This window comes from Schistocerca nitens, chromosome 7 (assembly GCF_023898315.1).
Source record: "Schistocerca nitens isolate TAMUIC-IGC-003100 chromosome 7, iqSchNite1.1, whole genome shotgun sequence".
Taxonomy (NCBI): domain Eukaryota; kingdom Metazoa; phylum Arthropoda; class Insecta; order Orthoptera; family Acrididae; genus Schistocerca; species Schistocerca nitens.
This window is the reverse complement of record NC_064620.1, coordinates 487,947,112-488,019,200: the sequence shown is the minus strand read 5'-3', so window position 1 is coordinate 488,019,200 and position 72,089 is coordinate 487,947,112. Positions and strand designations below refer to the sequence as shown.

The window sequence follows — 72,089 nt, the reverse complement described above, 5'->3', positions numbered from 1 at the left end:
ATGCCAGAGGGAGGACTCGAACCTCCGGCGGGACCAGCCGCACAGTCTATGACTGCAGCGCTCTAGACAGCTCGAGTAATCCCGCGCGGCTCCAAAAATTCAAATGGCTCTGAGCACTATGGGACTTAACATGTAAGATCATTAGTCCCCTAGAACGAAGAACTACTCAAACCTAAGTAACCTAAGGACATCACACACATCGATGCCCGAGGCAGGATTCGAACATGCGACCGTAACGGTCGCGCGGTTCCAGTCTGAAGCGCCTAGAACCGCTCGGCCACAACTGCCGGCCGCCCTCCTCCAACTACAGAGACAGGGGAAGGAGGGGTGTTTCTGCTGGGTACCAGGGCACACAGGTATTCTGGGGAATGAAAGGGCTGATCGAGCAGCCAAGGAAGCTTGTCGTGACCGTCAGGTCTTTCAGTGTGCTATCCCCCTGAATTCCCTCACCTCGCTGTTGCGGTATAATGTCCTGTGTCGCTGGGAACATGTGTGGCTAGAAGTGACCGACAACAGGCTCCGTTCGTCAAGCCCACAACTCGGCCATGTCGTACTTCCTCCCAGTCACGTCGACGGGACGAGGTCCTCCTTACTCGTCCAAGCATCGGCCACAGCCCTATGACGCATGGATTTTTACTCTGGCGAAAGGACCCTCCGATGTGTGGTGCTCGTGGCGTGCAGATCACGGTGCACCACATTTTATTGGGCTGCATTTTATTTGCTAACTAGCGGACTGCAGCGGATTTGACGGCGGATCTGCAGTCTACTTTATGCAATGATCAAATGAATGTGGTTCGCGTTTTAAAGTATTGTGAATTGTCCCACGTTTTAACAAGATTTTGAGGAGATGTTTTTAATGTGTCAACAGGGTGGCTGGGTCACCCAAGTTTTTTTTGTAAGTGGTCAGCCACTCACATTTCCCTGTGCTCTTCTGTGTTTTGTTTTCTCTCTGTTTTAATTCCTTGATTAGCTATCTTGCCTCCTCATTGGTTTTAGTGCATGTGAGAGTGCCTGCGTGACAGAGTAATTGTGTGGTCATTCGTGTGCATGCGTGTACCACAGTTTTCATTCTTATCTACATTCGTTTCTTTTACTCATTGATAGGGCGCTGATAAACTCGCCGTTGGGCGCTCATAAGATCCCCAAACCACACACACTTTCGCACCCGCGTCGTAAGACAGAGAATACAATGAGTACCAAATTCTCTTGACGTGACACTACAAGTCCCATCGCCACCACACCCAACCCGAAACATCGTCCTCGCGGAATGGGGTTTGTTCTCTGCAAAAACCGTTTACTGTCGGCTCCAGGCAGCGGAGATAAACCGGCCTTGCACCCTGCAAGTTCTCCTTCCAGTTCGGTCCCAAAATTCTGACTGTCCTTTTTCGTGCCAGTCAAAGGTCCTCGCGCCAAGAACAACGAAAGATCATACTCAGCTACCGCGCTCTATCTATCGACTGATCGATGCCAGGCGCCACGGGTCAGCTGTTTGGTGTCCGTGTACGAGGATGTACTGCAATACGTCTCACCAACACATCCCATATATGCTCGATGGAATTTAAGTCGGGAGAACGAGCAGGCCAGTTCATTCGCCAAATTTTCCCTCGTTCCAAGATCTCCTCTACCTGCGCTGTTCGATGCGGTCGTGCATATTCATCCACAAAGAAACAACGTATCCCTCAATAGACGAACATGAGGAGCAATAACGTTGACAGGTGAGTGTCCTGTGTTCAAAGATTTCGAGGTCAGTACGCCCATGTATCATTATTGCTCCCCACATCATAACACCCCAACGATTGTGTTGGACAATGCACCTGGATGTATTACGTGTTCCCACCTCTAGCCCAATGAGTACACAGCAGCATTGTCATTGTGACACGGCACTCCTTCGGCATGTGCGTCTTTTCAGTTGTACACTGGCCCTGCTTTCAGTCTTATGGATGATCTATCCTTCCCCTAGTGAAATATGCTTCCAAATCCTTACACTCCTCCTTAGCAATTTTTCACTTCCTGTCAATCTCAGTTTACATAAGTTTGTATTCCCTTTTGCCTGCTTCATTTGCTGTATTTTTAAATTTTCTCCTTTCATCAATTACATTTAATATCTCTTGTATTATCAAAGATTTCTACTAGATCTTTTTTACCTATTTGATTCTCTGCTGGCTTCACTATTTCAGCTCCTTAAAGCTACCCTTTCGTCTTCTATTGTATTTCTTTCCTCTGTTTTACTGAACAGTTGCCTGATGCTCCCTCTGAGGCTCTCAACAACGGCTGGTTCTTTCACCTTATCCAGGTTTCCTATGTTTTTCCAGTCTCTTCAGTTTGCTCTATTATTCAGCCAGACAGTCAAACGACGGCGACTGAAGTCAGTCACCGAAAGGACAGAGTACATATTCCGGATCCCGTTGTTATTCTGAGTGATTGGTTCGTTTATGTTGTGAAAAACTGACGGTTGCTACACAAGGTTAAGTTGTTCTCGAGTGAAACTCTTTTGGTTGTATTGGCCGATGACGTAATCGGCGACGCTACAGAATCCGAGCGACCTTTCAGAGGCTCTGTCAACTGTATCACTTGAATGGGTTTGAAGGCGCGAACTGTCGGACTACCTGTTGATGTTGTGTGACAATTTGTGCTGCGGTGGCTTTGTGTTTCCATGGGAATGATTAAGAAAAACTGGGCCTAGTTACCTCAGTTGGCTTTAGGGTATAGAACGGTTTTTATACTCAACCACAACTGTTGAGTGCTGTTGTTGTAGGTTCTGCTAATGCGTTGACAACTTGTTCGATTTGTCTTAGTGATAAGGCACTAAACCCCGTGATGTGTTAAGAACTAAATTAAGCTACGGATGGTACCGGGAGAAATAAAAAGTTCAGTCGAGAGCTAATTGCAAATTATAAGAACTAAGTGAACTTAATGCCTTGCTTTAAGTGATATTATAGTTATTGAGTCTAAGCAGTTGTAGGAGAGCTATTGCTATGTGGCTGTTTGGATATAGTGAAATCATTGGCCACTGGACTCGCAGTCTTAGAAGTTACTGTCACTAACTTGAGGCTTGTTGGTGTATTTTCTTTGTGTAACTGTCTTTAAAACCTTCAGTGTGGCGTGTTCGTCAACCCCTTGAAATGTGATGACCTTGTATAGTAGAGTCTGTCATTTTAGTATTTCAGTTATTGAAAGATATTTTTGAACGTGGAACCACACATAGGGAAATTTAATTGGGTTTTATAAACCTTTTTTTTAAAAAAAACTGTTTTCTGTATCATAGCTGTTAAAATTACTTAGTTGTGGCTTTTACCACACATTTATAATATTAGGGCGGTTGAACGAAAAGTAATGCTTCCACCTTCGTTAATGGGGTTCGGATGGGAATGTTTTAATAAATGAAACGCAGAAATAATCCTTAGAATCTGATCTTTAATTACCAATATTCACTTTTCCACATAATCACCAGCCAGTTGGATACATTTCTGCCAACTATGAACAAGTATTCTGAAGCAGTCAATGAAGAAGTTGACACCCCGCTTCCGCAACCACAGTCTCACAGTTCTCTCAACGTCTTCAACAAAAGCATAATGACGCCCCGCAGATCGTCTTTCATTATCGGGAACAGATGGAAGTCAGACGGTGATAAATCTGGACTGTATGGAGAATGCCGTACGGTTGTGAGATTCAGTCTTTGAAGATCTGCTGTGGTGGCGCGTGAAGTGTGTGGTTTAGCATTGTCATGCTGCAGGAAAACATTTCCCTTTTCCTTTTGGACCCTTGATAGCGGTCGTTTCAGAGTTCGCAGTGTTGTGATGTAACGCTCTGAATTTATTGTTGTTCCACGATCAAGGAAATCAAAATGGATAACAGTATCTGAGTCCCAGAACACTGTGGCCATGATTTTTTCAGCTGAGGGCTGCGTCTTGAATTTCTTTTTCTGGGGCTCGTTCATGTGTCGATATTCCATAGACTGACGTTTCGTCTCCTGGTCGTAATGGTGCACCCGCGTTTCGTCTCCTGTCACAACTGAATGGAGAAAGGCGTCACCTTAATTCTCGTAATGCGAGAGGAGTTCCTGGCAAATTTCAAGTCTGTGCGCTTTCATTTCAGGGGTCAGCGCCCGGGGTACCCATCGTGCACAGATCTTCCGATAGCGAAGCAAAGCAATAATGTGACCCACACATTCTTGTGAAATGCCGATTATGCTTGGAATTTCTCTCTGAGTGACACGACGATCGTCCTCAATCAATCTGTCAACATTTGGCTTGTGAAACTCAGTAGATGCTGTCACAGAACGTCCAACTCTTTGTTTGACACGCAGGTCAAATGTTCCCGTCTCAACATCTTTAAACACACTCGACCAAAAACGCACAGTACTCACACCAACACAGTCACCATAAACTGCTTTCATTCTCTGATGAATCTCATTTGGCGTGACACCTACTGCTGTCAAGAATTCAATGACTGCACGCTGCTTAAATCGCAATGACCGACCGTTTGCGCAGGGTTACATACTTCAAACTCTAACAAAACACAACCGTTCAATGCTAAGGCTTCCCGCCAACTGGAGCTGTAGAGAAGAGGCTACGGAACAAGCCAGTACCTGCCGTATACCAATGCTGCCAACTGTTGAAGAATTACGATGGTGGAGGCATTATTTTTCAGTCAACCGTCGTAAGATTGGAGTTTCAGAGTTTGTTTGTCATTCAAAAAAATGGTTCAAATGGCTCTGAGCACTATGGGACTTAACTGCTGAGGTCATCAGTCCCCTAGAACTTAGAACTACTGAAACCTAACTAACCTAAGGACATCACACACATCCATGCCCGAGGCAGGATTCGAACTCGCGACCGTAGCGGTCGCGCGTTTCCAGACTGTAACGCGTAGAACCGCTCGGCCACCCTGGCCGGCTCGAGTCACTCCATTTTAACGCTGGTTATTTTATGCTTTTACGGTTATTTTCATTTAAGCGACAGATCTGTTGACTAGACGAAAATTAGATATTAAGTTTTCTGTTACAAAGCGAGGTTCTGCACACAATTGCTTCCCCCATAGGGACTCTCACAAACGCGCTGTCCTTGCCACCGACGTCGCGTGCCCCAGCGGCGTGGAGTTATGGTGCCTGGCGATTAGTGTCCATGAGCACATCGCTCGGCCTCGACGCAATGCTTGGAGTTTCTGTGGAATTGGAATTTCAAAAGCACTAATACAGGGCTATTACAAATGATTGAAGCGATTTCATAAATTCACTGTAGCTCCATTCATTGACATATGGTCACGACACACTACAGATTCGTAGAAAAACTCATAAAGTTTTGTTCGTCTGAAGCCGCACTTCAGGTTTCTGCCGCCAGAGCGCTCGAGAGCGCAGTGAGACAAAATGGCGACAGGAGCCGAGCAAGCGTATGTCGTGCTTGAAATGCACTCACATCAGTCAGTCATAACAGTGCAACGACACTTCAGGACGAAGTTCAACAAAGATACACCAACTGCTAACTCCATTCGGCGATGGTATGCGCAGTTTAAAGCTTCTGGATGCCTCTGTAAGGGGAAATCAACGGGTCGGCCTGCAGTGAGCGAAGAAACGGTTGAACGCGTGCGGGCAAGTTTCACGCGTAGCCCGCGGAAGTCGACGAATAAAGCAAGCAGGGAGCTAAACGTACCACAGCCGACGGTTTGGAAAATCTTAAGGAAAAGGCTAAAGCAGAAGCCTTACCGTTTACAATTGCTACAAGCCCTGACACCCGATGACAAAGTCAAACGCTTTGAATTTTCGGCGCGGTTGCAACAGCTCATGGAAGAGGATGTGTTCAGTGCGAAACTTGTTTTCAGTGATGAAGCAACATTTTTTCTTAATGGTGAAGTGAACAGACACAATGTGCGAATCTGAGCGGCAGAGAATCCTCAAGCATTCGTGCAGCAAATTCGAAATTCACCAAAAGTTAACGTGTTTTGTGCAATCTCACGGTTTAAAGTTTACGGCCCCTTTTTCTTCTGCGAAAAAAACGTTACAGGGCACGTGTATCTGGACATGCTGGAAAATTGGCTCATGACACAACTGGAGACCGACAGCGCCGACTTCATCTTTCAACAGGATGGTGCTCCACCGCACTTCCATCATGATATTCGGCATTTCTTAAACAGGAGATTGGAAAACCGATGGATCGGTCGTGGTGTAGATCATGATCAGCAATTCATGTTATGGCCGCCACGCTCTCCCGACTTAACCCCATGCGATTTCTTTCTGTGGGGTTATGTGAAAGATTCAGTGTTTAAACCTCCTCTACTAAGAAACGTACCAGAACTGCGAGCTCACATCAACGATGCTTTCGAACTCATTGATGGGGACATGCTGCGCCGAGTGTGGGAGGAACTTGATTATCGGCTTGATGTCTGCCGAATCACTAAAGGGGCACATATCGAACATTTGTGAATGCCTAAAAAAACTTTTTGAGTTTTTGTATGTGTGTGCAAAGCATTGTGAAAATATCTCAAATGGCTCTGAGCACTATGGGACTCAACTGCTGAGGTCATTAGTCCCCATATCTCAAATAATAAAGTTATTGTAGAGCTGTGAAATCGCTTCAATCATTTGTAATAACCCTGTATAAGGCAGGAAGTTTAATAGAGGAAATCTGATTCAGCACACTCTATCCTCAGCGCTCCACTCCTCAATTTCCTTGATGTTAAGTGATGGCACAGAGCACAGCTCTTAAACTAAGCAGTTTTTTTTTTGCATATGGCATTACTTAATCTTTTTATTCAGTTGTTGTGTGAGATATTACAGGAAAATGTGAGAGGCTAAACCCCAAAACCAAATCATAAAACTAACGTATAGGAACGTTAGAATTCCTATTAAACATTATAGCAAGTGAACAGTTTGGAATGTTATTAATTTCACACTTCAATTAGAGCTTACTTTATCCGTGCTCATGTTGCAAACAACAAACAATCAATGCATAAGAACAGGTAGATTCCGTATTCTTAGATTTCCGAAAGGCTTTCGATGTCCTGCCACACCGCTGACTATTAAACAAGTTACGATCACCTCGGGACATCGTCGCAGATGTGTGGGGCTGACACAATGAGTATTTGATTATTACATCCCAGTATCGCGAATGTTCTACAGGAATAAAAACAACACCATATATGCCTCAGAATAATTCAACAATACCTCTAACGCTCTCGATGTATGAGGGGCATTCAATAATTAATGCACACATTTTTTCTGAAAGAAGGTTGGTTTTATTCAGGATTATATTATTATTATTATTATATATTATTCCCCTTTTTTTTGCTACAAAATCTTACTTTTCAACATAATTTCAGTTCAATGCGACAGTCTTGCGCCGCCTTACTTAGAGGATCTGTATGCCCGCATGGTACCACTCTAATGGTTGACTTCGGAGCCAACGGGTTTGTGAGAATTACCAACAGAGACGTCCATTTCAGCAGGGGGATGTATGATTGTGATCCGTCGAGCGCTTCGAATCGCACGTTCCAACTATACGGTAGCTACAGCTGTGTGCGGCCAGCTGACAAGCAGAGATGGGATAGGTTTGCGCGACATTGCGATGATGACAGACACCTTGCTCAACGACTCACCGTTCTTTTGTCCACTGCCAGGTCTCCGTAGAAATTCTGCAACTGTGATGCTGTGATTTTCCACCAAAAGAAACTCAATGGCACCTCTCTGCTTGAAACGCCATCTTGAAGGGTACGTGCACTGCCGCCACCTATCGCAACTTCATGAAACTACAGGTGCTGACGCGGGAGTATTCCACGATTTCCCACAAGTTCTGCATTTTTTCAAATGAAACGGGCAGAAAAAAGTGCTGCCTTACTTATTGCAAGCTCCCCGTACATAAATTATTTATTAAGTATGAGCATCAGCACTATAAAACTGTTCAGTGGCGATGCTTTTATCTACAGGAAAGTAACGTTTTTGGATGACCGTATGGTGATACATAAAGACTTCGACGAACTTTCCACTTGGTGCAATGAAGACAGTTTTCTTTAAATTTAAATGTAAAAGATAACTATGGGAAAGAGAAAGATCCCGATAGCATTTTATTAGATTTAGAGTGCGTCACATCTCAGATTTATCGAATAAGTATTTAGTGTTAATATTAAGAACAGATCTGACGCAAACACGAACAATCTGTAACGGAGAAGGCAAGTGGAAGACTTAAACTTGTTATAGAGTCTCTGGAAAAAAGCGGTGCATCTGCAGAAGAATTCATAAAAAAGACGATATGCGATCAGTCCCAGAGACGACGCATTGATTTCGATAACCTGTTGAGTAAATGTAGACAAGCTGCAACCGAGGAAAACTGTGCGATCATTCTGCTGCCACCATTCTGTGCGACATTCTGTTGCTACCATAGCATCTCACGCTTAGAGAATTAGATAACAGATACTAGGGTGCTTGTTGAGGACATATAGGCAGTCAATTCTTCTTCGCGCAGTACGTGAATTAGGTGTGACAGAAAATCGATAGTATTGGTATGAAATAGCCTGCATCACGAACTCTACAGTGGATAGTGATATATGTATGTACACGTACATGTAAAGCTCTTGGAAGAGTAAAGCTCTTGGAAAGGCATTCATGAAGTCGTCCCAGTTCCCACAAAATCTTCTCATTGCACATCAGTAAACGATTGTTCAACTGTTTTCTCCATTGTGCCACAGACACATTGTGATTTGTGTACGGAACCCTTTTTCAAAAGGGATGCTTTGTGTCTTGAACACCGCACCACATTCCCACACTATTAAGGCAACTTCAAAATTTTTCTTGGCTGCTGCAACTTGTAGGTGGTATGATTCGGTCAATCTGATTCTTCTGGCAAACAAAGTTTACTTAGTTCTCCAGAGCTCTTCTGAACCATAACTTGTAGACTGACGGAGGCTGGTGCGATTACATTCAGGTTCTCTAGAATTTAGTCAATTGGAGAGTTGCTAGGAAGTAAACTGAAAACCTGTCTGCTTTTTCCTTGACTCATTTCATTGATAAGCAGCATCCGACTAGCCTGTCTTATCAGAGGGGGAACACGAGTCTGGCTTGCTGTTTTGCATGGTGTACTGCCTATGCAGATCTTTGACCTGGGCAGACGTTTGACCTGTCTTGCAGGAAGCTCTTTGATTTGCGGGAGCCAATCGGACGATACGGCTGGAGGATTTGTTTTCTTTTTCAGTCTGGCGTGGTGGGGCTTCAGTTCTTAGATTTCAGTTGTCCAGGCTGCTCGTGGGTTTTTTCACACCTTTTTTCCGCTTTTGGTTCTGCTCACTCACACAGTCGCAGGTTGTTGATCCATATCACGCTAGTGCTAATCTGTCGGCGAGATCGATACATGTCATTTGCTTAAGCAACACACTGTACATGTAATCAGCTGCACTCACGTAGAACGAGTTAATTTTCTGATCTCTTGCCATTGCTTGGCTTTCCGACTGAAAATAGGACTCAATGTTTTTGTGTATGTGTCTGAGTCACGTGTCCATATAGATCATTACATCCATACGTGCTATTTGCATACGCGATCATGTCAGCTGCTAAAGCACTCTCTCATTCAATAGCAAGTCAGTTCGATTCTTTGACATGGATATTTTTTATATAATGTAAAATAATTTATCTCATTCGTACTCAGTTTCAAGTTCACAGTTGACTGAGCAGGTGCATTCTACATTTTCATAGTCTGTTCCTTTTGCAATGACGTAGTTCAACAGGGTAGCAAAAATGAAACTAGCACACAAGATATTTCGTGCTCTTTAACAAAAGCAACTCAACTTTCATCGTATGCCCAGTGTTGGGACGTCGTAAATTTGGTTGCCTATCTTAACTGGTATGAAAAATTTTGCAGGCCAGTTTTATTTTGCTAATCTTGCACAAGCTTAAAAAGTCAAATGACTCCAAGCACCATGGGACTTAACTTCTAAGGTCATCTGTCCCCTAGACTTAGAACTACTTAAACATAACTAATCTAAGGACACCACACACATCCATGCCCGAGGCAGGATTCGAACCTGCGACCGTAGCAGCCGCGTGGGTCCAGACAGCAGACTCGCGGCAGATACAGCAGTGCAGCCAGCGTTCGGTGCACATTAACTTTCACCCAGTGCTCCCAAGGAATTGCCTGTGTATGTGTCGCAAAAGACCAATGATGTTTACGGCATTCGGCGCTTCACATATTGTCTACCACGCAACCACAGTATTGGCAGCTAATGGCAGCACGGGACTGGATTGGAGCTATCCAATAGTGAACACAGTATGAGGCTACGGAAAGTAGTTGAGCTGCTTAGTAACTCACAACACTGGTACATTGCCAGTAGTGTTGATACAAAGCATAGCAATGCCTCCGACCGCGGTGGCCGAGCGGTACTAGGCGCTTAGTCCGGAACCGCGAGCCGGCCGAAGTGGCCGTGCGGTTAAAGGCGCTGCAGTCTGGAACCGCAAGACCGCTACGGTCGCAGGTTCGAATCCTGCCTCGGGCATGGATGTTTGTGATGTCCTTCGGTTAGTTAGGTTTAACTAGTTCTAAGTTCTAGGGGACTAATGACCTCAGCAGTTGAGTCCCATAGTGCTCAGAGCCATTTGAACCATTTTGAACCGGAACCGCGCGACTGCTACGGTCGCAGTTTCGAATCCTGCCTCGGACATGGATGTGTGTGATGTCCTTAGGTTAGTTAGGTTTAAGTAGTTGTACGTTCTAGGGGACTGATGACCTCAGATGTTAAGTCCCATAGTGCTCAGAGCCATTTGAACCATAGGAATGGCAACGGAAAGCAAAGCGAACACAGCGTTATATATACAACAACAACTTCCGAAGTTGAAATTTCGTCTTGAAGAAACCCAAGGAACTTCGCCATTTGAAAAATGGTGTCAGATGAAATATTAGCGTTTCTGCAAGATGTGTCAGTGGAATGAGTGGTGTCGCATAAGCTTGACTGTACGCACAATGTACATTATAAGTACAATGATGACGATATGTGTTTAACAAGTGAAAGTGATACTGAAACAGGTATCGAGCCATGTAGTTTATTATCCTTGACGGACAGGGAGGCAGAAATGCTGTCGCCAGTGAAACGAAGTCAAGGACAGTCCTTCGAGGAGCGAGTACTAAACATAATTACACATAGAGGACATCATCCGCAGCAAAGTAAAAACAAAATAATGAACAGATTTCGAATTCATCCACAGATATATGACAGTGCAGTGCATAAAGAAAAGTAATGTAACCTCCCCGCAAAAATATAAGAAAATAATTAAATGTGAATAGACATCGTACTAAACGTAACCTCCCAGCAGAAATAAAACAAAAGTCTATGATAATGAAAACGAGCCAAATATTTGGTCCCCACAAAAATTATAGAATAATAATGACCCAAATGTAAACTCGACACAAAAATTGAGAAATGAAATTTAATCATTAAGCCCACAATAATAGGGCAGCATCGCTGACCTTAGGCCCTGTGCAATAATTAATCTGATAAATTGATTCTGGGAGGAAAAGCATAGGAAATATTGTTTCAATTGGAATGATTCTTTTCTTAAAAACGATTGCTTTGAAAACAAAATTATTATTGGGGCAATTCTTGAACAAATTAATTACAATTAACATACATTATGAAACGTCCCCTTTTGAACAATTATACACGTGACTGGGCTTAAGCTGACACACAACATTTTTTTTTTTTAGCGCAACGCAATCTGACTTTCAGTAATCGCTACAAAGAATGGCCCTGACTAACATTAAACTATACCTTTCACAAATCACTTACCTCACAAAAATCTTCGCTACTCAAGCTACTGCAATACAGCGAGCGCCACTACTGCCAGCTAAATAAAAGATTCAAACTACTGAAGGCACTAACTACTGATAGGCATAGTTAGCAAATGAAAGATTTTAATAGAGAACAAACAATGTATTTACCTTAATAGTCATAATATATATAGCAGTTCATGACAAATTTCAAAACTCCGCCATCTCTCCCCCCACATCCACCACTGCTGGCGGCTCACCTCCAACTGCGCAACGCTACGCGCTGTTCACAGCCAGCTGCCTAACACTACAATGGCGAGTATTACAACAATGCAAAGCAGCCACAGACTGCACACAGCACAGCCAGTGATTTTCATACAGAGGTGGCGTTACCAATAAAAAAACCTAAACAGCCTACTTACATAGCCCCCATGCTCCCCACAAAAAATTTTACAAATTGTTTTGGGCACTGGGCAATACATATTTGTTAAAATTTTTCATAATCGTAATTACAATAACAAAGAAATCAAATGCACACACTTATTGTTACAATGTTGTTCAAAAGCTAAAATTTTCTCACAGTCCATAAAGATAGTCCTGATCATTCATCATAATAGTAATTACAGTTTTTTTTCACAAAGTCTCATTAGTAAAAGAAATTGCACACAGAAGTAGTGGATTTCCATGCAGTCTTGAAGAAGTAGTGTTGTCCTTCCAACGGAAAGACAGTGCTGACTCTTGACATGCTGACAGGTAATGGGCCACAACAGAGCGAACCCACAGCGGAGTCAATCGAAGTTTTGAAGAATATCGTTTGGTAGGTCATCACAGAGCAGACCCACTGTAGTCCTGGTAGAGATTACGGTATTGGTGGGCCACCAGAGGCGCAGACCCACTGCAGTCCTTGTAGAAGTAATGGTATTGATGGATCATCAAATATGTAGACCCACTGTAGTCCTTGTAGAAATAATGGTATTGTTGGGTCATCAAAGATGCAGACCCACTGTAGTCCTTGTAGAGACGGCCAGCAGCCATCTGTTGTGACTGTGCAGGTGCACAATCACCATTGAAGAGTCTTGCAGATAATATAGCAAGTCCATAAACCACCACTTGTGCACTCACAAAGTTTTTTTTAATTGTCCCTAGAACCAGCAATGCTGTTATCCAGTCCCTTGCTGAATGATTAACACACATGCAAACACTAACAGTCCCTACTTCTCACATATTGTCCATATACTATGACCAACAGAAACGTGTGCAGTGAAATGGAACTTACAAGTTACTTAATTTGATGAACTGGTGTCAATTACAATTTTATAACATAGGAATACAATTGCAAAGGTACAAAATACATCATTAAAGAACATAACAATACAGATAACATTTGTAGTAATAGAGGCTTTACAAAAGAATCGAAATAACATATACATCAGTGTTACAGGAATTATGACATGACTTTCGAAACATCAACTTCACACATGAGCATGAAAACAAAACAGAATAAATAATGTCTAATAATCTTTACAAAGTAAATTACTTATTATCAGAAAAATTCTACTATGTAACTCTCATCAGAGAAACATATAAAGACAGGAAGAACATAAATACACAAGGGTACACAAACACATAGTGGGATAATACAAAAGGAAAGGACAGGGTTTGTTTTACTGCAGTATTTTGCAAACAAAACTTTCTTTACTTCTTGGAGATCTCCCTTCATTCATCATTATTCCCGAAACGTGCTATCTATACCTGCTTTCTGTATTCTATTCATATTTCTTTCAAAATAATTATTATTCAGTGTACAATACTCATTTTGCCCCAAATCTTTTTAATATAACTTCTCAATGCATTCTTTCCCTATTGTCCATAGTCAGTTTCTTGTATAGTCTACCCCCTCTTAAGCTAACTTAAATCTACTGAGCTCAGATGCATAACTAAGGGACGAGGCAATGCAGCAGCACAAAACAATTAACACAAACAGCAATGACAAAAAAATGGAAATTTGCAAAGCAAGCTACAGCAAATCTAAAGTACCAAGCAATTCACATTACAACTAATATGAGGTAATGCGCAGCAAACAAGAAAAATAAATCTGGCTTAGCAGAGTAACACAAATTAAAATTCAGTAGCACTATACCTGGCAAGCAGAAGCAGAAAATGAAATTGTGGTGTCACCGCTAGACACCACACTTACTAGGTGGTAACTTAAATCGGCCGCGGTCCTGTAGTACATGTCGGACCCGCGTGTCGCCACTGTGGGATCGCAAACCTAGCGCCACCACAAGGCAGGTCTCGAGAGACTGAGGAGACCTCGTCCCCAGTTGTACGGACAACATAGCTAGCGATTGGACGTGCTAAGCCTTGCTCTCATTTGCCGAGAGATAGACAGTAGGATAGCCCTCTGCTAAGTTAAATGGCGACCACCTAGCAAGGCGCCATTTGTATCAGTGCCAATAGCTTACGAGTATGCAGGAGAGATGTATTCCAACAAGAGAATAAAGTTAAGTATTAAAAAAGCTACGTATTTTTCTTTAGTGCATTTATAAGTCTCATGTTCCAGACTTCACGCCCGTCTGCGTTAGCCTTGCGTGCCCTATCGGCTACAGCATTGTGTCTGGGCTGTATGGTCTAGACACAACATTATTGGCGACGAGAAAAAGAGTTTGTATTAATTCGTTTGTGTCATGGCTTCGCCACAATCTCCGGATGTACTGTCCAAATTTTTTCACTTGCAGAATCAGCAGTCGCAGGCGTTATTGGATGCCCTGGGACAGCTCGTCCAGGGTCAACGTGTGCTGCAACACGATGCGGCAGCCGCCGCTTCATCGCTACTGCAGCCACAACACGCCATTGCACCGCCCTTCCGTCATTTTGACTCATCCTTGGAGTCCTGGCCGGAATGGTCCCGCCAGTTCAGCTTTCATCTAGCCGCCTACAGAATTCAAGGTAATGAGCGGCAGCCGTTTTTGCTTTCTTGTGTCGGTGTGTGCACCTACCGTGTGATAGTGAAGTTGTTTCCCCGGCGCGACGTAGCAACTCTGTCCTACGAAGAAATTTTGTCGGCGTTAGATGCCTATTTCAAAGAAACAGTAAATGTTGTTGCAAAACGGTATACGTTCTTTCGTACAAAACGTACGGCCGGTCAGACTAATAGGGATGGGTTGCGACATTGCAAGGACTTACTAGGGAGTGTGCGTTTGAATGTGAATGTGGCCTCCCTTATTCAGATACTATGGTGCGTGATGCAATTGCACAGAACGTTTCTGATGTTCGCATACGGGAACAGATTTTGAAACTAGTAAATCCCTCCCTTCAACAAGTGATAGACATATTGGATAGGCAAGACACACTTGACTCTGCTCAGGACTCATTTGAAACTTCGCCAGCAGTGTGTCACATTAACTGGCCCGCCGGGCCCGCTGCACGGGACGCTACGCGGCCCTCGCGCCCGTCACAGCAGCGGCAGCCTACCTTGCAAACACGTGCGCCGCGTAAGCAAGCAACTGTAGTGAAATCATGCCCGCGGTGTGCAGCTCGACATTCGCGTGAAAATTGCCCGTCACGCCAAGCTATTTGCTTTTACTGTCAAAAGAAAGGACATGTTCAAAGTGTTTGCCAGAAAAAGCTTAGATCAGACAATCACAATAATTCCAGGCCCTTTGCTTCGCGCCGGAATCGAACCCAGGACAATCAGGCTCGTGGACCTTCGCCCATGGACATTCATGTAGTTCATTCCCACCCGTCCAGTGACACTTTAGCTAACGGTGACTGTGTTCGTCCCACAAACAGTGTGCGTCGACGTCGCCGAAAATCCCGTGAAGTCGCAAGTGCTTCTGTACCTGTATCAGTTCAAATTGCACGTGACAGTCGCTCTTGTCGTCAGCAGGACAATAAACTTTTTGTGGACTTAGACTTTGAGGGCAAAGTGATACCCTTCCAGCTCGATACCGGAGCTGCAGTTTCATTGCTCAATCACAACACGTACAAACAACTGGGCAAACCGCCATTGCGTGCCGCAAATGTTAAGTTACATAGTTACTCTGGACAGCATATACCTGTGTTAGGACAGTGCAGCCTTCTTGCCACATACATGGGACAGACAAAACTTGTATCATTTTACGTTCTTCGTTCTACTTCTGCAGTGAACTTGTTTGGTTTAGATTTATTTCAATTGTTTAATATGTCTATAGTAAATCAGGTCCTATCAGTGAATCAGACTGTGCCTTCCGCCAGTGTTTCTAGTCTTTGTGAAGAATTTGCAGACATTTTTGCACCGGGCCTTGGTTGCGCTAAGAACTATGAAGCGCATTTGGAACTGCAAGAAAACGCGCAACCGAAATTTTTCAGTGCGCGCAATGTTCCCCACGCATTGCGTGATGAGGTCGCCAGAACATTAGCCGATTTAGAATCAAAAGGTGTAATTGAACGTGTGCAGGCTTCTCTCTGGGCCTCACCCTTAGTAATTTTGCCAAAACCTTCCGGTAAACTGAGACTTTGTGTGGACTTCAAGGCAACAGTGAATCCACAACTTGTGACTGCCACTTTTCCTTTGCCCCGCCCGGAAGATCTTTTTGACAAACTGTGCCCGGGAAAATATTTTTCCAAATTGGACCTAGCAGATGCGTACTTGCAAATACCTGTGGACGAAGAATCCCAGCGCGTCTTAGTGGTTAACACGCATCTTGGCTTGTATCGCTTCAAAAGACTACCGTTCGGGTGTGCATCCGCCCCTGCTTTGTTTCAGCAATATTTACAAACTGTGTGTGCGTCGCTCCCTACTGCTGCGAACTATCTGGACGATATTGTGATCTCAGGAAAGACAGAAGCCGAACATTTGCAAAATCTCCGAACATTATTTCAGGTCTTGCGTCAGAATGGTCTTCGCTTGAGGAAGGACAAATGTGTGTTTTTTGCTCGTGACTTACCCTACCTAGGGCATGTCATAAATGCCCAAGGTATACATCCGAGTCCAGAGCACCTCCGTGCCATACAGGATTTACCTGCACCGCGGAACTTGAAACAGCTACAGAGTGTGTTGGGTAAAATTAATTATTATGCAAAGTTTGTGCCGCGCGCTTCTTCCATTTCAGCTCCGCTTCATCGCTTACGCCGTGAAGGTGTTCCGTTCGTCTGGACGACGGAATGCGACCGCGCCTTTCGCCAGTTGAAATCGGCGTTACTTTCAAATACGTGCCTTACGCCATTCGATCCCCGAAAACCTCTTTTGTTGATGGTAGATGCCTCGGATTTCGGGATCGGTGCTGTGCTTGCGCACAAAGCTGGTTCGCATGATCGCCCTATTGCCTTTGCGTCCCAATTGCTCTCATCTGCGCAAAGCAATTATTCCCAGATAAAGAAAGAAGCTTTAGCTCTCGTGTTTGGTGTTACAAAGTTTCATGATTTCTTGTATGGTCGTCACTTTACAATCATCACGGACCACAAACCTTTGACATCGCTTTTTCATCCGAACAAGCCTGTACCTCCACGTACAGCGCAGAAATTCATTCGCTGGTCTCTTTTTCTCTCGCAGTACCGCTACGATATCTTGTATCGGTCCACTGCTAAGCACGGAAACGCTGATGCGTTGTCCCGTTTGCCTGTTGCTGAGGATAAAGCATTCGATTCTTCCGAACTTGCTTGCATGTTCATTGATTCGGAAACTGATGACGTGGTCGAATCGTTTCCGATTGATTTTCGTCGTGTAGCTACAGCCACAGCTGCTGACCCTGTCCTTGCTACTGTTTTGCGTTTTGTTGCTACGCAATGGCCCTTGTCAAAGTCACGGATCGAGGATCCTTTGGTTCGCCGTTTTTTTGCTCACAAGGAGAGACTTTTTGTACGACGTGGTGTTTTGTTGTTGCGTTCCGATAATGGTCAATCCAGAGTCGTGGTCCCACGTTCGTTACAGTCCTCTGTCTTAAAGCTTCTTCACCAAGGACATTGGGGTATAGTGCGTACGAAACAACTTGCTCGTCAGCACTGTACTTGGTTCGGAATCGATGCTGCGATTACGAATATGTGCTCCTCTTGCGTGGCGTGTGCCGAACAGCAATCCGCACCGCCGCGGCAATTCTTTGCATGGCCGAAAGCCACTTCCCCTTGGCAACGCTTGCACATCGATTTTGCTGGTCCATTCTGGAATGCTCGATGGTTGGTTGTGGTCGATGCTTTCAGTAATTTTCCTTTTGTTGTCCGGATGTCTTCCACGACGTCTTCTGCCACAATCCAAGCCTTGTCTGCTATCTTTTGCATTGAAGGTCTTCCGCAGACTATTGTTTCCGACAATGGCCCACAATTCATGTCCGCAGAATTTCAGTCCTTCTGCGAGGCCAATGGTATTCAACATCTGACATCCGCGCCGTTTTCGCCTCAGTCAAACGGTGCCGCTGAACGATTGGTCCGGACTTTCAAGTCACAGATGTTGAAATTGAAAGAGTCGCATTCTCGGGAGGACACTTTGTTGCTCTTTTTGTCTTCGTATCGCTCTCAGCCCCGCGATGGTCGCTCGCCGACTGAATTGCTCCATGGTCGTTCTCATCGCACCTTGATGTCTTTGCTGCATCCGCCACATCAGGTTCCTGTGCAGCGGCAGACTCCTGCTTTTGCTCCTGGCGACGTTGTCAATTATCGCACCTATCGCGGTTCACGGCGTTGGCTCGCAGGGCGCATTCTTCGCTGCCTCGGCCGCGCGATGTATTTGGTTTTGGGGGCCTCTGGTGAGGTGCGTCGGCATCTCAATCAGCTGCGCCTCTGTCGTCGCCTGGGTTCTGCCGCTCCCCGTCTGCTTTCAGCGACGGAGCCGTCCGGTCAGCGCCTTGGGGACCCATCTACTGGCTCGTCTCATCCCCAGGTGTTACCGACGCTGCCTTCCCTTTTGCCTCATGGCGTCGCGCCGCCGCCGCACCCGCTACCGGCGCCGCCCGCAGTGGACGCTTCGCTGCAACCGCCCGGCGCCTCCCAGGGTCACGCGCCGCCGCTCGCTTCCCGTGACCAGCCGTCCTCCGCCATGGACCTCTTGCCCGCTCCGGACCAGATGTCGTCATCGCGCGTCGGATTCCCCGACGCAATGGAGGTCGACCCTTCGGCCCCTCCTGTCTCATTACGTGCGCATACACCGCATGTTGACGTGCACCCTGGACTAGGTTTTCAGGCGTTTCCTAGCTCCCCTCGGACCGAATGGCCGGGTGCGGGTGGCACAGCCTCGCCTGTTGTTAGGCTCCCCACCTCATCGCATACGTCAACATGCGGTCCTCCCCACGGCGGGCGGAAGCCTTATCTCACGACCGTTCGCCGATTTGCGGGGGAGGAATGTGGTGTCACCGCTAGACACCACACTTACTAGGTGGTAACTTAAATCGGCCGCGGTCCTGTAGTACATGTCGGACCCGCGTGTCGCCACTGTGGGATCGCAAACCTAGCGCCACCACAAGGCAGGTCTCGAGAGACTGAGGAGACCTCACCCCAGTTGTACGGACAACATAGCTAGCGATTGGACGTGCTAAGCCTTGCTCTCATTTGCCGAGAGATAGACAGTAGAATAGCCCTCTGCTAAGTTAAATGGCGACCACCTAGCAAGGCGCCATTTGTATCAGTGCCAATAGCTTACGAGTATGCAGGAGAGATGTATTCCAACAAGAGAATAAAGTTAAGTATTAAAAAAGCTACGTATTTTTCTTTAGTGCATTTATAAGTCTCATGTTCCAGACTTCACGCCCGTCTGCGTTAGCCTTGCGTGCCCTATCGGCTACAGCATTGTGTCTGGGCTGTATGGTCTAGACACAACAGAAATATCTTATACCTAAACATGACATAGCTCAAGCAGAAAAGATAGTACACTAAAGACAACAATGCAGATAAGGTAAATGTCTGTTCACATCTTAATGTCTATGTAATTAAAGTGGTGCACCACAAAAACTTATTCTATGAAATAAATTACCAAGTACTTGAAAAGAAAATTATGAAGCAGTTCCTGTGAAGGTAAATGTCTTTTTGTGCTCCCTCATTTTTTTTGAAAAAAATTATTATTTACTCGATCTGTAGACTGAAAATATTTATATTAGTACGTCTATAAAATTTTATTTTAACCAGTGCTGCAGTGCAGCTAGAAACTAGATATTAAACAAAATAGGCAAAGCGAGGCGTGAAACGTCATTCACTAGCCATATGGCATTTCATAGTGCAGTAAACAATCTTTCAACTATAAAGACAATAGATGTGAAATGTTTCTCATCATTTCATTTCAGTAAATATCATAAATTAAGAGCTCCATAGTGTAATCATATGTTTTCAAGTGCGACCGTGTCGTTTTTGCGATGCTTTCTACAAAGGAACGTCAATAGCGAGGATAATGGCCTCCCTTTTTTTTTTCTACCTGTGCCTCTGGCACACACTAATGGCTTTTTCTCCAGGCGTCTGACACAGCTGGGTGCCCGCGACGCATTACGTGCAGGTGGTCACTTAACTTTCGTACGGAAATATTTACGACAGCAGTTTCCGCTACAGTGGCAGTCTCATATAAAAATATTTCACAGGTCAAGAATTTGGGTTACAAATCTGTAGAAACAAAATCCTATAAATATAACAGTGTCCAATAATTTTTTCGCCGGCATTGTGATACATTCACGCATTTACACACATTTCATAACTCTTAAAGTACGATTCTTGGTTTCCAACATCCGTTTTCACAAGTCAGAGTCCCTAACCACTACTCATTATTCCTTACCTTATTGCTCATATACATATTCGTCGACACTTCTACAATACTTTATCATAATAAATACATATCATAATCAAATTCCTCATATAGCATCAGCTTATTGATCATAAACATACCTCAACAGTATAATACACATCGTCATCGTAAAAATAACATCATAACTCCTCAGTCAAATCTCAAAATCGTCGTAGCTTTCTAATTTCAAAACCTAAAAAAAATTCTCTGCTCATTTCAATAGTGTCATCTACCTCAAACGTACTTTAAAAATCATGATCCCATACCAAATACATCATTCAAAGTTCTCATAGTATCACAATGGTTCTGAAAAATATGAAGAGTTCACAAAGTACATACAAAATACAATTTCATAAGTGAAGTTATCCAACTTTGTAATTACATAAACATCTGTCACTGATGTAGTAAAAAAATGTTTCTTTCTCTGTTAAATAATCAGATAGCTGTGTAATTTATGTGTTAGAGAAATATGGTACCTATGTGTAAAGTTGTATAAGCAAATACCATATTAGCTAGGGCTCCTTGTGCTTGCCAAACACATGGTACACAAAGTAGGCGTGTACCCCCCTGAGGATTAATGTAATTATACCCTCAGGTGTTACAGATTACAGCAACAGAATGAAATGTATCACGGAAAACCTTTGTATCATTGTACTCCAAATATCTTTAAAAAAATAAATGTTTTAAGTGCGAAATTAATCACTCAAATACGTGTACTGTAGCGCTAAACTGTGCGTCATGTTGTAAGATAATCTCTATGGAAGTCTCGTAGTTATCGTCCTCCGAAAGCTAAGTTCTGCAGAAGTCAATGTACTTACCTCATGATAAACAAAAGTGAAATGCTTTGTGTATAGATATCGTAGTTACTACGCTTATTATTGTGATGAAGAAAGTACTGTACCATAATGTATTGTTGTACTATGGAAAAGGCTGTCTCATTGTAGCTATACCACAAAAGTTACTACTAAAACATGTTTTACTTTCCAGAATAAAACAGAAAACTGTGCAGATATAAAACAGAAACACTGCAAAAGCAACATTGTAAATTGTCACTCACTAGTAGCGTCGTGATAAAATCGTGTAGCTGTCACATAAACTAACCACTGTATCGTCTGGTATCTCACAGAAAGTACTTTAAATCCAGAATGTATTTTCAAGTAAACCAAAATGCTGCATTAAAATCTCAAGTTAAAAAAGCACATTATCTCTCAATAAACGGTTTTACGTGTGAAATGTGGTGTAAACCTTTGCTCTTCCTAGTATGCAGAGTTTCAACTTTAACGCAATTATCAAGTGGTATACGTCGGTAAAGAATACTGGAATTTTTCTCAAGGTTAGCGTCTATGTTATTTTTCCCTTAGCCAGCTGGCGCATGCGGCTGCCTGCTGTGCGAGTCATTGTCTGTCTCTTTGTTGGCGTGCGCCGTTATTGGGATTAGGAGACCTAACTTCTACAAATTCACTTTGACGAGAAGGCCCAGCTCTGTTTGAATCCCGCCAGTTCTGATGCAATTCAGGTCTGTCGTTACGATCATATCGTCTATCGTTATGTCGGTAGTTCCTGTGGTTTCTTTCTTGTCGGTTAAGTGGTGGAGAATTTCTCCCTGAATCGTAACTGCGCGCTGGACCGTTGCGTCTAAAGTTACTCTGTCTCTCGTAATAATAATTGTTTTGGTTCCCATATTGTCTGTTTCTCTGATTGTCTCTGTGATAGTCATTACCGCGGAGAGGTGATCTTTCCCTGTAATTATTACTACTCTGCCAACGGTTGTTATACGTGTGGTGTCTGTTTCGGTCACGATTTGTGTTGTGAGAATATCCTTGTCGCGTCCAGTTATTATTTCTTTCATCGCGGAATTGCGACGGATGTCATCTGTAATTGTTGTGCTCCTGCGTTCCGCGATTGTCAGTGTCAATTTCCAGTTCTTGTAACAGTCCCTGAAAAGCTTCAATGTCATCTTTGCAACGTCCTGCCAAAATAATATGTCGTAAATGTTCAGGCAGTTTAAGCAAATGTGGATGAGTTCTGAGGGGCTGTATGGGTTTGACAGGTACTGATTCTTGTGCAACATGTCTTCAAAATATTTGACAAGACTGGAAAATTCAGATTGTTCAAAGTGTTTCATCATCATGATGCTATGTTTTACTCGGTCTTGTGTGGCTTGAGACCAATATGCTGAGAGGAAGGCATGGTAAAACTCTCCTTCACTGTGGCAATCGTGAATGACCGACCGCATTCTTACAGCTGGTTCATTCTCTAAGTAGCCACACATAAATTCTAATCTGTGCTCTAATGACCAGTTGGGAGGAAAACAATGAGAGAATTGATGAAGCCACGCTTGTGGATGAATGTCGTTGCCGGAATTCTTAAATGTTTTGAATTTACGTGTAGTAATGAACAGCTTATAGTCAAAATCATCATGTCGGCGAGTCGCATGTCGGTCATTATTACGTCGTTTCGGCGGTTCCATCTCAAAATTCGGTGTGCCTTGCCAATTTCTTTCATAATTTCCGAAGTGTCCTGTGTTATTATTTTGTGGTTGTTCCGTATTTCCAAGTCCCTCTTCCCGTATTGGAGCGCGAGTGGCCTCTGAAATACGTAATTCTTGTATTACCTGAGTCAGCTGATCTTGTACTTCCCGGATTTCTCTTTGGTATTGCGCATTAATTTGATTCTGATTTTGTTTGAATTTCCTAATTTGTTCGCACTCTTCTGTGTCATTAAAGACTACCGGTTTTGTGTCATTCAGATTATCATCTACCTTCGTAGATAAGTTAGTGACCTGATCCGAAAGTTCGGCTACTTTCTCCGATAGTGAACACATTTCATCAGTGTTTTTTTCTGAACCAAGTTTCAGAGTGTCCATTTGTGTTGAAATCGAATCTACTGTGTCCTTTAAGTTTTCTTGAGTTTTTGCAAGTTGCGTAAGCGAATCGGTGGATGCAACTGAGTCAATTTTAGCCGACAAGGACTCATGATTTTCATGAACAATGGTTTGCAGTTCTTTTATGGCTGCTTCGTGATTCTGTAATGCATTTTCATGCCGCGAAAAAATAGGTTGAAAATGCTCATAAATTTGTGTTTTTACGTCATTACAGACTTTTTGACATTTCGATTCAATGTTATGTAACTCAGTAGTTAAATCTTCACGTGTTTTTTCAAGTGTGGTGTCTAACTTTTGAAGCTTTTGCTGTGTTTGTCTCTGATTTTGTTCCATTGTGTCTAACTTTTGAAGATTTTGTTCCATTTGTTTCTGATTTTGTTCAAGCGTTGTGTCTAACTTTTGAAGATTTTGTTCCATTGTGTCTAACTTTTGTAGCCTTTGTCCCATTTGTTGCATTAATTGTAATAACAATGCACTGGTGTCTGGAACATGTTCCTCAGTGCTTTTCGGCAGTGAATTTGCACCGCAAACGTTCTCATTTTGACAAGCAGAAAATGTGTCTTGACTTATTTGAGAAAACGGTGAGGATCCAAAACCTGAATCTACAGTATTTGGGAGATCGTGTCGTGTCATTTCGGATTCCTGAGGCGAGCTATTGCCGACCGATCGATCGATAATGCTTCCCTGTTCACTACTTGTTTCATTGTCTACGCCATTATTTGACGCCCGCTCCATTTCCCTATGCACGGTTACCAAATTACTACTTTGAATGTCTGTTAATTCATTACACAGCGGTGCTGATAAGCTACGCTCGTCGTCACTATTATTTCTCAGTTTACTTTGGAGCCTAGTGTTACGTTTTTCACACGCCATTATTGTCACAATGTTTCACACAACAACACAGAAAAACACAGTTTGAAGAGCAAAAATAAGAGAACACATTAACATAGCACTGAAAGTAATATGTAGTTAATTGCAAGCGAAATACTTGGTGCAAATCTACATGCATGCCACAACTGTTTTACTGTACAACAATGAAAGGCTGCGACTATAAAGGAGATTCTCTCTACAATTACGCGCTAGCAATAAACAATAGCTACACTAATTACACAAACTACAAGAAAAATCAGAAGATTCCAGTGAGGTATCCTCGGCTAAGGGTCGACATATGAAACATTCCCTTTGAAAAATTATACACGACTGTGCCTAGCCTGACACACAACATTTTTTTTTTTAGCGCAATGCAATCTGACTTTCAGTAATCGCTACAAAGAATGGCCCTGACTAACATTAAACTATACCTTTCACAAATCACTTACCTCACAAAAATCTTCGCTACTCAAGCTACTGCAATACAGCGAGCGCCACTACTGCCAGCTAAATAAAAGATTCAAACTACTGAAGGCACTAACTACTGATAGGCATAGTTAGCAAATGAAAGATTTTAATAGAGAACAAACAATGTATTTACCTTAATAGTCGTAATATATATAGCAGTTCATGACAAATTTCAAAACTCCGCCATCTCTCTCCCCACATCCACCACTGCTGGCGGCTCACCTCCAACTGCGCAACGCTATGCGCTGTTCACAGCCAGCTGCCTAACACTACAATGGCGAGTATTACAACAATGCAAAGCAGCCACAGACTGCACACAGCACAGCCAGTGATTTTCATACAGAGGTGGCGTTACCAATAAAAAAAACCTAAACAGCCTATTTACAATTACATTATCAGATGTGCGCAGTGCTGCTTGATTACCTTATTTAACAATATACCTCGTCCCGAACCTTGACCAGAGACCCATGTCGACGCCCGTCGACTCCTCACACACAACTCCGACTGATTACAACTCGCAACTGCAACTCGCGACTCCCTACACGCAACCGCTCTCTCGCGCAGTCAAGCGCAGACTAGCAACGATAAACAACTCTTTGGTCAGAGATTCTGTCATGCCTCGCCATCGCTGTACTGAATACACTGAACACATACGTGTTTCACTAATGATATTCAAGGGAGGACAAGGCGCGCTTGTTACAAAAACCTTTTAGCGCTTTTCAAGGCGGCGCGATTCAGTTTACATTGTGTGCATGATGGTGACCTTGCACGCTATGCACATCAAACTGCGCGCAACACAGATTACAGTGATTTCAAGAGAAGCATTGGATGGTTGCGGAAATTAAAACAATCCTGCAGAATCGGAAGACCTAAGATAATGAAATTTCAAACAGAGGGTCAAGTTGACGATGCACAGCAAACTGCGGATTCTTGCAGATCAAATAAACTAACTTATCCCATAGCTCAGTCGGGAATTTGTTTTCAGCTCCGATCAATCGGGATTTGAATAGTAAATTCATATGAAAGAAGCACTGGAAATTAGAGAATTATGTCAAGATCAGCTAACGTCAATGTCTTAACGCATTCGTATACAATCATGCCGACTGTTAACCTGGATAGTAAATTGTTTGGGAAGTTATTTATTGTGCTGCGAGAAGTTGGAAGAGCTCTGCCCCCTACGATTATTTCCCGTGTGCCTGATCGTGCAAGGGTAGTAGGGAATACTTACATCACAGCAAGCAAGGGTGGCAAAATGGGAATAAGAGAACTACAGTTATGGTATGAGCACTGTTTTTGGCCAATAGGTGGTCTACATAACTTGCTTTTGCTTAAATTCTGCTCTGCGTATTAAAAAAAAGGTCGTACTCCTTTTAGAGCAAACTATTCGTCCTGAAAAGCTTGCGAACCTGCAATTAGAATTCAAAGGTCAGGGTTTCTACATTTCAGCAAGATACACTATACAAACAGCATAAATATGTGCATTGCACGGAATACGGTCTATAACGCGAATTTCCTTGTCCTCAAAGATACATAATAGGTGTACTCTCTTAGTTGTACTTATTTCCCTTGAAGCGCTGCATAATTGTTTCTGAGACACATGAGCGCCATTGAGACCTTTTCCTGGTTGAATAGTTAATTTAAAAAGACAACCTTTGTTTTCAGTTTGCTAGTCCTGCCAAGATAACTTAGTTTTCAGTATGTTCTACGTCTTATCCCATTACCTGTGCACTGTCTTTTGTCATCTGAAATTTCGTGTTGCTATATTAAATAAGTTATGAATTCCACGATATTTTGTTGATTTTTGATGGTCAGTCACAATTTTTACTGTGTGTGCTCTGGGTTTCTCCCGGGCTCTACAGTGTTCAAATAACTTACGGGAATGCAATGCGTTGACTCCCACTTACTTTTTGTTCAGTGACCAGAACTACGAGCAGACAGGTGGAGATGCAGTGCTAAGTCCTTTTTCACCTATTATTGTCAATTTGTCTATGCAAGACTTCGAGGAACGTGCCTTGGAATCGCCAGCTTTCAAACCTGCGTTATTTGGCCCCATGGCAGTGAGAATTTGATCAACGTTTTAGAAAATTTGAATTCAACCTACCCGAACATTTCTTTCACGATAGTGGTGAAAAAGGGTGTCTGTCTACCCTTCCTTGATGTGATGGTCAGGAGGAAGATTGATGGAACGTTGAGACATGCTGTTTACAGGACGCCTACTCACTCTGACTTATATCTGCAGGCTGGTAGTTGTCACCATCCGGCACAACGTGAAGAGGTACTTCGTACGTTAGCTCACAGCGCCCATGTTATCTAGGACGCTGAGAGTTTGGCTGCTGAGTTAGCCTATCTGAAGGTCAACTTTCGTCAGGATGGTTATAGCGAAAGACAGATCAGATGTGCGTTGCACTATCGTCCAACTGTGCTCCGGGTGACTGATGATAATACAGAAGTGGCACCTAAGTCTACGCACTATTTGCCTCACACCGGGAATATTTCAAACAGAACTGGTCGTCTTTTGCGGAAAAATTATGTGAAGTCTGTTTTTTGACCAGCATCTAACATCACAATCCTTTTAGGTTCCGTAAAGGATGATATTGGTCTGCATAATGCCCTTGTCTATCTGTGTAAGGAGCGTGTCTACCATATTCCTTGCAGTTGTGGTTTGTCATGTATTGGTGAGACTGTCAGGGCTGTGGAGGACAGGTCTACTGAGCATAAGCGTCACACATGCTTACAACAGGCGATCAGTTCAAATGGCTCTGAGCACTATGCGACTTAACTTCTGAGGTCATCAGTCGCCTAGAACTTAGAACTAATTAAACGTAACTAACCCAAGGACATCACACACATCCATGCCCGAGGCAGGATTCGAACCTGCGACCGTAGCGGTCGCTCGGTTCCAGACTGTAGCGCCTAGAACCGCTCTGCCACTCCGGCCGGCAGTCGATCAGTTCTGGCATTGCAGAGCATTGTCTTGCCACAGGTCATCTATGGAAATTAACTACGATTCTAGCATGCACTCCCAGCTATTGAGATATTGTTTTTAAGTAAGCAGTTGAAACTAAATTAGCAAGTACGTTTATGAGTAGAAATGGTGGTTTCTGTTTAAATTTTGTATGGAATCGTGCTCTCTTCACTGTCAAAAAACAGAGGGGCTGAGTCAATGCTACCTCGCCAGCTGACTATTAATTTCACTATAGATAATTTCGGACGCCGCTCATCTTTAGTTTGCGATGGCGCTACTGTTTGTATTGTTCGTTTGTGTGTGTGTGGTTGTGTGTGTGTGTGTGTGTGTATGTGTGTGTGTGTGTATGTGTGTGTGTGTGATTGTGTTTTATCTTATCGGAGTTTATCTTATCGGAGTTTCTCTGGAAACTGAGGTTTTAAATACCCTTGCAAAGCGATTACTTCCTGCAGTTATACTTTAAAAATGGCAAGGTGTTCTCCTGTCGAAATATCGGCGGTTGTCAACAATATCACCTGGCTGCATTCCCGCAAGTTATTTGAAAATTTCACATTGTCTTGGACATCAGTCCTATTAACAAGACTGCTTCTAGCGTAGTACTCGCCAATAGAATACAATATCGATTGTGAAGTTAATTTCCAAGTACGGACAACCACTGTCGATAATTATTAGAAGACTATCAAAAGCAGTTACAGAGTGTGTTCAATCGAGAGTGGCCATAATTTTTTGCCCACGCAGAAAAATGTGGTTTCTATTTTTCACCTGTGAACATGTTTGTTCTTAGGATTCCTCAATTCGTACAAACGGAACAGCAGAGGATCACTTTGTTGCCCCTTTGTGCCTCTGTGCGACTGTTAAAAACCCTTTTCTTCAGGAACAGGTAAACGTGTCAAGTTGACATTTATGACACATACTAATGTCTGCAGACCCTTGGGATGTACGAAATGGAAGTTTCTAAGTCAATGCAATCAAAAGATACTGCCATTTACGTCACATATTTTTGATACTCGAAAACTCACTCACCAAAACGTATAGGATACTTCTCGCTGATGTAGAGCCATCAAATTTGGCAGTAAGGAAGATTTGATACTACAACCAAAGGAAAAAATTCGGAAATTGTTGATCTATAATTATATCACACGAAAAGTGCTTTTGGCATCTGTTATCAGACTGTCAGCTGGTCCGTCTGTTAAGACCGCTTTTTCTCAGGAACAGCTGTCAGGTTGAAATGTATGCCACATTCTAACGTCTGTGGTCCCTTGGCGGTATGGGAAAAGTTAGCTTCTATGTCAATGCTGTCAAAAGATGCGGTCATTTCTGTCACATATTTTGACACTCGAAACTCACTCATTGAAACCTGCAGGACAGTTCCTGTTGACGTAGAGTCATTCCATTTGGAAAGAATCAAGGTTTCACAGTAAAGCAAACGAAAAAAAATCGTAAAATTGTTAATCTGTGAGTATCATCATCATCAGTTATCTGCTATCTGCTGGTCAAAAAACAGAGTTCACATCATTTTTCCGTAAAAGACGACCAATTCTGTTTGAAATGTCCCCGGTGTGAGGCAAATAGTGCGTAGACTTTCGTGCCACTTCTCTATTATCATTACTCACCCAGCATCTAACATCACAATCCTTTTAGGTATATTAGCAGGTCCTTTGGCTCTCCATTTTCTGCGATGCATTGCTTCCTTCTTAAGGCTGGTGTATGTTGTACCGTCCATCATGTCATCCAGTATCTGGAATCTCTTCCTTCCTCGCTTCCTTTTCCCTTCCACATAACCTTCTAAAACTGTTTTTATCAGTCCGTCATTCTTTCTTAATATATGCCCAATCCAATTTCTTTTTCTTCTCTTTATTACATCTAGTCACTGTCTTTTCTCTCCCACTCTTCTCAGTACCTCTTCATTTTTTACTCTGTATATCCAACTAATTCTTTCCATCCTCCGCCATGTCCAGATCTCAAAAGCCTCCAGCCATTCTCTGTCTTTCTTCCTCATAGTCCATGTTTCAGCGCCATATAGAAGAACACTCCATAAAAGACATTTTATGAGTCTCTTCCTGAGTTCTCGGTCCAGACCGCTGCAGAAAATTCTCCTTTTCCTATAAAATGCCTCTTTTGCCATTGCTATCCTTGTTTTAATTTCTGTGGCGCACTTCCAGTCGATGTCTATCCTGCTTCCAAGATACTTAAAATTTTGCACCTGTTCTAGTATTTCCCGATTCAGCATAATTTTTATTTCCTTATTTCCTCCTAGTGCCAATACTTTTGTTTTATTTGTGTTAATTTTCATTCCATATTTTTTCCGTTAGTTTCAAAGGTGTCCATCAAATCCTGTAATTCTTCTTCCCCTGTGGCTAGAAGGACCATGTCATCAGCAAACCTCAAACACGCTACTCTTCTTCCTCTAATTTCTACGCCTTTGTCATCTGATGAGCATTGGTCAATCATATTTTCCAAGCAGAGTTTAAAGAGTAGGTGATAGACAGCATCCTTGTCTTACTCCTTTTCCTAGTCCGATCCAGGTTGTACTTTCTCCTCGCACTTCAATTGAAACTTTTTGGTTAAGATATAATGAGTTTACAAGTCTTCTGGTTTTCCAGTCCACTCTCTTTCCCTCATTATAGTCGCCAGCTTGTCCCAAACCACATTGTCAAATGCCTTTTCTAGATCGATGAAGCACATATATAGGTCTCTTCCTTTTTCAATAAACCTTTCTCCCAAGATTCGTATTCCGTCTAAAACCAAACTGCTCCTCGCCAAGATTCTCCTCCATTACTTTCTCAAGTCTTTTATTAATTATTCTTAACATCACTTTGGCTGCATGTGAAATGAGGTTTATTGTCCTGTGCTCACTGCATTTCTTGGTTCCTTGTTTTTCCGGTAATGGGATCATTACTGTTGTCAGAAAGTCCTCAGGCCATTCACCACTATCATATATTTTATTAAATAATCTCAATATTTCTCTTATTCCATCTTGGTTCAAGCATTTTAATATTTCTCCCGGTATCGTATCTGTACCTACCGCTTTGCCATTTTTCATTGCAGCTATGGCAGACTTAACTTCTTCCATTATGAACGTTGGTCCTTTCTCGTCATCACTTACACTGTTGTGTGATTGAGGTTCCAGAGTTTCTGGTTTGCTATTTGTGTTATATAGCTCTTTTAGATATTCTTCCCATCTCTGGAGGACATCGTTACGATCTTAGTACACTTCCTCTTCGTCTTTACTCAAAATTTTCATAGTAGCACTTCCTGCTCTGTTTTGTTCCCATGTCATAGTCTTTACTCTGTTGTATAGTAAGTCGTATCTTCCCTTCCTGTCCAGTTCTTCAATTTCATCACATTCCTCTTTTATCCATTTTCTCCTAGCCTACTCTGTTTCTCTTCGCAGTTCATTGTTTAACCTTCGGTATATCTTTCTTGCATTTTCAGTGCTCTTGTTTTTCAATTTCCTTCTCTCCTCCATCTTGTAAATAATTTCTTGTGTGACCCATGGTTTTTTTTTATCTTTTCCCTTTTACATATCCTATATTTTGCTGTCCTGCTTTAATGATTCCTTCTTTCAGCATATTCCAGTACTCGTTGGCATTATCAGGTAGTTCTTTGTCTCGTAATGTGTTTAGAAACTACCAAGACAGCATTTCTATAATTTGTTTTTTGTTGGATCTTATCTTCTCTAGATCCCACTTCTTCACCATGGTCGACTTCTTCAGTTTTTTCATTCTTATTTCTATTTCTGCTGTAAGTAAGTTGTGGTCACTATTAATATCTGCACCTGGTAATGTGTGCACCTTCTTGATTCCATTCCTGTATCTTTCTTCTACCAGTATAAAATCGATTTGGTTTCTGTATTTATCCCCTGGTGATTTCCAAGTGTAGAAGCTCCTCTTGTGGCTCTTCAACCATGTGTTTGCCGCTATCAGCTGCCTTTCCCTGCAGAAGTCAATTTGCCATTCACCTCTATCATTTCTCTTTCCAGGACCATGACTGCCTCTTATGTTTCCCTCTTTCCCTTTTCCCACAATGGCGTTCCAGTCTCCCATTACTATTTTGCAGCATTTTTTTTTATTTTCGTCCATTATTTTCTCTATTACATTATACGTTTGCTCTACAATTTGGTCATCATGTTCTGAAGTTGGCATATACACGTGGACAATCAGTAAATCTTTTTGTGCTCCTTTCAGCCTTACACCAATAACCCGGTCATTCGCATAGTCTACATATTCCACACATTTAGCCAATTCCTTTGTCATAATCATTCCTACTCCATTCATTCCATTTACTTCTCCTCCTGAGTAGTACATCACATATTCTTCTGACTGCAACTCTCCATGTCCATTCCATCTTACCTCAGCAACTCCTACGAAGTCAATATGATTCTTTTCCGTCTCTCTTTTAAGGTTTTCTAGTTATTCTGCTTGTAGCCGAGTTCTAACATTCCAGGTTCCAATCCTCCGTTTTGATTTTTTGCCTCCTTTCAAGTTGTCCCCCCCCCCCCCCCCCCGGAGATCCGAATGGGGGACTATTTTACCTCCGGACATTGATTTAACATGAGAGGAAGCCACTTTTGTGCATTATGCACGGAAGATAATCTGCGGTGGTATTCCGTTGCCTTCCGCAGTTCTGGAGGCCGTCCCTAACATGGGATACAGACGCCTTTTGCAGCCGCCCGTTCCGGGTCAGACGCTGGATGAGAAGTACAGATTGGAAAATGAAAGACCCCTAGCCCTCGAAACCTAATAGCGTCAGGGTCGGAAAAGAACAAGAGTTGGCCAAGGGTGGCCAAATAGGAAAGATAAAAGTGAGGAGCCTGGCATAAGTAAGAGGAAGCAATGCCAGGACTCAGCTCGGGACCCCGTGGTCGCCAGCCACGTAATCACTAGGTGTGACTCCCTGAGAAGTATATCAGACAAAAAAGTATTTTTTTTCCATTTGTTGTCCGACATCACACTTCAAATTAAATCAATTTCCAAAGGCTTCGAATAAGCGGGACCGATATCTTGCCAGTATCAATGACGATAGCCCCCCCCCCCTCCGCCGCCCAAGAACCATATACCTTGCCGTTGGTGGGGAGGCTTGCGTGCCTCAGCGGTACAGATAGCCGTACCGTAGGTGCAACCACAACGGAGGGGTATCTGTTGAGAGGTCAGACAAACGTGTGGTTCCTGGAGAGGGGCAGCAGCCTTTTCAGTAGTTGCAGGGGCAACAGTCTGGATGACTGATTGATCTGGCCTTGTGACACTAACCAAAACGGCCTTGTTGTGCTGGTACTGCGAACGGCTGAAAGCAAGGGGAAACTACAGCCGTAACTTTTCCCGGGGGCATGCAGCTTTACTGTACGGTTAAATGATGATGGCGTCCTCTTGGGTATAATATTCTGGAGGTAAAATAGTCCCCCATTCGGATCTCCGGGCGGGGACTACTCAGGAGGACGTCGTTATCAGGAGAAAGAAAACTGGCGTTCTACGGATCGGAGCGTGGAATGTCAGATACCTTAATCGAGCAGGTAGATAAAGTTTAAACAGGGAAATGGATAGGTTAAAGTTAGATATAGTAGGAATTAGTGACGTTCGCTGGCAGGAGGAACAAGACTTTTGGTCAGGCGAATACAGGGTTATAAATACAAAATCAAATAGGGGTAATACAGGAGTCGGTTTAATAATGAATAACAAGATAGGAGTGCGGGTAAGCTACTACAAACAGCATAGTGAACGCATTATTGTGGCCAAGATAGACATGAAGCCCACGCCTACTACAGTAGTACAAGTTCATATGCCAACTAGCTCTGCAGATGACGAAGAAATTGAAGATATGTATGATGAAATAAAAGAAATTATTCAGATAGTGAAGGGGGACGAAAATTTAATAGTCATGGGTGACTGGAATTCGGTAGTAGGAAAAGGGAGAGAAGGAAACGTAGTAGGTGAATATGGATTGGGGCTAAGAAATGAAAGAGGAAACCGTGTGGCAGAATTTTGCACAGAGCGTAACTTAATCATAGCTAACACTTGGTTCAAGAGTCATAAAAGAAGGTTGTATACATGGAAGAAGCCTGGAGATACTGACTGGTTTCAGATAAATTATATAATGGTAAGACAGAGATTTAGGAACCAGGTTTTAAATTGTAAGACATTTCCAGGGGCAGATGTGGACTCTTACCACAATCTACTGATTTTATATAATCCATTATGGAGTCGAGGTAGCAGTTGTCGTTATACTGATTATCACTGCTAGCATTCAACCGCGATTCTTATACATATTTTAACAACGCGTTTCAAGAGACAATGCTCTCATCATCAGGTTGTAAAATCTATGTCATGAATTAAACGGACTAAAAAGACCAAATATCATCACCAATAGTGTAGATTAAAACTGAAGAAATTGCAAAAGGTGAAAATTTAAGGAGATGGGACCTGGATAAACTGACTAAACCAGAGGTTGTAAAGAGTTTCACGGAGAGCATAAGGGAACAATTAACAGGAATGGGGGAAAGAAATACTGTATAAGAAGAATGGGTAGCTTTAAGAGATGAAATAGTGAAGGCTGCAGAGGATCAAGTAGGTAAAAAGACGAGGGCTAGTATAAATCATTCGGTAACAGAGGAAATATTGAATTTAATTGATGAAAGGAGAAAATATAAAAATGCAGTAAATGAAGCAGGCAAAAAGGAATACAAACGTCTCAAAAATGAGATCGACAGGAAGTGCAAAATGGCTAAGCAGGGATGGCTAGAGGGCAAATGTAAGGATGTAGAGGCTTATCTCACTAGGGGTAAGATAGATGCTGCCTACAGGAAAATTAAAGAGACCTTTGGAGAGAAGAGAACCACTTGTATGAATATCAAGAGCTCAGATGGAAACCCAGTTCTAAGCAAAGAAGGGAAAGCAGAAAGGTGGAAGGAGTATATAGAGGGTCTATACAAGGGCGACGTACTTGATGACAATATTCTGGAAATGGAAGAGAATGTAGATGAAGACGAAATGGGAGATACAATACTGCGTGAAGAGTTTGACAGAGCACTGAAAGACCTGAGTCGAAACAAGGCCCCGGGAGTAGACAGCATTCCTTTAGAGGTACTGCCGGCCTTGGGGAGCCAGTCCTGACAAATCTCTACCATCTGGTGAGCAAGATGTATGAGACAGGCGAAATACCCTCAGGCAATACTGACCCTACCACTTATCTTAGAAGCTAGATTAAGGAAAGGCAAACCTACGTTTCTAGCATTTGTAGACTTAGAGAGAGCTTTTGACATCGTTGACTGGAATATTCTCTTTCAAATTCTGAAGGTGGCAGGGGTAAAATACAGGGAGCGAAAGACTGTTTGCAATTTCTACAGAAACCAGATGGCAGTTATAAGAGCTGAGGGACATGAAAGGGAAGCAGTGGTTGAGAAGGGAGTGAGACAGGGTTATAGCCTCTCCCCGATGTTACTAAATCTGTATTTTGAGCAAGCATTGGAGGAAACAAAAGAAAAATTCGGAGTAGGTATTAATATCCATGGAGAAGAAATAAAATCTTTGAGGTTCGCCGATGACATTGTAATTCTGTCAGAGACAGCAAATGACTTGGAAGAGCAGTTGAACGGAATGGACAGTGTCTTGAAAGATGAACATCAACAAAAGCAAAGCAAGGATAATGGAATGTAGTCGAATTAAATAGGGTGGTGCTGCGGGATTTAGATTAGGAAATTAGATGCTTAAAGTAGTAAATGAGTTTTGCCATTTGGGGAGCAAAATAACTCATGACGGTCGAAGTAGAGAGGATATATAAAGGAGACTAACAATGGCAAGGAAATCGTTTCTGAAGAAGAGAAATTTGTTAACATTGAGTATAGATGTAAGTTTCAGGAAGTCGTTTCTGAAAGTATTTGTATGGAGCGTAGCCATGTATGAAAGTGAAACATGGACGATAACTGGTTTGGACAAGAAGAGAGTAGAAGCTTTTGAAATGTGGTGCTACAGAAGAATGGTGAAGATTAGATGGGTAGATCATATAACTAATGAGGAGGTATTGAATAGGATTGGGGGAAAAGAAGTTTGTGGCACAACTTGACTAGAAGAAGGGATCGGTTGGTAGGACATGTTCTGAGGCATCAAAGGATGACCAATTTAGTATTGGAGGGAAGCGTAGAGGGTAAAAAGTCTTAGAGGGAGGCCAAGAGATGAATACACTAAACAGATTCAGAAGGATGTAGGTTGCAGTAGGTACTGGGAGGTGAAGAAGCTTGCACAGTATAGAGTAGCATGGAGAGCTGCATCAAACCAGTCTCAGGACTGAAGACCAGGACAACAACAACAAGAGGCAAAGTCATCGAGATATTCGATTCACTTAATGGATGAACTGCTTCTGTACTAATTATATTTGTACGGGACCCTGTGTGCGCGAGTCACACTATCTCCAGGCCAGCTTTTCTTATTGAAGGAGCCAGACAAGCGTCAAACCAACTACTGCTGTTCTTCATATCGCAGTACTTTACCATGTAGTGAGCGACGCACGTCGGTGACCTGCAGTCGCGTCTCAGTGCCAGCCGCCAAGCCTGGCGCAGCTCCAGCTAGCGACCTGCCGCGAAATTAAGCCGTGGAGTTGTGCGCTGCCTCTGCAGGGTGGGACAGCAGATTAAAAGCTTAAGGCCGGACTCTTGCTGCCGCTGTTAATTTGGCCCTAGAATAGCGAGCTCAATGGAGCTTACACTAAATGAGCGAGTTCTGTTCCCATCTCGGGCGAGCCGCTTATACCGAGCCCTGGCTGCCGGCCTGCCGGAATCTGCCCCACTGCGCGCCCGTCTCCTTAATTGGAAACCTAGCTGCCGATCTGCTGCAAAGGGGGACGGCAGCGTGCGATGGGGCATCGATCCAGGGAAATGGGCCTAGTGGTGAACCAGAATACCAGTCCCCTATGCAAGCTGCTTTAAGATACACTACTGGCCATTGAAATTGCTACACTTAGAAGAAACGCAGATGATAAACGGGTATTCATTCGACTAATATGTTATACTAGAAATGACATGTGATTACATTTTCACGCAAATTTGGCTGCATAGATCCTGAGATATTAGTACCCAGAACAACCCCCTCTGGCAGTAATATCGGCCTTGATACGCCTGGGCATTGAGTCAAACAGAGCTTGGATGGCGTGCACAGGTACAGCTGCCCATGCAGCCTCAACACGATACCACAGTTCATCGAGAGTAGTGACTGGCGTATTGTGACGAGCCAGTTGCTCGGCCACCATTAACCAGACGTTTTAAATTGGTGAGAGATCTGGAGAATGTGCTGGCCAGGGCAGCAGTCGATAATTTTCCGTATCCAGAAAGGCCCGTACAGGACCTGCAACATGCGGTCATGCATTATCCTGCTGAAATGTAAGGTTTCGCAGGGGTCGAATGAAGGGTAGAGCCACGGGTCGTAACATCTGAAATGTAACGTCCGCTGTTCAGAGTGCCATCAATGCGAACAAGAGGTGACCGAGACGTGTAACCAATGGCACCTAATACCACCACGCCGGGTGATACGCCAGTATGGCGATGACGAATACACGCTCCCAATGTGCGTTCACCGCGATGTCGCCAAACACGGATGCGACCATCATGATGCTGTAAACAGAACCTAGATTCATCCGACAAAATGACGATTTGCCATTCGTGCACCCATGTTCGTCGTTCAGTACACCATCGCAAGCGCTCCTGTCTGTGATGTAGCGTCAAGGGTAACCGCAGCCATGGTCTCCGAGCTGCTAGTCCATGCTGCTGCAAACGTCGTCGAACTGTTCGTGCAGATGGTTGTTGTCTTGCAAGCGTCCCCATCTGTTGACTCAGGGATCGAGACGTGACTGCACGATCCGTTACAGCCACGCAGATAAGATGCCTGTCATCTCGACTGCTAGTGATACGAGGCTGTTGGGATCCACCACGGCGTTCCGTATTAAGCTGCTGAACCCACCGATTCCATATTCTGCTAACAGTCATTGTATCTCGACCAACGCGAGCAGCAGTGTCGCGATACGATAAACCGCAATCGCGATAGGCTACAATCCGACCTTTATCAAAGTCTAAAACGTGATGGTACGCATTTCTCCTCCTTACACTAGGCATCACAAAAACGTTTCACCAGGCAACGCCGGTCAACTGCTGTTTGTGTATGAGAAATCGTTTGGAAACTTTCCTCAGGTCAGCATGTTGTAGGTGTCGCGACCGGCGCCAAACGTGCGTGAATGCTCTGAAAAGCCAATCATTTGAATATCAAAGCATCTTCTTCCTGTCGGTTAAATTTCGCGTCTGCAGCACGTCATCTTCGTGGTGTAGCAACGTTAATGGCCAGTAGTGAATTACAGGGAATGACTAGCAGTGGGACGAGATACCCTCCGCCATACATCATATGATGGCTTCCAGAGCATGAATGTGGATGTATATGTTGTCACTGCGAGAGGTAGGAATTTACCTGCTGCAAAAAGTTCTGTGGGTACATACATTTCTGGGCCAAAAGTACACTGAAGTGAGGTTATGGGACACCTCCTAATATTGTCATACTTCCTCTGACCTGCCGCAGTGCAGCAACACCACCTGGCATGGACTCAACAAGTAGTTGGAAGTCCTCTGCAGAAACACTGAGCCATGCTGTCTCTATAGCTGTCCATAATTGTGAAAGTGTTACCAAGGCATGGGTTTGTGCACGAACTGACCTCTCGACTATGTCCCATAAATGTTCGACGGACCTCACGTCGATCTAGGTGGTCAAACCACTCGCTCGAATTATCCCTAATGGTCACCAAACCAGTCGCGAACAACTGTGACATAACGCATTGTCATCCATAAACATTCCATCGTTATTTGGGAATATGAAGTCTCTAAGTGGCTGAACATAACCCTTTCCTCTCAATGATCGGCTCAGTTGGACCACACAACCCACTCCATTCCATGCAAACGCAGCCTATACCATCTACATCTACAACTACATGACTACTCTGCAATTCACATTTAAGTGCTTGGCAGAGGCTTCATCGAACCACAATCATACTATCTCTCTACCATTCCATTCCCGAACAGCGCGCTGGAAAAACGAACACCTAAACCTTTCTGTTCGAGCTCTGATTTCTCTTATTTTATTTTGATGATCATTCCTACCTATGTAGGTTGGGCTCAACAAAATATTTTCGCATTCGGAAGAGAAAGTTAGTGACTGAAATTTCGTAAATAGATCTCGCCGCGACGAAAAACGTCTTTGCTTTAATGACTTCCATCCCAACCCACGCATCATACCTGCCACACTCTCTCCCCTATTACGTGATAATACAAAACGAGCTGTCCTTTTTTGTACCCTTTCGATGTCCTGCGTCAATCCCACCTGGTAAGGATCCCACACCGCGCAGCAATATTCTAACAGAGGACGAACGAATGTAGTGTAAGCTGTCTCTTTAGTGGACTTGTTGCGTCTTCTAAGTGTCCTGCCAATGAAACGCAACCTTTGGCTCGCCTTCTCCGCAATATTATCTCTGTGGTCTTTTCAACTGAAGTTGTTCGTGATTTTAACTCCCAGGTAGTTAGTTGAATTGACAGCCTTGAGAATTGTACTATTTATCGAGTAATCGAATTCCAACGGATTTCTTTTGGAACTCATGTGGATCACCTCACACTTTTTGTTATTTAGCGTCAACTGCCACCTGCCACACCATATAGCAATCTTTTCTAAATCGCTTTGCAACTGATACTGGTCTCCGGATGACCTTACTAGATGGTAAATTGCAGCATCATCTGTGAACAACCTAAGATAACTGCTCAGATTGTCACCCAGGTCATTTATATAGTTCAGGAACAGCGGAGGTCCCAGGACGCTTCCCTGGGGAACACCTGATATCACTTCAGTTTTACTCGATGACTTGCCGTCTATTACTACGAGCTGCGACCTTCCTGACAGGAAATCACGAATCCAGTCGCACAACTGGGACGATACCCCATAGGCCTGCAGCTTCATTAGAAGTCGCTTGTGAGGAACGGTGTCAAAAGCTTTCCGGAAATCCAGAAAAACGGAATCAACCTGAGATCCCCTGTCGATAGCGGCCATTACTTCGTGCGAATAAAGAGCTAGCTGCGTTGCACAAGAACGATGCTTTCTGAAACCATGCTGATTCCGTATCAATAGATCGTTCCATTCGAGGTGATTCATGATGTTTGAATACAAAACCCTACTGCAAACCGACGTCAATGATATAGGTCTGTAGTTCGATGGATTACTCCTACTACCCTTCTTAAACACTGGTGCGACCTGCGCAATTTTCCAATCTGTAGGTACAGATCTATCGGTGAGCGAGCGGTTGTATATGATTGCTAAGTAGGGAGCTATTGTATCAGCGTAATCTGTAAGGAACCTAATCGGTATACAATCTGGATCTGAAGACTTGCCCGTATCAAGCGATTTGAGTTGCTTGGCAACCCCTAAGGTATCTACTTCTAAGAAACTCATGCTAGCAGCTGTTCGTGTTTCAAATTCTGGAATATTCCATTCGTCTTCCCTGGTGAAGGAATTTCGGAAAACTGCGTTCAATAACTCCGCTTTAGCGGCACAGACGTCGGTAATGGTACCATCGGCACTGCGCAGCGAAGGTATTGACTGCGTCTTGCCGCTTGTGTACTTTACATACGACCAGAATTTCTTCGGATTTTCTACCAAATTTCGAGACAATATTTCGTCGTGGAACCTATTAAAGGCATCTCGCATTGAAGTCCGTGCCAAATTTCGCGCGTCTGTAAATTTTAGCCATTCTTCGGGATTTCGCGTTCTTCTGAACTTCGCATGCTTTTTCCGTTGCCTCTGCAACAGCGTTCGGACATGTTTTGTGTACCATGGGGGATCAGTTCCATCTCTTACCAATTTATGAGGTATGTATCTCTCAATTGCTGTTCCTACTAAACTCCTGGAAATGGAAAAAAAGAACACATTGACACCGGTGTGTCAGACCCACCATACTTGCTCCGGACACTGCGAGAGGGCTGTACAAGCAATGATCACACGCACGGCACAGCGGACACACCAGGAACCGCGGTGTTGGCCGTCGAATGGCGCTAGCTGCGCAGCATTTGTGCACCGCCGCCGTCAGTGTCAGCCAGTTTGCCGTGGCATACGGAGCTCCATCGCAGTCTTTAACACTGGTAGCATGCCGCGACAGCGTGGACGTGAACCGTATGTGCAGTTGACGGACTTTGAGCGAGGGCGTATAGTGGGCATGCGGGAGGCCGGGTGGACGTACCGCCGAATTGCTCAACACGTGGGGCGTGAGGTCTCCACAGTACATCGATGTTGTCGCCAGTGGTCGGCGGAAGGTGCACGTGCCCGTCGACCTGGGACCGGACCGCAGCGACGCACGGATGCACGCCAAGACCGTAGGATCCTACGCAGTGCCGTAGGGGACCGCACCGCCACTTCCCAGCAAATTAGGGACACTGTTGCTCCTGGGGTATCGGCGAGGACCATTCGCAACCGTCTCCATGAAGCTGGGCTACGGTCCCGCACACCGTTAGGCCGTCTTCCGCTCACGCCCCAACATCGTGCAGCCCGCCTCCAGTGGTGTCGCGACAGGCGTGAATGGAGGGACGAATGGAGACGTGTCGTCTTCAGCGATGAGAGTCGCTTCTGCCTTGGTGCCAATGATGGTCGTATGCGTGTTTGGCGCCGTGCAGGTGAGCGCCACAATCAGGACTGCATACGACCGAGGCACACAGGGCCAACACCCGGCATCATGGTGTGGGGAGCGATCTCCTACACTGGCCGTACACCACTGGTGATCGTCGAGGGGACACTGAATAGTGCACGGTACATCCAAACCGTCATCGAACCCATCGTTCTACCATTCCTAGACCGGCAAGGGAACTTGCTGTTCCAACAGGACAATGCACGTCCGCATGTATCCCGTGCCACCCAACGTGCTCTAGAAGGTGTAAGTCAACTACCCTGGCCAGCAAGATCTCCGGATCTGTCCCCCATTGAGCATGTTTGGGACTGGATGAAGCGTCGTCTCACGCGGTCTGCACGTCCAGCACGAACGCTGGTCCAACTGAGGCGCCAGGTGGAAATGGCATGGCAAGCCGTTCCACAGGACTACATCCAGCATCTCTACGATCGTCTCCATGGGAGAATAGCAGCCTGCATTGCTGCGAAAGGTGGATATACACTGTACTAGTGCCGACATTGTGCATGCTCTGTTGCCTGTGTCTATGTGCCTGTGGTTCTGTCAGTGTGATCATGTGATGTATCTGACCCCAGGAATGTGTCAATAAAGTTTCCCCTTCCTGGGACAATGAATTCACGGTGTTCTTATTTCAATTTCCAGGAGTGTATCTCTTTGAAATTGAGCCACATCTCGTCTACATTTGCATAGTTAGTTCGGAAGGAGCTATTTCAAGCTTGCACAGTGCCTTGTTCACAACTGATATCTACGGCTCCGTGGGGTCTGCGCTGCTCTTGAACAGACTGAAATCGAGACTCATCTGACCAGGCCACGGATTTACAGTTGTTCAAATGGTTCAAATGGCTCTGAGCACTATGGGACTTAACTTCTGAGGTCATGAGTCCCCTAGAACTTAGAATTACTTAAACCTAGCTAACCTCAGGACATCACACACATCCATGCCCGAGGCAGGATTCGAACCTGCAACCATAGTGGTTGCACGGTTCCAGACTGTAGCTCCTAGAACCACTCGGCCACTCCGGCCGGTTTTACAGTTGTCTAGGGTGCAACTGATATGGTCACGAGATCAGGAGAGGTGATGCAGGCGATGTCATCCTGTTAGCAAAGGCATTCGCGTCGGTAGTCTGCTGCCATAGCCCATAAACACAATATTTCTCCGCACTGGCCTAACGGATAGGTTCGTCGTACGTCGAGCATTGATTTCTGCGGTTTTCTCATGCGGTGTTGCTTGTCTGTTGGCACTGACAACTCTACGGAAACGCCGCTGCACTCGGCCGTTAAGTGAATGTCGATGGCCACTGCGCTGTTCGTGGTGAGAGGAAATGCCTTAAATTTGGTATTTTCAGCACTATCTTGACACTGTGGATCTCGGTAGACTGAATTCCCTAAAGATTTCCGAAATGGAAAGACCAATGCGTCTAGGTCCAACAACTGTACCGCGTCCAGCGTCTATCAATTCGCCTTGTTCTGCCATAATGACGTCGGAAACCTTTTCACATGAATCACCTGACTGCAAATGACAGCTCCGCCAATGTGCTGCGCCTTCTTATCTTGTGTACGCCATAGTAACGCCATCTGTTTATGTACATATGGCTGTCTAGTGATTTGTCACTTCAGCGTATTTGATTTTCTGAAACGAAATGAGTGGGTGAACGGTAGGGATGGAATCAGGAGCATCGTTTCAAATCTCATTAAGTGCACAGATCACAATTTTACAGGAAGCGAAAAAACATTATTTAGATTATATTTCAGACTTAGTCATTACTGAAACCATTTCCTAATTTATGACGGCTCCATTTTAATTTTAAAATGCACTTAAATCAGCCGGCCGGAGTGGCCGAGCGGTTAAAGGCGCTACAGTCTGGAACCGCGCGACCGCTACGGTCGCAGGTTCGAATCCTGCCTCCGGCATGGATGTGTGTGATGTCCTTAGGTTAGTTAGGTTTAAGTAGTTCTACGTTCTAGGGGACTTATGACCACAGCAGTTGAGTCCCATAGTGCTCAGAGCCATTTGAACCATTTTTTTTTGCACTTAAATCCTCAAGTGTAATGATGTCCGAGCACTTACGAAGAGACTTTTCTTCCAAGCCAAAAACATTGTGTGATGGTAAAAATCAATCTTCTATCACAAGAAAGAGCAAAATAATCATAGAAATGTTAGCGGCTGCTTTGTTTTGAAGCTAATAAACTTGAAAGCATTGATAACATGAACATCCTTGTTTTGATGTCTTTATCCGTCTCCAAAGAGTCTGGAGCTGGAGATATAATTATCTAAAGCTGAAACAAAGAATAAAACCATGTATTTATGCCATCTTTCCCATACGAATAACAACTCAATGCCAACGACATTACGAATGTCGTTGAAAAAAATGTTCAAATGTCTGTGAAATCTTATGGGACTTAACTGCTAAGCTTACACACTACTTAACCTAAATTATCCTAAGGACAAACACACACCCATGCCCGAGGGAGGACTCGAACCTCCGCCGGGACCAGCCCCACCGTGCATGTCGGCTAATCCCGCGCGGCAATGTCGTTGAAAATGATAACACTCGCCAACAGTGAAAATGTTTCTGGCTCAAATGGAGTTAATTCTTATGTATTCCCATTTGCTGAATTAAAAAATCACCACAAAATGACAGATTAGCTCTTGCTTTGGAGATAAAGTGACAGTTCATTTTTATAGTCAACATTTTCAGTTTGGGGGAAATTTTGTTTTCGAGTTGGCACATCTGTCCAATAACAAAACCCAAATGCTCTTAAACTGTTTGTAAGTCATAAACAAGCATAACTGTTGCTCTTTCGTATAGTTCTGCTGTAATTAAACCAGAATTTGTGGTATGAGAGTGCTTTTGTAGTGTAAAACTTGTAAAAATTCTGAAATTCGTAAAAATTCTACGAAAATCTGTCTACAAGGTGAATAATTTTTGTTACATTTGTGGTGAAATGATATTTTCCTCACAGACACGCAGTCGGACGCCTCTTATGAAAACTGCCTATCAGCATTATTCCGGAATGAAAGTAGAGAACCAGGATAAGTCTTCGGCTGCACATATATGTTGCAACGCATGTTCAGTTACACTGCGAGAATGGCTGAAAAATAAGAAACGATCTATGGCTTTTGCTGTGCCTGTGGTTTGGCGAGAGCCTGCATACCCCAACAGGTGACTGCTATTTCTTTTTGACTCCACCTATAAAGGCAGGATTATCTGTGAAGAAGAGAACAATTCAGTACCCGAATCTTCGATCTGCTAATCGACCCATTCCGCATCCAGATAGTTTAACAGTTCCCGTAAATTGTGTGTTTGAAGTAGAAAATGGAGACAGTGTGGAAGAAGAAGAAGAATAAGAGGAAGAAGAAGAACCAAACAAGCCTTCCACATCACATGACCATGATTTTGATGGAAAATATGATAAACCGCACAGACTGAGTCAAGCGGAATTTAGTGATCTCACTAGAGACCTTGTCCTGTCAAAGGAGAAGGTAGAAATTCTTGGGTCGACTTCAGCAATGCAGTCTTCTCGAAAGTGATGTGACAGTCTCACAGTACAGAAAACGTCACATGGAACTGCTTCCCTTTTCGGAGAAGAGAAACAATCTTAAAACTTCCTGGCAGATTAAAACTGTGTGCCCGACCGAGACTCGAACTCGGGACCTTTGCCTTTCGCGGGCAAGTGCTCTACCAACTGAGCTACCGAAGCACGACTCACGGAAGTTTCATATCAGCGCACACTCCGCTGCAGAGTGAAAATCTCATTCTAGAAACAATCTTGTTTGTTGCGACATTAATGGCTTAACGAAATCTATGAATCTGAACCATGATCCAAACGAATGGAGGCTATTCATACTCTTCCAAGCTTAGTTTGAAAGCTGTGTTACTTCACAATGGCAGCCGTTTCCTTCTGTTCCTTTTGGTCACGCAGTTCATACGAAGGAGACATACGTAAATATAACGGACCTGTTGGGCTCAATCAAATATCATGAATACAAATAGAAAAGCTGTGGTAATCTATAGGTCATTGCCATACTCTTAGGAATGCAGCCGGGGTACACAAAACATTGCTGCTTCTTATGTATGTGGGAAAGTAGGTATAGGAAGTCGCATAATATTAAAGCAGACTGGCGTATAAGAAATCTTAACCCTAGCGAGAAAAATGTCGTTTCCGAGACTCTCGTGGACCCGAAAGATGATCTTCTTCCACTCCGACATATCAAGCTGGGTTTGATGAGAAATTTTGCCTAAGGTATGAACCAAGAAGGACGGGTCTTAAGTACATAAGAGAGAAATTTCCTAAATAAGTGATGCAAAAGTTAAGGAAGGTATTTTTATCGGGCCAGAAATTCGAGAACTTTGGAGGGAAAAGAAAAGGAAGCTTGGGAAGCCTTCAAGGGATTTGTTCATGGATTTTTAGGCAACAAAACAGATGATAACTACACTCAGTTGGTGACAGTGCTCCTCCAAAAATACCGTAAACTTCGATTCAGCATATTCCTTAAAATCTAATTTCTCCACTCCCGCCTAGAATTTTTCCCTCCTAGTTGTGAAGATATCAGTAATGAACATGGAGAAAGATTCCATCAAGACAATTCTGTTATGGAACAAAGATATCAGAGCTACTAGAATGAAGCAATGCTTACTGATTACTGTTGGTCTTTGTGAAGAGATGCTCTGGAACTCCGTTACAAGAGGCAAGATGTTACACGACGATATCATGCAGCCACCATATGATTCTCTTCAGACCCTACCATCTGAGAGGCATTCTTCCAACAGCTTAGAACTTTTAAAATGTAAGCCGGCCGCTGTGGCCGAGTGGTTCTAGGCGCTTCAGTCCGGAACCGCGCTGTTGCTACGGTCGCAGGTTCGAATCCTGTCTCGGGCATGGATGTGAGTGATGTCCTTAGGTTGGTTAGGTTTAAGTAGTTCTAAGTCTAAGGGACTGATGACCTCAGATGTTAAGTCACATAGTGCTTAGAGCCACAAATCTTAAAATGTAACTACCATTTAAAAAAATTCGAATACATTTTCAGCTTTGTTAGGATATGTAACTAAAATTTATCTTCTTTTCTTAATCCGTCAGTAAGAAATACTTCCACCTTGTGTGTATCACAGAAACTATAGCTAAGGAAAATTTTTCATTGTCATATTCGTCTTTCGCGAACGAAAATGAGTGAGAATTGACTCATGAAGCGTTGGAAACAGCCAAGGTTTGTTTTTTTTTTTTTTTGTTGCCCACTGTTACTGACTTCCTTTTCACGCTGTGTTTTAGTTTTCAGAGTCTAATTCTCATTCTGCTTCCTTTCAAACGCTGTCGCACGCATGAATAGTTCTCAGTAGTGGTCAAAAGTTCACAATCATGTACTCAACACCACACTGTGAATTGCAAGATGGAAACAGTGAGAACAGCCGACAAAAGAGCGGCCTAATAACACAGGTTGGGAAACATGTCCTGCACCTAATACGTTTTGAACCGTCGGCTGCGGTGTACACAATACGATTTCATTCGATTAATATTTTTCAGCATTGAATTACTTTGGGAAAGTATACGAAATTACCCGATCTGACTTATCAGCATTAAAAAACATACCACGTTTGGGGTGAAGCACTTTGACCTCTGTTGCATTTAATAGTTTTAGAAACGTTTCTCCTCAAAGAGCATTATCGAAAAATAACTCAAAGTGCTGAACCGTCAGTGTGATGAACATATCGTTACTAATGAAAATTTGTGCCACACTGGGAGTCTAACAAGGATTCGCTGATTTTATGGGGCAGGTTGCCTCACTATCACACCAGTGGTTGCAAACTATGTACCGTCATGCCAAAGGGGTGCCACGAAAATACTTGCACGCTCTGCAACAGTAAAAGATAAAAGAGGACGAAGAAGAATCCATAGGCACCTTCGAGATCCGTTGTAAGATATGTGCCACCTTGTCACGCAGTTCTGATCGATCGAACGCTAACCTCTTCTTCTCAGAGTAGCAGCTGCAATCTACTTCTTCAATCATTTGCAGGATGTATTCCAATCTCTGTAGTTCCCTAAAGTTTAATTCCCTGATGTCTTAACACACGTCATTTCATCCTGTCCCATCTTCTTGTTAGAGTTTTCCATTTGTTTCTTTCTTCGTCAGTTGTGCGGAGAACCTATTCATTCCTTACCTTATCAATCCACCTGTTTTTCAACGTTCTTCTGTACCACCACGTCTCGAACGCTTTGATTCTTTGCTGTTCCGGTTTTCCCTCTCTTCATCATTCACTGCTATAGAATGCTGTTCTTCCAAAATACACTCCTGGAAATTGAAATAAGAACACCGTGAATTCATTGTCCCAGGAAGGGGAAACTTTATTGACACATCCCTGGGGTCAGATACATCACATGATCACACTGACAGAACCACAGGCACATAGACACAGGCAACAGAGCATGCACAATGTCGGCATTAGTACTGTGTATATCCACCTTTCGCAGCAATGCAGGCTGCTATTCTCCCATGGAGACGATCGTAGAGATGCTGGATGTAGTCCTGTGGAACGGCTTGCCATGCCATTTCCACCTGGCGCCTCAGTTGGACCAGCGTTCGTGCTGGACGTGCAGACCGCGTGAGACGACGCTTCATCCAGTCCCAAACATGCTCAATGGGGGACAGATCCGGAGATCTTGCTGGCCAGGGTAGTTGACTTACACCTTCTAGAGCACGTTGGGTGGCACGGGATACATGCGGACGTGCATTGTCCTGTTGGAACAGCAAGTTCCCTTGCCGGTCTAGGAATGGTAGAACGATGGGTTCGATGACGGTTTGGATGTACCGTGCACTATTCAGTGTCCCCTCGACGATCACCAGTGGTGTACGGCCAGTGTAGGAGATCGCTCCCCACACCATGATGCCGGGTGTTGGCCCTGTGTGCCTCGGTCGTATGCAGTCCTGATTGTGGCGCTCACCTGCACGGCGCCAAACACGCATACGACCATCATTGGCACCAAGGCAGAAGCGACTCTCATCGCTGAAGACGACACGTCTCCATTCGTCCCTCCATTCACGCCTGTCGCGACACCACTGGAGGCGGGCTGCACGATGTTGGGGCGTGAGCGGAAGACGGCCTAACGGTGTGCGGGACCGTAGCCCAGCTTCATGGAGACGGTTGCGAATGGTCCTCGCCGATACCCAGGAGCAACAGTGTCCCTAATTTGCTGGGAAGTGGCGGTGCGGTCCCCTACGGCACTGCGTAGGATCCTACGGTCTTGGCGTGCATCCATGCGTCGCTGCGGTCCGGTCCCAGGCCGACGGGCACGTGCACCTTCCGCCGACCACTGGCGACAACATCGATGTACTGTGGAGACCTCACGCCCCACGTGTTGAGCAATTCGGCGGTACGTCCACTCGGCCTCCCGCATGCCCACTATACGCCCTCGCTCAAAGTCCGTCAACTGCACATACGGTTCACGTCCACGCTGTCGCGGCATGCTACCAGTGTTAAAGACTGCGATGGAGCTCCGTATGCCACGGCAAACTGGCTGACACTGACGGCGGCGGTGCACAAATGCTGCGCAGCTAGCGCCATTCGACGGCCAACACCGCGGTTCCTGGTGTGTCCGCTGTGCCGTGCGTGTGATCATTGCTTGTACAGCCCTCTCGCAGTGTCCGGAGCAAGTATGGTGGGTCTGACACACCGGTGTCAATGTGTTCTTTTTTCCATTTCCAGGAGTGTACCTTCTCAGAAATTTCTTCCATACATTAAGGCCTATCAGTAGACTTCCTTGACCAGCAATGTCCTCTTTGCCTGTGCTAGTGTCCTCTTTATGTCCTACTTGCTGGTCCATCAGGGATTATTTTAGTTCCAAGGCAGCTCAAATCCTTAACTTTGGCTACTTCCTGATCACCAATGCTGACTTTACTTCCTCCCCGGCAGCTGTGACCGAGCGGTTCTAGGCGCTTCAGTCCGGAACCGCGCTGCTGCTACGGTCGCAGGTTCGAATCCTGCCTCGGTCATGGATGTGTGTGACGTCCTTAGGTTAGTTAGGTTTAAGTAGTTCTAAGTCTAGTGGACTGATGACCTCAGATGTTAAGTCCCATACTGCTTAGAGCCATTTGAACCATTTTAGACTTTCTCGCTATCCTCATTTAGTCTCTCACTGTTGTTGCCTTTTTCCGGTTTAGCCTGAATTTACATTTTATACTCATTAGACTGTAGTTCTCCTTCACTTTCATTCAGGATAGAAATGTCATCAGCTTATCATTGATAACCTATCACCCTCATGTTTAAATATCATTCTTGTACTTTTCTTATATTTTCGCCATTGCTTCTGCTAAGTATAGACTGAACAATAGGGGCGAACGATTGCAACCTGTCTTACCATGTTTTTAATCCAAGCATTTCGTTCTTGGTCTTCCAATTTTGGTTCTTGTAAATACTCGTATTGTACATTACCAGTCCTTCCCTATAGCTTATCCCTACTTTTCTCAAGATTTCGAATATCTTGCATCATTTCGCATCGTCGATGCTTTTTCAAGTTGACGAATTCTGATAGCGCTTCTTGATTTTTCTCCGTCTTGCTACCATTATAAAACGCAACGTCAGAAATGCGTCTCTAGTGCCTTTACCTTTTCTACATCCAACTGATCTAACTACGAGTAAGTGTGCGAACGCTGGTCGAAATCCAGCGCTTAGCATCGCCTCCTCGGTGGCTCACCGGCTGGAAGATTGACATGTGACTTACGAAGCGTGTCACGTGACATCAGAAGCGACTTTAGTGAAGTCATCGGTCCCGAACGCCAAGCGAGAGAGATTTTTCATTTTAGCTCGAATAAGAGAAAAAATTGACAAAATGGATATTCGACGAATTTTACTCTATACAAGTACAGCATACAGCAGTTAAAATGGCGGTTTCTTTCTTTCTACTGTTGGTGACCGATTCCGGTTGTCATAACCATTATCTGACCAAAGTTTAGGTGTAGCAGTTGGTGCCGGTCTCCTACTGGTTGTACACAATGGCTCCGAGCACCGACTGTCCGTGTGGTCTGGATAAAACAACTTTGCTCCATGATGGTTATGGAAACCGAAATCAGTCACCACCAACTGAAAGAAAAGATGTTACGATTTAGATTGTTACTTTTTATTGTTGAATAAGAAAACTTGGACTTTAAACGAAGATGGCTCACCTCAAACGGCAGAGGTTTTCTGGCTTTTGGCTTCAGAACTGTTAATGACAAAGAGAGATGACAGTATACAACTTTCCGTGTTTCACAGTTTCAGTAGAAAACTATACAATACCAGGTAACTTAAAACAGCAATTAGAAGCAAGTCGCTTAAAAAATTTTTGGTAACTCTGGCGACTTCTTTATCAGAAATTAGATTGGGTTAATGCGTTGCTGGCTGCTTACAGTGTTGCACATAGAGGCGTGCTACTGTGCCTTTGTGTAAAAGAAAAAAATATTGACGAGTATGTGGGGAGACTGCTTTTCAATATGGCTTTGTCTAAGAATACACTCGCAGAATTCAGCACGTGGTGGAAGATCTCAATACGTAAATGACTGAAAAATTAAAAGGAGATGAACGTGGGTGCCGTCTCGATGAGGCCAAAGACAATAACAATAATGCTCACTTGAAATGTTACATATGTCTCTGAGGAATTGTGATTGCTGTGTTCAAGTGCGATCCTAGTTGATGCACCTTCGCTCATTGCTCTAGGCGGCATTGGCTTCGGTCGTGCAGCTTGAGACTGTTTCCAATGGGTATCAGTATAGGGTGCTGCATAGAGCGAATCAAGGGAAGTTCATTCTAGAAACATCGCCCAGGCTGTGGCTAAGACATGGCTCCGCAATATCCTTTCTTCCAGGAGTGCTAGTTCTGCAAGGTTCGCAGGAGAGCTTCTGTAAAGTTTGGAAGGTAGGAGACGAGGTACTGGCGGAATTAAAGCTGTGGAAACGGGGCGTGAGTCGTGCTTGGGTAGCTCAGTCGATACAGCACTTGCCTGCGAATGGCAAAGGTCCCGAGTTCGAGTCTCGGTCGGGCACACAGTTTTAATTTGCCAGGAAGTTTCATACGACCCACATGTACCCAGATCGGTCCATTAATGTGGCCGCCAAGGGAACTGCCTGCATAGAAGTCTGTCTGTCTGCATCACTCATAGTCAAATGGGAGGTCGTTCCAAGGTGTGGACGGCAGCGAAAGACTTTTCAAGAGGCCAATCAGTGGGCCACCCTTGTTCGTCTGACGAACAGGTTTCGGGATGTATCTGTGGCTTACGAAGTTCCTGAGATATATGAAGTCGCTTGTCCCGTTCCAGATGAATCCTGTTGGCCCGCATCGTGCGTTCAAGAGGATGGGAAAACTGGCAGTCGGGAGCTCCATGGAGAGGAAGGAATCAAGTGTATATTCTATCTGTATACTGGGAGAAGTCATTCCAGACGTGAAATGGGTGCTTCTGGATGCTATGAAGAGCACAGGGTGCAGCCATCTGCAGGTTGTGCTTCATGTTGGTACCAACGATGTATGCAGCTTTGGATCGGAAGAGATTTTCTCTGATTTCGGGCGACTAGCTGAAGTAGTAAAGACTGCCAGACTTGCTTGCGAGATGAAGGCGGAGCTCACTAACTGTAACATGTCGACAAAACCGCTGTTATCCATTAATACAGAGCCGAGCGGAGGGAATCGAATCAGAGGCTCAGACGGTTCTACGACCGTGTAGGTTGCAGATTCCTCGACTTGCACCATAGGATGGTGGGTTTCCGGATTCCACTAAATAAGTCAGTAGTCCACTACACACAGGAAACGGCTATACTAGAGCGGGGGCTGTGTGGAAGGGTTGGTTGGTTTTTCTACGTTAGATGGTCTCGGGAAAGTGCAGAAAGGGTTTCAGTTTCAAAGAGTGCAGGCCGTACACAGGAAGACGGTGGACAGGGGAACAATCAAAATTGTAATTTAAACTGTCGAACCTGTGTTTAAAAAGAACCATAGCTCCAAGCGCTAATACAAAGCACTGAATCTCAAATCGTTAGAGGTATGGAAGGCTGGCTGAAGCCGGAAATAAGTTCAGACGAAGTTTTTACGAACGATCTAACAGTGTTCAGAGAGAATAGATTAATTACAGTTGGTGTGGAGTGTTTATTGCTGGCCGGTCGAAGTGGCCGTGCGGTTAAAGGCGCTGCAGTCTGGAACCGCAAGACCGCTACGGTCGCAGGTTCGAATCCTGCCTCGGGCATGGATGTTTGTGATGTCCTTAGGTTAGTTAGGTTTAACTAGTTCTAAGTTCTAGGGGACTAATGACCACAGCAGTTGAGTCCCATAGTGCTCAGAGCCATTTGAACCATTTTTTTTTTTTTTGTTTATTGCTGTCACAAGCAGTTTACCTTGTCGTGAAATTGAAATCGACAGCTCCTGTGAGTTAGTATGGTTAGAGGTTATACTTGACGACGAGACTAAATAAATAATTCGTTCCTTTTACCGATCCCCCGACTCAGATGATACTGTGGCTGAACAGTTCAAAGGAAACTTGAGTCTACTTTCAAATAAGTATCCCACCCATAGTTGACGGTGACTTCAGTATACCCTCGATATGTTGGTGAAACTAAATGTTTAAGGGGAGGTTTACTATCTATTGGTTCAAAAAATCGATTTTTTAAAATTACATTTTTGGACCCAGAAAAGTTTTTAGAATCCACCCCTGAAACGGCTTTTTCGAATACGGAACGGAAATTTTTGTTATTTGCGGTTCAACAAAAAAAATGCACCTGCCTGGTGGTGGTGGCTCTGAGCACTATGGGACTTAACATCTATGGTCATCAGTCCCCTAGAACTTAGAACTACTTAAACCTAACTAACTAACCTAAGGATATCACACACCACCCAGCCATCACGAGGCAGAGAAAATCCCTGACCCCGCCGGGAATCGAACCCGGGAACCCGGGCGTGGGAAGCGAGAACGCTACCGCACGACCACGAGATGCGGGCGCACCTGCCTGAAATCGGCCTTTTTCACGTACCAGTTTTTTTGCATTCGGAGGACTAGTTATTGTATCGGTACTTGGGAGGAAACACACACAATTCAAGTGAAAGTTTGAACTTGTGTGTTTGGAAGTTAGCCCCCAAGCATTTGCATTGTGGTGCGAAGACTGTGGAAATTGCGACTTTCCTGGCAGCGAGCAGCTTCAACGAAGTGTATTCAGCAATTCTGAAGACCATGATAACGATGGATGTCACCCTGGGACTCTATTCGACGCAGTTGGCCAAGCATTCGGACGACCACCGGATTCAAGCGGCCGAAAACCGCTTGTCACCGGCAGCACAAGCGGCTCTGGAGCAGCGGAGGATGGCCCAGATCGAGCAGAACGTCCTCTATGAGGAAGAGGAAGGACTAGTTTATGGACCCGGAATAGCAGATTGAACGTAAGTTGCACAATATTGCATTTATATGTAGTCGAAACTTCAAACGCGTTTTTCTCGAAATGACAATTTTTTATATCGCGCGGTATGGTAACTTCAAATCTACTGAACCGATTGGCATGATTCTTTGTTTCTGACGAAGCTAACTAAATTGTCTAAGGTGGAGTTCTACCACTTTTATTCATATCCATCAACTATAAATATTTTTACTTGGCCGACGAAGTCGAAAAATCGATGAAAAAACCCAATTTTTTTTCAAATGGAAGCCATTTTGTTTCCAATGGTCCAAATAAATTAAGCAAGGTACAACTTCTAAAGAATCTAATATACTTCGCTACCGTCAACTCAATTTTGATTTTAGACGAGCCGGCTGACCTGTGACATACCGCGCGTGGAGGTCTACATCGAAATTTTGTTTCGTTCCGACGGCACTTCCGCCTTTGCTTTTCGACGTTTCCGGCCGAAAAAATTTCAATTTGTAGAGGAAATATCAGTAAGCATTTTGACCAAATTTGACACTAATATCTATAATACATCCCGAGAAAAAAAATTATCAAAGATAGTAAACCTCCCCTTAAGTCGGTGGTAGGTATAAAATGTGTCCAAAATCCTCATGAATGCCTTCTCAGAAAATTATCTTGAAGTACTTCAGGAGCCCACTTGAAGTGTAAATGGTTGCAACAACATACTTGACCTCTTAGCAACAAATAACCCTGACCAAATAGTGCCCATCGTGACGGATACAGGGATTAGTAACCATAAGGTTGTTGTAGCTAAACTGAAGACCCCCGAAATCTACCAAAAACAAACGCAAAATACATCTGTTTAAAAAATCAGATAAAATTTCGTTTGACACCTTCCTAAGAGATAGTCAGTCTCCACTCCTTCCAATCTGACTATGGCAGCGTAGATCAGATGTGGTTTAAATTCGAAGAAATAGTATCGATGGCAACTGAGCGATATATACCAAATATGTAAATAAGAGATGGTAATGATCATCGATGTTACACAAAACACGTCTGAACACTGTTGCAGAAGCAACGAAAACAAGCATGCCAAATTTTAAACAAGGCAAAAGTGAAGTTGTACAGAAACTTGAAATTTAGCGCGAAATTCAACGCAAGATGCTTTTAATAGTGTGCAGAACGAAACTCTGTCTAGAAATCTGGCAGAAAACCTAAATATATTCTGGTCGTAAGTAAAGTACACCAGTGGAAAACCACAGAAAATACCTTCACTGCACGATATGAAAGGTGATGCTATCGATGACAGTGCCCATTAAGGCAGCGTTACTAAACACTGTTTTCCGAAATTCCTTCACAGAAGATGACGAAGTAAATATTCCAGAATTTAAATCAAGAACGACTGCCAACACGAGTAACTTAGAAGCAGTTGTCCTCGGTGTAGTGAAGCAGCTTAAAACACTTTAGGCTTCCGGTCGACACTACCTAGATTCCTTTCAGAGTACGCTGATACAAAATAGCTCCATACTTAGCAGACATATATAACTGCTCACTCGCGAAAGATCGGTACCCAAAGAATCGAGAGTTGCACAAGTCATACAACTACTCAAGAAAAGAAATAGGAGTAACCGCTGAATTCGACGCGCAAGTCGTCGAAGTGGCGTCACGTCGAAAGACTTGCACCCGGCGAACGGTCTACCCGACGGGAGGCCCTAGTCACACGACGACTCGCTTCATTACAGACCCATATCACTAACGTCGATTTGAAGCATGATTTTGATACGTATACTGTGCTTGAACGCAGAAAAACGATTTATTCACAAATAGCCAACATGGATGCAGAAAATATCGTCCTCGTGAAACACGTATAGCTCTTTATTCTCACGAAGTAATGAGTGCTTTCGACAGGGGAAGTCAAATTGACTCCGTATTTTTAAATTGCAGAAGGCTTTTGACATCGTTCGTCACGAGTGACTATGCAGTTTCGTTTCAGCTGTGTGACTGGATTCGTGATTTCCTGTCAGAATGCTGAAATTTCGCAATAATTGACGGAAAGCCTTCGAATAAAACAGGATAAAGCCGGCCGGGGTGGCCGAGCGGTTCTGGGCACTACAGTCTGGAACCGCGCGACCGCTACGGTCGCAGGTTCGAATCTGCCTCGGGCATGGATGTGTGTGATGTCCTTAGGTTAGATAGGCTTAGGTAGTTCTACGTTCTAGGGGATTGATGACCTCAGAAGTTAAGTCCCATACTGCTCAGAGACATTTGAACCAAAAGTGGATAAATACCTATCGTTCCCCGAGGAAGTGTTACGGGCACTTCGTCGTTCGTAATCTACATAAATAATTTGGGAGACAATCTGAGCAGCCCTGTTATATTGTTTGCAGATGATGCTGTTGTCTACCACCTTGTAAAATCATCAGACGATCAGTTAAATGAAAAATGATTCAGATAAGATATATGTATGGTGTAAAAAGTGTCAGTTGACTATAACTAACGCAGAGTGTGATGTCATCCACATGAGTACTAACAGGATTCCGCTGAATTTAAGTTACACGATAGATAACATAAATCTAATGACTGTAAACCCAACTAAATACTCAGGGACTACAAATACGAATAATGTAAACTGGAGTGATCACATAGATAATGTTCTGGGGAAACCACCTAAGAAAAAGTAACAAGTCTGCTAAAGATATTGCTTACATTACGCTTCTCTGCCCGCTTCTAGAGTACTGCTGTGCGGTGTGGGATCCGCATGAGGTAGGTTTGCCGGAGGACATCGAAAAAGTTCAATGAAGGGCAGTTAGTTTTGTATTATCGTGAAATAAGGGAGAGAGTTCCACATTGTATCATTACAAGAAGTGGGATGGAGGTGATAGACACAGAGGCGTATTAGCTAGACTTGGTACACGTATCACTTACTGTCTGTAAAGGATCGCTGCGGGCCGGCCGCTGTGGCCGAGCGGTTCTAGGCGCTTCAGTACGGAACTGCGCTGCTGCTACGGTCGCAGGTTCGAATTCTGTCTGGGGCATGCATGTGTGTGATGTCCTTAGGTTAGTTAGGTTCAAGTAGTTCTAAGATCTAGGGGACTGATGACCTCAGATGTTAAGTCCCATAGTGCCCAGAGCCACCTGAACCATAAACATATAGAATATTATTCTTGGTTTAGTTAAGTAATATTATTTGGAGGACAACATTTTCGTCTCTGTCTGCCAAAGAAACTGGTATAGCCATGCGTATTCAAATACAAAGGTACGGCAGAATGCGGCTCTGAGGTCGGCAACGTTATATAAGACAAAAAGTGTCTGACGCACTTGTTAGATCTGCTGCTACAATGACAGGTTATCAAGATTTAAGTGAGTCTGAACAGGGTATTAAAGTCAGCGAACGAGCGATGGGACACAACATCTCGGACCCAGCGGTGAAGCGGTTATTTTCTCCTACGACCATTTCACGAGTGTACCGTGAATATCAAGAATCCGGTAAAACATCAACTCTCCGACAGCACTGCAGCCGGTAAAAGATCCTGCAAGAATGGGGCCAACGACAACTGAAGAGAATCGTTTAACGTGACAGGAGGGCAACCATTCCGCAAATTTCAGCAGATTTCAAAGCTGGGCCATCAACAAGTGTCTGCCTGCGAACCATTTATCGAAACATCATCGATATGGGCTTTCGGAGCCGATGCCCCACCCGTGTACCTTTGATGATTGCACGACACAAAGCCTTACGCCTCGCCTGGACACATCAACACCGACATTGGAGTGACGATGACTGGAAACATGTTGTCTGGTCTCAAGAGTCTCGTTTCACATTGTATCAAGCGGATGGACGTGTACGGGTATGGAGACAACCTCGTGAATCTATGGACATGCACGTCAGCAGGGAACTGTTCAAGTTGTTGGAGACTGTAATGGCGTGGGCCATGTGCAGTTGGAGTGATATGGGATCCCTGATACGTCTAGATACGACTCTGACAGGTGACACGTACGTAATCATTCTGTGTGATCACCTGTATCCATTCATGTCCATTGTGCATTGCGACGGATTTGGGCAGTTCCTGCAGGACAATGCGACACCCCACACGTCCAGAATTGCTACAGAGGGGCTCCAGCAACACTATCATGAGTTTAAACACTTCCACTAGCCACCAAACTCCGCAGACATGAACATTATTGAACATATCTGGGATGCCTTGCAACGCGCTGCTCAGAAGAGATCTCCACGCCATCCTACTCTTACGGATTTGTGGGAAACCCTGCAGGATTCATGGTGTCAGTTGCCTCCAGCACTACATCAGACATTAGTCAATTACATGTCAACATCATGTTGCGACACTTCTGAATGCTCACGGGGGCCCAACACGATATTAGACCGGTGTACCAGTTTCCTTGGCTCTTCAATGTATATCCATACATACTAGTACTGTATGAGAATTCATATTATAAATTTGTTCAAACACAGTAGGAGGTTGTTCAGTGGTAGGATTTAATGGTATTTTCTCCAGTGTTTCAGGGAAATGTCAAATTTTAAGCAAAGACATAGCTTATTGGTGTGGCTAGTTACTGTTCAATCAAGCCTGATACTGCATCGAACGCTGCAGCGTATCGGGAAATCTCGAGCCCGTTCGAATGCGAGTGTAGTTTGCCAAATGTTCAAATGTGTGTGAAATCTTATGGGACTTAACTGCTAAGGTCATCAGTCCCCACTTAACCTAAATTATCCTAAGGACAAACACACACACCCATGCCCGAGGGAGGACTCGAACCTCCGCCGAGACCAGCCACATAGTCCATGACTGCAGCGCCTGAGACCGCTCGGCTAATCCCGCGCGTGTAGTTTGCCCAGCCCTAGCAAGTAGCTTTCTGCGACAACTGAGGAAGTCGGATGTTGCTCACGCTACTAAGAGGTCTGGAAATTGCTAGCAGAGAACAGAGATAAAAATGCAGAGGAAGCTGAATTTTGGTAACATGATTAAGTAAAGACTGATTTGATGAGTGTGAAGATATTCAGGTAACGTTATTTCTGCATTGCTTACTTGAGCGTAATTTATGATGTACCTAATAAGGCAAGTTTCTAGTGGATTTTTTCTTTATTGGTTCGGGCCAGTTGGTTTGACTGTCGAGACGAGTTCAGGGACAGTCGTCTATTCACACGGCTTGCACTAAGAAGTTATAGATTTACCACTCCTTTACCATTCTTTTTTGTAAAGATGATTGCAGTTTTTCAGAAAATCGAATTTCAATTAGATTTTCCATATAGATTTACAATGCTAGTCATTGAGTGAATCCAATATCTTCCACCGGCTCCTCACGAAATTTTTTTTTCTAATAGTGTATCGCCGCATTTCACTTCGCGACACACGGTGGTTAAAGCCAAAACTTAATGTGCTCAGCATGGCTGCACGTCTTTACATTGCACTGCGTAAGGCTTTTCTTTCCTTTTGCTGGTCTGCCGCTGCGCTGTATTTTTAATGCTCATCACTTTCAAGCAATAAAGAGTTTCCGTTGCCACAGGTAAGCCGTGAAAATTTGTTAGGACTAACTTAGCATCGGTTAGGAAACAATGAAGTCATTCACAGTTCAGCATTGTGTTTAAATATTGACATCATGTTCAGATCAGGTAAAGTTCAGATTTCATTTCTGCTACACATTCTTATTCTTACAGTGCAGTGTTACATTTACGTGTGCATCATTTAGTAACTGAAACTTTATTTAGTGAATTTTAGTCGTAAAAGTTACGGCACTTTTACAGAAACGTTTTGGTTATTTATGCCTATAAAATTCGACTTTTAATTTATATTCCGTTAGTTTTCAATTCTGGAGCTGCAAGCCACGTACTGTGACATCACGCATTATAGTAAGACTCCTATTACCTGAGCTGAACTGTCCGCTATGTTTTCCCCAAAGTATAGTATATTCATATTTGTTTACATACGAGTCACGATGCGAGTGCAGATTTCTAATTAAATGTATTGAAGAATTTGTTGTAAATATGGGTGGCTGCTACGCTGTGTACTGCACTAACTGTTTCAAAAATTGTTTCTGCATGTTTAGATTTCCTAGTCACGCCTGAATGAGGAAAAAGATGGGTCATAGACTGCCGGAGAGACTATTAGGAACTACCCGGGGCTCAGCTGTATACTGAAAACGTACGTTAAAAAAAGTAGTTATAAACATGAAACCAGTTGTACTGCAACAGTTCGTCTCAAATCCCTGAGATACACGGAATACAGTATACAGTCTTACATTTCCCGATATTTTGATAAACGTTAATTCAAATACAATTGTATACAGTTTCAGACAGTTTTGGCAACTCTTTTTCTCAAATACCGTTTACGTAATTACACCACTTTCATTGTTCAGAATTACAACACAAACACACACGAAGTTAAAGAGTAGGAAACCAGTTCAGTTCAGTCTAGTTCAGGATACTTCGGAATATCACACATTTATTTTAACGTAAGTAAGGACGTAACCGAAATTTAATCTTCGTTGATCCATTATGGACCGTCGGACAACGATTGGCATGTATTTCTTCATGTATTCACATAAGAAGTTCATAAAATAAATTTCTACAATACATACGGCTGTTGGTAAATTATTGCATCAAGAAATAACCGAAATTTGTCTGGAGTCATCTAATGAGTCTGTTTCTGTCTGTTTCCGATGTGCACCACAGACAGACACAGATCCGCCACGTACGTATTAGGATGGCGCACGCATTTTCTGGTTGATTTCTAGAGGGACAGCTGCACGGAGCAACCTTACAGACTTTCGAACTTTCAAAGCATTATGCCGCTCGTCTACAGAAAAATTTGTGAGTATCCAGTTCTTTTATGCCATCACAGCCTGACGCTTTAATTTTCTGAACAACCCGAAACTCGTCTGCTACCTAAATAGCAATGTGGTGTGCATCTTTGCATGCTACCTTCATAAGATATCAGCTTTTCCGTGAGACTGTTAACAGAAATTCGTCTTTATTGAAATATTCAGCACACCCAGTTCTGTGATCGACTTGCGCGATAAATTTTCATGGCACTATCATCATACATGACATTCGCGAAATGTACACCCTGCTCGCTGCAATCATAACTTTCCATCATTTGTTCAGTTGTATCGAATTTATGCGAGTCGTTTGCCAGGAACAGAACGTTAGACCGCACAGATGGGGTGTACCACAATAAGAAGCGTAAAACTCCGCTAGGTGTAAATGACAGAATTTACTAACCCAATTAAACATAGAGTCTTAATTCACGTCATATATGTGACTGTTGAACACCGAGGTGGATCAAAATTACCTTACGACACCTAGACCTATCTTAATTTGTGATGATAGACAGACACGTAGTTTACTTGTCCGTCATAGTTAACTTGTCAGATCGCTCTCCACATCCCAGGTCCTGGATTAGAGTCACAAGATTAGTGCGTAATTTTGTAACTCTCGCTAATTACTAAATCTTCCCGATATTTTCGGCATTAAACTAATCACCCAAAATTACAACTTCCGCCAAAATAAACGCCCCCCATTCTGGCATTTTCACCTGTAAAGTTCTGGGTTCGCCTCCGATCATTGGCACTTTTTTCAGTTTCCATGCTATTTTCGTAATACTTTCGCCATGTTGACACACACGTCTCATTTCTTTTGCCTACTGGGATTTGGGTCTGAAAGTTCTTACATTCGAGTATGGCCTTTAGTACAGTTTTTAAGTTCTTCATATTTTCGAAAATTTTCTGCTACTTCAACACTAACACGGATATCTCAAACTGGATATAGTTTTGACAAGTTTTGCTTCTTTCGTGACTTATCACTTTACCTAGCGCCATTACTTCCAAGGTCACAGCTGCGGTCTTCCGAGGGACGATTTTTTCATTCAAATACATTATGCGCACGATTTTATGCCATAAGATGGCAGGGTCCTTAGCGTCACATATGTGAGTCTTACCATGCGATCCCTGCGAAGTCATCTGTACCCTAGAATGTTTAAGCCTCTGAGTTCTTGTTTCCAGAGAGATCATTTCACCGTTAGACCTACAAGCGTGCCATGATTTCATCACAGACGGACTGCGCACCATATTGCCTGAATAGATGTTTCCAAGCATTGAGTGTAAAATGGTACATAGTTTTCCGATTCGTTGCACCATTGTATGTACCTCATTTTATTTTCCGTACACATGAAAAACTAACCAAATATCGCGTAAGAGATTTGCAAATAATTGCTCTGGAGATCACCAAATTTTCTATAACAGTTTTGTAGCTATATTTTGCACCATTTCTTATTGTCTTTATGCGATCTGCATTGTTTGCATCCGACTTCTTTTTCTACCGGTTTTTAAGTAGAAATTCCTGCATGGAATAGAAGGAATTGTCCATGAGAAATAATTTTCGGTTAGAATTGCATTCCTCTCTGAGCCACTGACATCTTTAATAATGGATAATAAAGGTCATCTTTCTCTCCAGTGATGTAAGTATGGATATCGTCAATACGTAGCAATTCTCTTTAAAACATCATTAACAATCTTTTGTTTTGCTTTCTTTGTAATGGAATCTATGAAAACACCAGTATCGTCTAATAAAAGTACCAATACTGCTTGTTGAATGTTAAATGGAAGGTCATTCAGATATAAAAGGAATAGGGGTGGTGTTTTTCACACATCTCCATGTTTATGACATCATATCTCATGACTATCGTACGATAATGTTGGCACATTCAGTAGTATGTAGGCACTGTCTGCACACTGTGTTGCGAATAGAGTTAGTATCAAAAAGTTAAAAATTAAGAAAAGGTCATGCCTGATGCTGACGTTTTACTGCACGAACAGCGAAAATGTAGTAAGGGATAAACGTTTTTCCTTTCATATTTTTTTCGTAGGGAAGGGGTATCAGCGGGAAAAAGGTTTCGAAAATGTTTGAAATTATATGTAATGATTGTTGAAAGTCGCTAAATCCCCTAATCCTCAAATACTGAATGAATATAGTCTGGGTAACTTACACACCGTGAGTTATGCTGTCACTAGACATATAAACAATATACTTTACTTATTCTGGTAAACGTATAACGTAAGATTATACAGCTTAATGAGTAGATTATAACAATATTTTAAATTCTGTAAATAATTGTATGAAATACTGAAAATCTAAGTTTTCTTTCCTCCTGGAAGGCATTAGACGGCCAACGTGCAACCAAGCCTTTGTGGTTTTAGCCGTTTAGTTAACAGAAGTATCCTGTTAAACTGTCCCAGTGCTGTTTAATATTTAGAGCAGCAGTCAGTTAAGATCTACCTGGAAAGTTTTTCGGAATTACTAATATTTTGGTTAACTGTTTGTGGGTACCCTGCCGAAGTGAATCTGAGTTTCCGACATGGAAGACCCTTGCCAACCTGGTGTTGGAGTGGTGGTGGGGTGGGGTGGGGGAGAGACCTCGAAATTTTCGTCGTTTTTTGTCTGTTCACTTATAACTTCTAAATCATCCGTTTTCAGCGTAACACACCTATTGATAAAGTTGAAGAGCATTAAATTTCTTGCAAACACCATTGGCCGAATTATTGCTTGATCGATTGGTTACCGAAGTACAGTGGTTCAAAAATATAATAAATTTCTCATGTTATCAAAAATATCAGAAAAACGCAGGTTTTTGCCCTAAAACTTCCATTTGTCAAGGTTTCTGTATAAATTGTATTAAGTGCCCATAAATTCCGACACATAGAAACAGCCCGTGGGAACGCACTCTAACACTAACAACCACAAGTGCGCCCATCATAAATCTTCATGGCTAGCTTGAGAATCGGTCACGTCTCACCAAATCCCTTACCAGAACTTCTTTCATATGTCAATGGCCTACCATGGAAAATTTAACTAAAATGTCTGAAAAATGCGAATAATGAATATTTACGTACAAGACTTAAGTTTAATTAAATAAAACATTTACCTAACAATAAAACATAGTTCATCTGAAGAATAAATTGTGATTAACCTAACACATTGAAAATCATTCACTTAAAAATAAACATCAAGTGTCTGTACGCCTTGGACTCTGGCGCTGACGGCATGTTGTTTCGGGTGCCATCGTTTTCTTCCTTCCGAGCTACGATTTCGTCGAAAAGGTTGACCTGTTTCTCGCACTCATTGTCAGTATCTTCTTCGTTGAAGTTTGTTTCTGGCGAATTTTCGTATATCGTACTAAAATTATTCTTGTAGATAGCAGAGAATCGGAGTCCAGCCAGTTTGCAGCTGGAGGCCCCCGTGTCACTTCCTGTAACACATTTGGTGTGAATGATTTTGAGGAGGTGATCTGAAAAATGTGAATAATGAATATTTACATACAAGACTTAAGTTTAATTAAATGAAACATATACCTAACAATAAAACATCATTCATCTGAAGAATAAAATGTTATTAACCTAACGACCCATGGTCGTGGGAAAAGGGATCACATCTGTAAATAAGTAAACAAAACATAGTAAAGCAATCATGGGACAACGCTCAGGTTTGGTGAAAATTTAACAAATGCAAATACTGTGAACGAGTACAGTTCTAATCTCGTTTGATCAGGCTCCAGCCCCAAGCAGACGGTAAGTTTAGGGAGCTTCCTTCACTTCCCAGTCGTGTTTATACTTGCAGGTACGTCCTGAATGAGTGGTACTTGTCGGCATCACTCGTAAGTGGCAATCCGGCCAGACGAAATTTCGGTTTTACTACAACGCTGATTGACAGTTCTCGGTGCAGCAGGTCATCGATGAATCCACCGTAAAATTCAACAGAAACTTCTCTCCTGCCTGAGAAATTTGGTGTGGTGTTACCTCAGGGTCACTTAAAAACCATCTGTCTCTGAAAGCCAAGGTTTTTTGTCATAAATTTGCATTGTCTTCTTCCCAATTACGAAGGGTGCTATAGTGGTGTCACACCTACTCAATGCCTGACAGTAGCAGAAGATGTTATCATGGACACTATTCCTATCTCCAAGACCTTGGGCCGCCATTTTGCGGAAGTTTGGATCTCTTCTCACTATCACCCTGTCTTCCTCCGTCGGAAAAGAGCGGAGGAGGCTCGGGTGATACCCTTCTCTTCTCAGAATCGTGTGTGCTGTACGCCACCAATCACCTAACCGCAACGAGCCCAGGAAAACTGTCACTTGCTGACACTTGGTGGAGTTGGGTTCCTGGTAATGTCGGTCTGCCAGGAAATGAGGCTGCTGACGCTGCTGCCAAGGCCTCGTTCCTCAGCCCACTAGTTACTATATTCCTTCTGATGATCTCTGTGTTGCCGTCTGTCAACAGGCGGTGTCGCTTTGGCATCGCCAATGGTCATTCCTTCACGGGAATAAGTTCAGGTTTATTAAGCCTCTCCCAGCGGCTTGGATGACCTCTCGGCCCCTCCCGCCGAGAGGAGGTCATTTTAACTATGCTGCGTATGGGGCACTACCTTTTTAGCCGTCGTCATTTGATAAGTGGCGCTACCCCACCATTTTGTACGCATTGCTCCAAAGTTTTAACTGTCCGCCACTTCCTGACCAAATACCCATTTTTTAATCGTTTACGTTCCCGCTTGGGTTTGCAGTCTGAGTTATCGGCCGTTTTAGCAAATGACGCGCGGCCTGTCGACCGCGTTTTACTTTTTATCCGCCAAAGAAATATGGCGAAGGCCATTTAATTTTTATTTTTGGACCTCCGATTCTGTATGGCGTCGTTTTTTAGCCCTTTCTCCAAGTCCCTGTATTTAGCTGTCTTCTCTTATGTCACTTGCGACTGAAATATAGTCGTTTTCTAACTCCTTTTCGTGTTACATAGTTTCGACTTGGGCGTGTATGACACCAGTTGTTTTTGCACCATAAAGCAAAACAAAAGAAAGAAAAACACCCATTCAGTGCGAGAAGGAAGAGAGTGTCTTGAGTGCTGACTTGGCAGGAGTGGGATGAATACAAAACACTGGGGATGTTACCTCTCAAATCACCTCGACGTAGATGTTATTTTTAGAAGAAACTAATGCTGTCAGCAAAACCAAATGATCCGTATCTTCCCCTGTTGCGATGATGCTATCGAAGTTGCCAGCTTCTGAAGTAGCACTTTCCACTACACGACGTCATCATCTTCCGTTGCCAGACTCACCTGAATTCCCTTGGCTTCTACGTCAGTAATCAGCAGTGCAATGATGTTCTACTTGTTGGTATCATTGGAGTGAAAGTTTCCTTCTAACTGTAATAACAGATGTTCTTTGGACAACACAGGCTTTTTTTTTATTGCATCAGAGGCCATCGATAACATTCTGCTGCTTTGTGGCAGTTTCTCTCAGCCGGGTGCCCAACAAAAACCACTGTGATGTTGCTCCCAAACTTTCTTTGGACAAACTGCACGTAATTCTGGCACACCACTTGAAATGTGGCTTCTATCAATTTGCTTCACACAACTTTGTTTCACACAACTTTGCTTCACACAGATTTGCTTCACCAACCATCAATAACTGAGTGTTTGCTGTTTGTCAGGCACTGTTGGTTCTCGTGAGGGGTTTGCGCCCATACAATGTCCTTGAGCATACCGTCCTCTGTGAAAAGGGACATCAGGAACAGGCCTAGCTCGTATTTTTAAAAGTTCCTGTGGTCAGAATCTGATTGTGTGCTGATGCAAATCCATTGAAATAGTCAAATGGTGTATGGTGAACTTTTTGTCATCAATCTTCAGAGAACATGAAACAGATGGCAGAGCAACCACCTTATCCTTCCACCTCAGCTCCATAGCCTTGAAATTCCCTTTTTCCAAACAGGTGTTCATACAAATGGCTTGGTTCAAATGGCTCTGACAAGGGAACCTCCCCATCGCACCCCCCTCAGATTTAGTTATAAGTTGGCACAGTGGATAGGCCTTGATAAACTGAACACAGATCAGTTGAGAAAACAGGAAGAAGTTGCGTGGAACTGTGAAAAAATAAGCAAAATATACAAACTGAGTAGTCCATGGGCCACATAGGCAACATCATGGACAATGTGAGCTTAGGAGCGCCGTGGTCTCGTGGTAGCGTGAGCAGCTGCAGAACGAAAGGTCCTTGGTTCAAGTCTTCCTTCCAGTGAGAATTTTACTTTCTTTATTTTTACATCGTTATTATCTGTCCGTTCGTTCATTGACGTCTCTGTTCACTGTAATAAGTTTAGTGTCTGTGTCTTGCGAGCGCATCGCAAAACCGTGCGATTAGTAGACGAAAGGACGTGCCTCTCCAATGGGAACCGAAAACATTTGATCGCAAGGTCATAGGTCAACCGATTCCTCCACAGGAAAACACATCTGATATATTCTATACGACACTGGTAACGGCATGTGCGTCACATGAAAGGAATATGTTCTCGACCCACCTAACTTGTACACTTGGCGAATGGGTAAAAAGATTCTTCTACCTTGCCGATTTAGGTTTTCTTGTGGATGTGATAATCACTCCCAAAAAAGTGATGAAAACACAATAGTTTGTCACATAAACTGAAAATAAAAAACTAAACTTTTCACTCGATGCAGGATTTGAACCACGCACCTCTCGGTCCGCAGCTGCTCACGTTACCACGAGACCACGGCGCTTCTGTGTTCTTAGAGTCCTTGATGTCGCCTATCTTCCCATGAACTACTCAGTTTGTATATTTTGCTTATTTTTTCACAGTTCCACACAACCTCTTCCTGTTTTCTCAATTGATCTGTGTTCAGTTTTTCAAGGCCTATCCACTGTGCCAACTTATAACTAAATCTGAGGGGGGTGCGATGGGGAGGTTCCCTTGTGAGCACTATGCGACTTAACTTCTGAGGTCATGAGTCGCCTAGAACTTAGAACTAATTAAACCTAACCAACCTAAGGGCATCACACACATCCATGCCCGAGGCAGGATTCGAACCTGCGACCGTAGCAGTCGCTCGGTTCCAGACTGTAGCGCCTAGAACCGCACAGCCACTCCGGCCGGCGGTCTTCATACAGGTGATGCCAAGAATTCACGTTAAGTGACATTTCACAACTCCAGAAGCAACCGATCCTGTAGGTATTGACAATAGCTCTTGCGCATCAGGGAATGGTGGTAAGTCAGGCAACCAATTACTAAGTTTCTTGGTATACCCCTGGCAACACGAGAAGGCCTCATATCCACGTACTGTTCAGTTGTCTCTCATCGTACTCCAGCGAATACATCCACCTGCTCATTGACACTTCGGAGGCGTGACAAACCCATAATCCATCGAGACAGCACATTATCCCCGACATCACGACCACAAGTCAGCCGCCCATACTTGTTCATGCCTCGCTTGAGAACTTGCTCTATGGTCATATCTGATCAGATTCCTGACCAGAATTTGCCAGTTCTGCAACTAGTGATGTAGCCCTTAATAGTGAACGTTTCATATTCTTGAGAATCCATTTTGTCTTTTAAGGTGATCATATGCTGGTTGCACAATTGTCCACTCTCAGCGTAATTTAAATGGCCTGCTTATGGATGAAGGGGACAATTTCCCTCAGTCGAGGTAACCTGCTCTATGATCATAGCTGACCAGATTCCTGACCTGAATTCGCCAGTTCTGCGACTAGTGATGTAGACCTTAATAGTGAACGTTTCATGTTCATGAAAATCCATTTTGTCTTTTAAGCAAAAGTGTCCACTCTCAGCGTAATTTAAATGGCCTGCTGCATGGAAGAAGGGGACAATTTCCCTCAGTCGAGGTAGAGGTTCCAGTCACCTATACGTTCAGCTCTCACGGCATTTTTCATTAACGTACAAATTCGAAAGTTTTTTTTTAAGGGCATCATCTTTACGCCAGTGACTGTTATAAGTTTTTATTACACAATATTGCAATTTCGGCCTTAGGTCATTACCAAGTGCTGATATTATGGCTTTAAGCCATGTCAACGTCAGCTTACATTACGTTGACATACCTTAAAGCCATAACATCGGCACTTGATAATGACATAAGGCCGAAATTGCAATAGTGTGTAATAAAAACTTATAACAGTCACTGGCGTAAAGATGATGTCCCTCAAAAAAAAAATTTTATACTGTGAATCCCAGTTACAACAAGTACATTCGAAAGTATTGAATTCATAACGCAGCAGTTGGCTCGCCACCGTTAATTTCTTACAGCACTTTTGTGAACTTAGCTTTCTCAGTATGCTATGCTGGATCCTCAGAATAAATCTTGGATTGATAACAAGAATCGATAATCGTATTTATTGCGAACAACTCTTCTTCTTTCAGTTATCACTCCAACCAGTTAGCGTAAGCAAGGCTATGCTCACCTACAGCCCTGGTGTAAGCAAGTCCAGATAGTATCTTATCAATACTTTTGGCTAAAAAAATCTCGCATTACAACTCTTTAAAACCACTCCTAGCCATAATCGTGGTGCAAACCTGCTACCATCACTATTACTTTGCTCAACTCTGGGATGGAGGCAACCACGTCACGAGCATTCCAAAACAATGGCTTATCAAGAGAGCACATGTTGCTTGGTTAAATCACTTACATTCTTCAGTTGCAGTGAGAATGGCTGTCTGTACTGCTGAGTAATCACCTACAGGAGCATTAATGAATGACAGACACACGATCTAGAAGCATTCATATTTCTCTCCTTTTGTGCTCAGTTCTATGAATCCATTCCTACAGAGTACTGACGATAAATGCGAGGTCCTCCTATACACAGGCAATATCAGAGGCAGACGGTACGACGTCCTTTGCATGGCTCATATTTATGTCTAACTTCTCTATGTCTAACTTCTCTATTGGGTTGTCGGAGAATCTGCTTAACTTCAGCAGTGCCAGCTTTGCCAATTACGTCTGACGCTGCGGTGACTTTCATGCGAACAACCTGTGTCTCATTGGTCTAGCATCTCAGGGAGTGAGAGCCATTATTCCTCCCATGACTGGAATGTGCCTTTTTCACCCAGTGTTTTCACTGAGAAGTCATCGTTGTCGAACTGACTGAAGGGATTGCATGACACGTCAACAGAGTATCTCTCTGCTTGCAGTAGATACGATTCCTCAAGCCTAGAAGCTTCATCGTAGGAATCTGAAAATCCTGACGTTGCTAGGAGGTTTAGAAAAAGTTTGGATCAAAACATTTTGTAAATATATGGTGCAACCCTAATTAAAATGAGAGACAAGAATGATTTTGGTCGCACGGCAGGCATAATGGCATGTGCCACACCTAGATATTTGTTCTTCCATGATCCAGTCAAAAGCTTTCCTTTGTCAACATGAGAAACAGTTTCTCTGGGACAACATGATGAGAACCTCCAAAAAATTAACAATGGGAAGATAAGCAGTAGAGTGGCTATCCTCTAAAATAATTTTGCCTGCAGTTTTCACAGCTCGAGCCATATCTTCTTGAGGGTCTTCTTGTTTTTCGTTCAAGTATCAATTGTCAGACATAATTTTTAGTCAGTTTTATTGAAACATACGCAGGCCGCGGTGGTCTAGCGGTTCTAGGCGCTCAGTCCGGAACCGCGCGGCTGCTACGGTCGCAGGTTCGAATCCTGCCTCGGGCATGGATGTGTGTGATGTCTTTAGGTTAGTTAGGTTTAAGTAGTTCTAGGGGATTGATGACCACAGATGTTAAGTCCCATAGTGCTCAGAGCCTCTTGAAACATACGACACTCCCTCCCTTGGATGAAGAAGACATGATTGTGGTGTCTTTATACTTTCTCTCCAGATTCATTTTCATAGTTTTAACATGTTGACGAGAATTTTCAGATGCCTCATCAAGCAACTGTCTTTGGGAAACTGGCTCTCGTCAGTGTTTTCCTCGAGGGAGGAGAATATTGTTTCCACGCTTGATCTGTGTTGGAAGGAGTTTGTAATGGCTTCTTGTGAAAACGTGCAGGTATTTTGTAGAAATTATGGATGCACTTTTGGTGACATTCCGCGTTAGCCGCAATTAAATCTGTGTCCATATTATCGAACAGGCTCAAGCGAATTTTTGTCCCCATTTCCTACCTCGCAGTCTTGGATATGACAAAATCACGTGTCCTACCTCTCGCTGCATTTCTTTTTTAACTTGGTCTGTTTTCGTCTGTACTCTTCAGAAACCTCTTCCTTGCTTAAGAAATACTTGTTGTTGAAATCAAATGATGGCTTTCCTGAGCGGTTTGGGTTGGGGGCAGTTGTAACGGTGTCACTTCGCTATTTAATGAGCCCTAAGTCAGTTTCTCATTGTTGTAATTTTTTCGCAAGTTCTGTAATTCATCCCTTCCAGTAACCGTTCATGTTCAAGGATTTCGCGTTTGGCACTGGAGACAAGAAACGTAGCAAGTCCTCTCTTTCTAACTACAGCCTCTTCATCTTCGGAGAGACTTTTTTCGTATACGGAACACCGTTTTAACGCTACTGAAGGTGTCATGTTAGCTCAGCACCACCACGAAAATAATTCTAATTACAGCAAGTTCAAGAAAAACGTTACGTAATGTCACTCCAATAAGAAGTCACCAATGAACATCCTCATGGAACAGCTAAAACGACACTGACCTGAAAAGAAAAGAACCCGATTTTTAGAAGCGTGCATTGCAGCTAACACAATTTACACAGAACTATTGATAAAGAAAAGTTATCAGGCAAAGATCTGCGTTTTACAGCTGTTTTTCACAATTTGAGAAATTGTAGTATTTTTGAACCACTGTATTTCTGTAGCTATTGGGTCAGAAAATATTGTTGACTAGTGGAATGCACAGGAAATTAGATTGTAAATAGGTGCGTTCCTCTAAAAACAAATGGTTTGGAAATTATAATGGAAATAATGAAAAAGCCGAAAATTTCTAGGTTTTTCGCCCTTCCCTCCCAAATTAGCACAGAATCCTCGAGGTAAAAAACTCAGATTCCAGTCCACAGGTTACCCACAAATCACATATTAAAGTATAACTAACTTCAGAGTACTTTCGACGTACAACCCTTCATTTACTATCTGCCACCCCGACAAATTTGCTGATGGAAACATTTCACTTATACTGCACCTCTGAATTTCGACCTGGCGGTATCGGTGAACTGGGCAGTTGTGTGCCCTACATACTCACGCTTCAGCACGAGTAACTTCGTAGCTCGGCTTCGCCTTGGTGTGCGTGGGCAGCATTCTCCGGCCGACCCACTACCGCCCCTGAAACGTTAATGCTCCACTCCGTGACTTGTAGGGCAGTTACAGTTCCTCCCTGCGGCGGCCATCGGCTGCTTTCTCCTGTCCGCTGCACAGCCTTGCCGTACCTCTCTGCTCTCCATCCAGCAGCCTCCAGCCTCTAGCCTCCTGGAATTATTCCTGAGCTCGTCAGCCACTGCCCGGCAGAAATGGCGTTGCTTCCAGCCCGATTTCGTGCCGTGCACTGTTTTGCCACTGGCTGGCCAGTGCTGTTGATCTGTCGAGAAGCTGTATTTAGATTAGCTGTTACCAAAAATTTAAAACTACCGTAGGC

General features: G+C 43.6%; 1 non-coding gene across 1 annotated transcript; it reads left to right on the top strand.

The window, feature by feature from the left end:
- The first annotated feature begins 43,169 nt into the window (after window positions 1-43,169).
- On the top strand, window positions 43,170-43,253 carry Trnas-gga (transfer RNA serine (anticodon GGA)). Its single transcript is given in 2 exon segments — window positions 43,170-43,209; window positions 43,219-43,253. It is a non-coding gene; the product is annotated as a tRNA-Ser (tRNA).
- The last annotated feature ends 28,836 nt before the right edge of the window (window positions 43,254-72,089 follow it).